The sequence below is a fragment of the Pongo abelii genome, chromosome 15 (genome assembly GCF_028885655.2).
Source record: "Pongo abelii isolate AG06213 chromosome 15, NHGRI_mPonAbe1-v2.0_pri, whole genome shotgun sequence".
NCBI classification, from domain to species: domain Eukaryota; kingdom Metazoa; phylum Chordata; class Mammalia; order Primates; family Hominidae; genus Pongo; species Pongo abelii.
Window position 1 is genome coordinate 100,593,446 of NC_072000.2, and position 70,690 is coordinate 100,664,135.

General features: G+C 49.0%; 3 protein-coding genes across 8 annotated transcripts in view; all 3 read left to right on the forward strand.

Moving 5' to 3' along the window:
* The first annotated feature begins 16,957 nt into the window (after window positions 1-16,957).
* BDKRB2 (bradykinin receptor B2) lies at window positions 16,958-55,528 on the forward strand. 3 transcript variants are annotated; one of them, XM_009249464.3, is made up of 3 exons: window positions 16,958-17,364; window positions 48,646-48,753; window positions 51,976-55,528. In XM_009249464.3, the coding sequence occupies exons 2-3, from the start codon at window positions 48,680-48,682 to the stop codon at window positions 53,075-53,077; spliced, it is 1,176 nt and encodes a 391-aa protein (XP_009247739.3). In that variant the 5' UTR covers window positions 16,958-17,364; window positions 48,646-48,679; the 3' UTR covers window positions 53,078-55,528. The 3 variants fall into 3 exon arrangements, with proteins under 3 accessions (XP_009247739.3, XP_002825124.3, XP_054386459.2); XM_002825078.5 differs by having other exon boundaries at window positions 17,082-17,364; window positions 48,641-48,753; XM_054530484.2 differs by lacking the exon at window positions 16,958-17,364 and adding an exon at window positions 51,270-51,435.
* Window positions 34,587-35,122, forward strand: LOC100435204 (cyclin-dependent kinases regulatory subunit 1-like). Its single transcript, XM_054530485.2, has one exon. The coding sequence runs from the start codon at window positions 34,711-34,713 to the stop codon at window positions 34,948-34,950; it is 240 nt and encodes a 79-aa protein (XP_054386460.2). The 5' UTR covers window positions 34,587-34,710; the 3' UTR covers window positions 34,951-35,122.
* An 8,269-nt stretch (window positions 55,529-63,797) lies between the features above and the next one.
* Window positions 63,798-70,690, forward strand: part of BDKRB1 (bradykinin receptor B1) — a 12,268-nt gene continuing 5,375 nt past the window's right edge. For 3 of the 4 annotated variants that reach the window (XM_063715728.1, XM_063715726.1, XM_063715727.1), the window contains exon 1: window positions 63,798-67,576. The gene's annotated coding sequence lies outside the window, so the exon portion shown is untranslated. The remainder of the gene's footprint in view (window positions 67,577-70,690) is intronic. The other variant, XM_009249465.4, reaches the window with a different exon arrangement.

The window sequence follows — 70,690 nt, forward strand, 5'->3', positions numbered from 1 at the left end:
AGACATTTTTTGCACGGCAAAACTCCAAAAGCAAAACCACAAAAGTCCTGTACCTGCTTATCTACACGTTCCATTCCATCCATCAGAGTGAAAATCCAAGCAAGGTTTTCATATGTCTGATACTGGCTGACTGGGTAACCATGCACACATAAAATCATTTTTTCACTCATCCACCTTTCTCCAGTGTTCACAGCATTGGAGACAGTGGTGTATAGAAGATGAGATTTCTGCCTCCAGGAGTCCATGGGAGGGAGCAAAGACATCCATCCAAATAATCACTGAGCACCTGCTCAGCTCCAGGTGCCCAGGGAAGGGGAGTAATCTCTTGGCAGACACAAAGTAAGACAGGGAGGCACAGGCGCAGTGGATACGCATGGCAGGGCAACAAGCCCCTGCAGGCTGAGCTTCCAGAGAAGGCTGTGTGGGGCACTGACGGTTAAGCTGGGGCCCGAATGATAAATGGGTGTTGCCAGATGCAGGGAAGAGTGATGAAGCGGGTGGATTACTTGAGGCCAGGAGTTCAAGACCAGCCTGGCCAACATGGTGAAACCCTGTCTCTACTGAAAATACAAAAATTAGCCGGGCATGGTGGCGGGTGCCTGTAATCCCAGCTACTCAGGAGGCAGAGGCAGGAGAATTGCTTGAACCCAGGAAGCGGAGGTTGCAGTGAGCCAAGATCTCACCACTGCACTCCAGCCGGGGTGATAAAACAAGACTCCATCTTAAAAAAAAAAAAAAAAAAAAAAAAAAGTGATGGGGAGAGTTCCAGGACTAGCAGAGGAAAGATTTAGCCAGTACACACTGGATATTAAATTACCAACATACTTCCTTATGTGTGAATAGACACCTTCCCACATCCCATCCCAACACTCGGCTCGCCCCAACCCCTGCTCCTGGAATCCCCTTTTATGGGGTGAATTGTGTCCCCCAAAAAGGAGTTGATGTCATAACCCCCAGTAGCTGTGGACATGACCTTGTTTGGAAATAGTCTTTGCAGACAATCAAGTTAAAAGGAGATCATTGGAGTGGCCCTAATCCAATGTGTTCTTATATAAAAGGGAGAAACTTCGACACAGACACACACACACAGGGAGAATGCGATGTGCAGATGGGAGTTCTGCTGCCACAGCTAAGGAGTTACCAGAAGCTACAGAGAGGCCTGGAACAGATTCCCCCTAGAGCCTTCACAGGGTTCCCGGCCCTGCCCACACCTTAATGTCAGACTGCTAGTCTCCAACACTGTGAGACAATAAATTCCTGTCGTTTAAGCCGCTCCATTTATGGTACTTTGTTATGGCAGCTGTGGGTAACTGACACACTCCCTATGATCCAAACGCTAAAGAGGAAACTCCTGGTAGACCAAGAGGTCTCCAAGAGGCTGTTCCATCGTATTGCCATTGGTAAAGATTTTAAATATCACTCCTGGAGAAAGCAAATGTAAAAGTCCTGAGTCCAAGATCTCTCTGAAACTGAAAGAAAGCTCCAGGGGACAGGAGAGAGAGGGTGAAAGTGGGAAGAAGGGATAGCAGGAGCCAGGCACCACCGGGGGTTTTGTCCTTACTCTAAGAGCAAGAGAAGCACTGTAGAGTTTCAAGTGACAAATGCTGACTTATGCTTTTGGAAGGGCCCTTGGGCTACCGGGAGGACAAGGGACAAATGTGGTGGTGAAGACACTTCATAGGAAGCAGAGCCTTATCCAGGCCGGAGAGGTGGGTGGCAGCTCTGGGCTGGGAATGGGAATGGCTGGGGGAGTCCTCACTTCTGTTTCGTCTGTAAAGTAGCAGGAAAGGTTATTTGCGTGGGATGATGGAGAACTAGAAGATGTCAGGGTGTGAAGGAAAGAAAGCAGGACAAGCTTGGGTGTCAGCAGCTGGGAACCCCTGGGAGGCTCTGGGCAGCCCGTGGGGCGCTGCCAAAGCTGGTGATTCTGAGTCGGCAGTGGCATCGGGGCACCGAGCTGGGGGAGGCCCATCATCAGTGCCGTGGTGGATGGGGAAGTGCTCGAGGGAAGGGAGGGGCCGAGGGCCATCATGCCTGTGAGGGGAAGGCAGACGCAGTGGGAGCAGTCGAGTAACTTATCTGGAAGGCAGGAGGGTTATAGGCAGAAAATTAAATGACAGTATTGGCTAAAAGTGGCAGATTCATCACACGTCGGTGTGCTCCCTCTCCCAAAACCCCTTTAAAAATATTAGTAAAGGTGTTGCGATTTTTCAAAAGGTGTTGCTGTACAAGAACACAGCACACAGAAGACGCTGCAGCAGCAGATGAGAGTCAATAAACTGTTAGTTGACTGAAAGCCAGCCAGGGATCTAGCAGAGTGAAGACGGTGTCCACCCAAGGGCATGAGGAGAGGGTGCTGTCAACAAGCCACTTGACCACAGAATCTAGGGGCTCAGTGTTTTGAAGTAGCAGGTGTCCCAAAAAGAGGGTGTTAGATATGAGACTCAAGAAAAAGGAGATTGGATAAAAATTTGTCTGCAAAATGTTTGTGTTCTCAGTCCCCTCCTCCTAGCCTCCATTACGCTCCCTCTGACCCAAACGTTAAAGAGTAGACCAAGAGGTCTGACTCCAGCAATATCTTCTTCTCCCTTCCCCCACTAAATACCTCCAGTCCCTACACTAGCTTTACTCTCTGGGAAAATTAAATGGGAGAGATTAGAGGTGAGGCATGAGGCTGAACAACTTAGGGTTCCATGGAAATCTGTATGTGGAGCTCTGGCACCCTAGGCTCCTTCTGGGTCCTATTCCCAGAAGGCCAATGCCAGGCATATGCTTGTCAAGCAGGAACTTCAGGGCTCTAGAGGGAACACCTGCAGAGCTGACATTGGAAGCGTCAACGAAAAGAGTCAAACTCTGTAAAATATTTGAAGAGATTTATTCTGAGCCAAATATGAGCAACCATGCCCATGACACAGCCCTCAGGAGATCCTGAGAACATGTGCCCAAGATGGTCGGTGTGCAGCTTGGTTTTATACATTTTAGGGAGGCATGAGACAGCAATCAAATACATTTAAGAAATACATTGATTTGGTCCAGAAAGATGGGACAACGCAAAGTGTGTGGTGGGGAGGGGTGTTTCAGGCTATAGGTACATTTAAACATTTTCCGGTTGACAATTGGTTGAGTTTCTCTTTTTTTTTTTGCGTTCCTCCTTTTTTAATTTTTTAATTTTAATTATTTTATTTTAGTTTAAATTCTGGGATACATGTGCAGAAGGTGCAGGTTTGTTACATAGATATACATGTGCCATAGTAGTTTGCTGCACCTAGCAACCCATCATCTAGGTTTTAAGCCCCATATGCATTAGGTATTTGTCCTAATGCTCTCCCTCCTCTTGCCCCCACCCACAGACAGGCCCTAGTGTGTGTTTTTCCCCCTCCCTCTGGCCATGTGTCCTCATTGTTCAGCTCCCACTTATGAGTGAGAGCATGAGGTGTTTGGTTTTCTGTTCCTGTGCTAGTTTGCTGAGAATAATGACTTTTGGCTTCATCCATGTCCCTGCAAAGGACATGAACTCATTCCTTTTTAAGGCTGACTAGTATTCCTAGTGTATATGTGCTACATTTTCTTTATCCAGTCTATCATTGATGGTCATTTGGGTTGGTTCCACGTCTTTGCTATTGTAAATAGTGCTGCAATAAACATACGTGTGCATGTGTCTTTATATTAGAATGATTATTTAATGGGTGCAATATTTTATCCTTGTGAGGTTTTAATAATAATTTAATTTTTTTTGATAGTCTTCACTGCTTATTCTTGGTCTCTCTCCTCTTTGCTTGCTTTAGTGGGTTTCTTCAAATGGCCAGTGCCGCTGGCCACCTGCTTACACTGCATAGTGAGCTGGCCCCAGGGTCTGCACAGCTAGTCTGGCCTCAGTGCCAAGAGTGCTTCATGGAGGAAACATCCAGCAGCAAGCTAGGAATGCTGGTGGAGGCCTTTCTGAGGACTAAGCTCTGATTTTTTAATCTTGTCCAAATTCCTATCTAAGGGGTCTTGGAAGTTATGACTTACAAACCATAAATTCTCATCAGATGTGTTTCATTTAACCCTATATATCGTGCCTTACTTTCCAACCTGACTCTGGCATAATATTATGAGATAAGGACGAAAATAAAAATATTTTACCCCAAAACATTTTTCTTTGCCATATCTTGAAATGGCCTTGCAAAGCTGTCCTTTGTGAGGAAAATTTGCATCTGAAATAAATCTCTATTAACATAGCTAGATCTTTTTCTTCCAGGCCCTCCCAATCCTAAAGAGATTAACTAAGAGTCTAGCACCTTTTAAAGATCTGAATAGGAAACATTTGTCATCCATTGTCTCTAAGGGCAGCCAATATAAGACTTCAAAAGAACCTTGGCCTCCACAAACTTTTATCTTAACCTGAACATTTCCTTTCTATTGATTCCAGGTCTTTAGACCATTTGACCCAGCAATCCCATTACTGGATATACACCCAAAGGATTATAAATCATTCTACTATGCAAACACCATCCTTGGGACGTCAACGTTTTGCCAAGCAGGAAGAGCAGCAGGGACAGACATCAGAAGGGCTCTTACTGTCCTCATGGGGTCCAAAGGGCACAACAGAAAGGCAGCGAGGAAATGGAGGGTGGCTCTAGGCTCAGAGCCTGGTGGGCCTGCCACTGTGGGCAGTGACCACGCAGTGGGGTTGGGGCCTGCTGGATGGAACTAAGTCACAGGACCTCACTGGATGAAGCCCGAGAGGAGAGGCTCAGACGGTGGGGAGGAGTAGGAAGCAGTCCTCTTGCCCAAGGCCCCATGGCACTGGTATGGGTGAGCAGCTCAGGGGACCAACTCTGGGGCAGGCACTGCAGCAAGCAGCGGCTGGAGTGTGAGCAGAAGTTTGCTCATTTGACACCTGGGGCTGGGCAGAGCCCCTCCCAGGGGCAGCTCTGGGCAGCCTGTGGAGAGACTGATGCAAGACGGGCAAGTTCAGAGAACGAAAGATTCCTTCCAGCTGAGGGACGTCTGGAGGAGGGGACATTGGCGCTGAGACATTCTAGGAGGTGGGACTTGTAACATGGAAAGATGGGGAAATATACAGAGTGGATCTTGCTAAGTGCCGGGGGCTGTGCAGGCAAAGGCTCAGAGGCGGAGAACGCCAGGGACATGTGGCCCAAGTATGGGAGGTCTGGAGCGGGGTCGTTGTGAGTGTGTTGGTTCTTGTGGGTCTTTCCTGCCTCTCTGAACCCCCTTTCTGGGTGTGGGGGATTCTCCACCTCATGAGGGTGGCAAATGCTCTCCCACCCTTTTCTGCACCTGGGGTGCAGGTGGTAACAAGGATTCCCTCATAGGATGCTTCCACATGGGCCTTTGAACCAGGAGCCAGTGATGGGGAGAGGTGAGCGCGCTAGGAACCCATGCAAGGAGGGTAGCAGAAGCTGCAGCCAGTTCCCAGATGCATCGGGGCAGCGTGGGACTGTCCAGCGTGGCCTGGGCTCATCTGCAGTGGCAACTCCAGGTCTGTGCCCACAGAGGCAGCCACAGTGTCTACACAGGAGCAGCTCTGAGGTGACTGTTGGGCACCATCATTCCTGGCTGCTTGTCCCCTAGAGTTCCCCCGACCCCTACCAGCCAGAGAACTGCTGAGTCCTTCTGGGGTGGAGGAGATGCACAGACCACCCGGGTTTCTATTGTTTGTCTCGAAGCACTCCGTATGCAGGGGAAGAAGGCGTTTGTGATTCAATCAATAATTATTCACGACACACTTCCCTTTGCCAGGGACTGTGCCAACCTCCATAACGATGTAATTCACTTTTGCTTCCATTAGACTGCTAAAATTGTCCCCAAATAAACCCTGGAATCAAAAAAGGGACCTTCAGGAAAGGAAAGGTCACCTTCTCACTTTCTGAATCATCTGGTCTGGGAAGAGAACCTAGCTTGGTGCCCGGAAGAGCGGCCAGTCTAACAGCCTCCACCCACACGGGCTCTGCTGCAGGGGGCCCTGGCTATTCCTGGCAACAGGGGACTCTGGATCCTGCTCCCACCTCTACCCCCTGGGGTTCGTTCCAGGGCCATGTTTAGGAAGGTGGTGTCTATTTATGGGGCAGGAGTGAGAGGATGTGTTGCTCAGGGCCACCTTGATGTCTCAGGGCTGGCTCCTCCCTCCGTCCAGCACCCCTCCCCCAGGACTGCCACATCTCCTAGGACTGCCACTCTCATGACTCGCCAGGAGACCAGGGGACCCTTTGCCACCTCTGAAGTGTAGCGGGTAGGGGGCTGGTGGTGTTCATCTTGACAAGGAGAAAGCAGGACCAGCTTCCCAGCTCAGGGAGTCCTAGGCTGGCACATGGGGACAGAGGTGGCCTCCATGGCCATTTGAAGGGCAGGTGAGTGAGAATTCTGGGGGACCCATGAAATGGAATAGGAAGGGTGTAGACTGAGGAGTCAGCCAGAAACTGGGTTCACAACTGGCTACAGCCTCTCTTTCTCTGGCCAAGGGGTGTTTATCGAGCACCTGGCGTGTGCCTGCCTGCAGATCAGTGGATGGCACAGACACAGCCCTTGCCCTCTGCACATTCGTGGTGACATGGGAGAACAGCAAATCAACAAGCTCACCACTCCACAGAGGAGGTGTGCTGCATGCAGAATGATAGGGAGGGCAAAGGGCACCGTCTTCGTCAGGATGGCAGGGGAGGCCCCTGAGGAGGAGCCACTGAGCCTGCGCCTTGGGGAGGAGAGGCGCTGGCCATGGGGGGCAAGGGGAGAACTTTCCTCACATAGCCAGTGGTGCTAGTGGCCCGCGGCAGCACAGGGCAGGTGAAGAGGCCTGCAGAGGGTGGTGATGGGGGCTGGGGATTGCTGAGAGACGGTTGGAGGCGCGGGGCACTGGTGAGAGACGGTCGGAGGCGTGGGGCACTGGTGAGAGACGGTTGGAGGTGTGGGGCACCGGTGAGAGATGGTCAGAGATGTGGGGTCCTGGGGCTCACACCCGGCAAGGTGAGAGGGTGTTTGGGTTTTATTGTGGGTGCAGTGGAAACCAGAGGATGGCATACCTTCTTAAAAATTCCTCTGGACAGTGGTTGCCAGTGGGTGGGGGTTGGGATGACTTTGACCACAAATGGGACACGCAGGCCACGAGGGTGACGCACTGCTCCAGGGGGCCAGAGCCGTGGTTCTGCACCTGTCAAAACCCATGGAACTAAACACCACAGAAAGTGAACTGTACTGTTGTGCAATGTTTTCTAAGTCCTTCAATTGAAAAAGGCCCTTCCAGCAGCTGTATGAAGGTGTGGCTGAAGTGTGGGAGGCAAAGGAGGGGAAGAGAGAAACCGGCCAGAGTCCCGGAGGAGACCCCTGGTCAGAGTGTCTGGGTGAGGTGGGTGATGGCCATGGGGACAGGGCTATGAGCTCAGGTCCTCTGGGAGCCTCTGAGGAGCCTCAGTTTCCTCATCAGGGACACTGTGCAGCAGTTTCCACTCAGGAGCTGTCCATGTGGTCTGGGGATGGTGCCTATAACCTGCCTGGCAGGGCCTGGCTGGAGCAGGTGCTCAGCCCTTAGGAGCTGGATGATTGACCTTTTTCCAGAGGGTGGCTGTGGCTGGCCTCGGGGTGCCTGGAGGTGAGCCATCCGCCTAGGGAGCAGGGAGGGGGCCACCTTCAGAAAACAGACCTGAAGGGGAACTGAAGGGGAACTGTTCAACAGTGAAGGACACCTGGCTGGAGGTCCCTGGCCTACGGATCAAGTGACGTCACCCCAAGCCGAGGAATGTGACCCAGAATGTTGTGTACTTAGAGGGTTTCTCTCTCCCAGGGAGGTCTGAGCATTTTTGTGGGGGCCGAATCAGGATCTGGCTGAAGCATCAGACTTGGGAGGGGGAAGGTGCAGGGCAGGCAGCTCCCAGGGAAAGCTGCAGGCTCAGGACTGGAGCTCCAGGCTGCAGACCAGGGCACTGGGGTCAGGAGTACTGGATTCCTTCACTTCAATGTGGCCACGGATTATCTGGGCGGCCCTGGGAAGGTCACTCGCCTCTGCCTGTTTGTAAGGTCAGGTGAGTAGAACATGGGAGCGCCCCTTGGTGCACTATGAAATATTCTCCCAACACAGGGATGGACAGGATGGTGATGCTCACGGTGACAGTTGGCACCTCGAGTGGGTAGAAACTCCGCTGCCCCGGGTCAGTGTCCTTCCAGAGTCAGTGAGCTGTGTTTGAACCTGAGAGTGGAGATCAAAAGACAAAAGGGATATTGCTGGTAGGAATGTGCAGCAGCCACTGGGTAAACAGTCCGGCCACTCCTCAAAAAGTTAAGCATAGAGTTAACCACGTGACCCAGCAATTCTCTGGGTCTTCCCAAAAGAATGGAAAACAGACTCAGGCAAACACTTGTACGTGATTGTCCCTAGCAGCATTAGCCACATAGTCAAGAGACGAAAATAGCCTGAATGTCCATCAGCTAGTGAATGGATAAACAAAACATGGTACATTTAGACAGTCTTAAAGAGGAATAAAGTACCTACACATGGTGCAATATGGATTGTGTTAGTCTGTTTGCATATAAATACCTGGCCAGGCACGGTGGCTCACGCCTGTAATCCTAACACTTTGGGAGGCCGAGGCCAGTGGATTGCTTGAGCTCAGGAGTTCAAGACCAGCCTAGCCAACACAGGGAAACCCCGTCTCTACTAAAATACAAAAAAATTAGCTGGGTGTGATGGCATGCACCTCTAGTCCCAGCCACTCAGGAGGCTGAGGCAGGAGAATTGCTTGTACCTGGGAGGCGGATGTTGCAGTGAGCTGAGATCGCACCACTGCAATCCAAGCTGGGAGACAGAGCAAGACTCGGTCTCCAAAAAAGAAAGAAAGAAAGAAAGAAATACCTGATACAGGGTAACTTGTAAAGACAAGAGATTTGTTTGGCTCACAGTTCTGCAGACTGTACAGGAAGCACAGTGCTGGCATCTGCTTCTGGTGAGGGCTCAGGAAGCTTCTGATCGTGGGGGAAGGCAACTGGAAGGTGGCATGTCATGTGGCGAGAGAGGAAGCAAGAGAGAGAGGGAGGAGGTGCCAGGATCTTTTAAACAACCAGCTCTTAAGGAAGCTCATCAAGTGAGAACTCATTACTGTGAGGACAGCACCAAGCCATTTCTGAGGGATCCGCCACCATGACCCAGTCATCTCCCCCTCAGCCCACCTCCAACACTGGAGGTCACATTTCAACATGAGATTGGAAAGGGACAAATATCGATCCAAACCATATCACGGATGAGCCTCAAAAGTGTTTTGCTAAGTGAAAGAAGTCAGACACAAAAGTTCACGTATTGTAAGGTTTCATTTATATGAAATGTCCAGAATAGGCAAATCCATAGAAACAGAAAGTCAGCTGGTGGTGGCCAGGGGCTGGGGGTGGGAGGGGGTTATGGGAGCAACTGCTTAGTGAGTAATGTGGTCCTCTTTGGGGGTGATGAAATGCTTTGGAACCAGATAGAAGTGATACTTGTACAATATTGTGAATGTACTAAATGCCACTCAATTATACACTTTAAAATGGGTAATTTTATGTTATGTGAGTTTCACCTTGATTTTTTCAAAAGGGAGGAAAAGAAGGAGTGCTTGTGGCCACCGCCAAGAAGAGAGGAGTAATCCAGTGAGGACTGGGCTTTACGCAGATTCCCACCTGGCCATCCCAGTAGCCCTATGATGGACCTGTTCACATTAATACATCCATTCTACTGGTGAGGAGCCTGGGGCTCCTGCCCGGGCTTGTGTGGGTTGTGAGTGGCGGCGCTGGGCTTGAAGGCGAGATCTGTGGCTATCTTGTGCCGTCCTTGCCACAGGCCTGCCGCTCTGCTGCTTGCCTTGTAGCAATCGTCTCATCTAATTTTCACAAGCCGTGCAGCAGGTGCCATCTCTGTGTTATAAAGGGCGTGGCTGGACAGGGGGCTTACAGCCACCCTGGTGACAAGTGATCAGAGGACAGGAGGACCCTGGCCCAGGGCCTTGAAGGAAGACAAGTCGTGGGTCACTTGGGAAGGCACAGACAGACAGTAAGAGGCTGTGACAAAGCGGCTCAGAGGGAACGCGGGCTTCAGGAGCAGGCACATCGTGCGGGGCTGGAGAGCAACGGGACTGGGTCTGCAGCGCTGTGACAAAGGGAGTCCAGGGGAGGAACAGCACAGGCCAAGCACAGTGTGAGCCAAGAACAGGGCCCCAGGGGACTGGAGGCCTGGTCAGGTGAAGGAGCCGATTGGTAGACAGGTGGACCAGGTGGACATGGCTACATCATGGAGGGCTCCTGCCAGGTGCCAACCCCCACTCCTGTGTCTCCTCGGAGGCAAGGGCCCCTTGTGCCACCACTGGTGGCCAATAGGATGGAACCTGAACTTGGGATATGGAGGGCAGATAGGGGTGGGGAAGGCAATTCTATGGGCAGGCTGAGCGGGCAGCCTGGGACTCTGGCTCAGCTGTCAGTCCCAGGAGAAGAGGGGCCTGAGGAATTCCAGGAAGCGAGAGGAGAAACCGGCCCCACTGCGCCTGCCTCAGAATCCCCCAGGCGGATGTCCCAGCACCAGGAAGTGAGTAACTGCCTCTCCAGACCTGCAGACGACAGCCCCACTGCCAAGGATAGAATTAGGAAGCGTGGCCAGGATGACTGCCAGGCTGAGGGCTACTTCCCGCCAAACCTGGGGATGATCGATGATCTGCCATCCCCATCAGACCAGGACCCACCGTCACCTCCCAGGGCAGCAGAGGGATAGACGGACGGAGGAAGGACTGGCCTCTTCTTCACCTTGCCCCCACCTCAGGTCCCTCTCCATCTCACTTCTGAAGGTTTTTGCACCAGGAATAGCCAGGACTTTGCTTGCTTTAAGCATTTGCTTCTTCCAAACGCATTTCATAGACCCTTCAGAGGACTTTGCATATTTCCTTAACACTAAGGACCTCTATTTATAAGACACCAGCTTTCAAGGGAAAGAATAATTGCAGATTAAATCTACCCACTTCAATTTCTTAAGCGTTAGAATGGAGAAAAGTCTCTGAGTTGGGGAAGTCCCTGCCAAGCCCTGGGTGAGGAACTGGACATTCCCTCTCTCCCTTGTTTGCCCAGCAACCTTCAGAGGTGGAGGGTAGGGCTCATTTCTCCAGAGAACTCACTCCAGGTCTCTCTGCTGGAAGCGGTGGTGCCCGGTTCAGAGACGCTCAAAGTGAGTCCAAGGCGTTCCATTCAGAGGCCATGCTTTCCATTCAAACCAGGACTTGCTTCAAAGGCAGAAAGAAGGCAGCGGCGTTCTAACAGATACCAAGGCAAGAGACCCCGTCATATCCTTCCTTACTGGTGTTGTTTCCCTACATTGGCCAACCACAACCCACCAAAAAGGGGAGGGCAGGGCCCCAGAGTTCCTGCTCCTTTCAGTCCCCCAACTCCCTGTGAGAGGAAGGTAGAGAGTGCTGATAAAGCATGCACATACCAAGAAGTGAAAGGAAAACAGATGAGCTTGTTTTCTGCAGTGTTTCTGCTGTCCTGGTAAAAACAAAATACACGTGCGCCTGCAAGCTGTGAAGTAGAAATTGCACAATTCTGGTGGTTTTAAATAAGAGCCAAATGCACTGGTTTTTGTGCTTATAACTGGCATTGAGTGATATCAAGGTGAATGGTAAATGCATGCTAATAATTTAACGTTTTAATTTTTCTATACCTAGAACAACATTAAACAGCAAATTTTAAAAATGCCATGACAGGCCAGAAGCAGTGGCTCACTCCTGCAATCCCAGCATTTTGGGAGGCTGAGGGCAGGGAGATCACTTGAGGTCAGGAGTTTGAGACCAGCCTGGCCAACATGGTGAATCCTCATCTCTACCAAAAATACAAAAATTAGCCGGGCATGGTGGCACACACTTGTAATCCCAGCTACTCGGGAGGCTGAGGCAAGAGGATCGCTTGAACCCGGGAGGTGGCGGTTACAGTGAGCCAAGATCACACCACACCACTGCACTCCAGCCTGGGGGAGCAGCAGAATGAGACTTGGTCTCAAAATAACAAAACAACAACAACAACAACAAAGAACAGTTGTCATGACAAGTCAAAAGAGAGACCGCAGAAGAAAGGAAAAGCCTTATGGCTTAACACCTTTACCAACACTTCTTTCCTGCTTTTTGAGGAATGGGCCCCTTTTTCACTTTGTATGGAGTCCCACAAATTCTGTAGTTGGCCTGGCTGTCATACGTTTTCATGAATGCTAAGGAAAGGATGGTGGCTGGAGGCGGAGCAGTGCAAGAAGAAACAGAGCAATAGAAAAGGGGAAAATTCGGCCGGGCACAGTGGCTCATGCCTGTAATCCCAGCACTTTGGGAGGCCGAGGAGGGCGGATCACGAGGTCAGGAGATCGAGACCATCCTGGCTACCATGGAGAAACCCCGTCTCTACTAAAAATACAAAAAATTAGCTGGGCACAGTGGCGGGCACCTGTAGTCCCAGCTACTCCGGAGGCTGAGGCAGGAGAATGGCGTGAACCCGGGAGGCGGAGCTTGCAGTGAGCCGAGATCGTGCCACCGCACTCCAGCCTGGGGGACAGAGCGAGACTCCGTCTCAAAAAAAAAAAGGGGGGGGATGGGAAATTCCGCTTACAACAACAGCATATATAATATGATCCTGCTCATGTAAAGTGGGATATATTGAAGTACAGACATATATAACACTATACAATGAATACATGTAAACACACAGAAACATGGCATCAAATTCTTTTTTTTTTTTTTTTAATTTGAGACACAGTTTCACTCTGTCACCCAGGCTGAAATGCAGTGGCGCAATCTCAGCTCACTGCAACATCCACCTCCTGAGTTCAAGCGGTTCTTCTGCCTCAGCCTCCCAAGTAGCTGGGATTACAGGCTCCTGCCACCACACCTGGCTAATTTTGTATTTTTTAGTAGAGACGGGGTTTTACCATGTTGGCCAGGCTGGTCTCAAACCCCTGACCTCAAGTGAGCCACCTGCCTCGACTTCCAAAGTGCTGGGACTACAGGCGTTAGCCACTGCACCCAGCTGGCATCAAATTCTTAATCATCTCCAAGCTGTACACTTTTCAGTTGATTTTCACTTTTTATAGTACACATTAAGTTCAAATAATAGAGAAACAATACATCCATATTATGTATATGATCAGCTTTTTTTTTTTTTTTTTTTGAGACTGAGTCTCACTCTGTTGCCCAGGCAAGAGTGCAGCGGCGCAATTTTGGCTCACTGCAACCTCTGCCTCCCAGGTTCGAGTGATTCTCCTGCCTCAGCTCCCGAGTAACTGGCATTACAGATGTGTGCCACCATGCCTGGCTCATTTTTGTATTTTTTTAGTAGAGACGGGGTTTTGCTATGCTGGCCAGGCTGGTCTCGAACTCCTGACCTCAGATGACCCGCCTGCCTCAGCCTCCCAAAGTGCTGGGATTACAGGCGTGAGCCACAGCACCCGGCCATGATCAGCTTTTTTAAAAAGCTGCATTTTCATTTGGGGAAAGGGAAGACACGCCGATGGAGTCAGACTTGGACTCAGCTCTTGGCTCTGCTGTTTCCACTGTGCAGGATTTAGGCCAAGTTAAGTAACTTCTCTCAGCCTCTGATTCGCCATCTGTAAAATGGGGATACTGACTGGTAACCATCTCATCAGGCTGCTGTGAAGGGTCGTGTGCTTATGTAGGGCCTGCTACAGAGATCACTTAGCAGCGAGTTGCCATGCAGGGCTAGAACTGGGGGGCTCATGACTGTGCCAGAGGACAGTGCCCCCATAGGCTGTGCAGGAGGCCTCTGGGAAGGGTGGCCAGAGGCAGGGAAGGCAGGCCAGAGACGGCACACATGGGCACATGGGCTGGGAGGCGCTTTGGGGACGTAGAGGCTCTGTAGAGTTCTTAGGTGTGAGCGTTAGTGCCAATCAGGCAAAACTACAGGCTCTGCATGGGTTTTGCCGTGAACCCAAATCAGCACTTATCCTCTGACCCTGCTTTCCAGTTTCCCTGCTGGTCTGTCTGACCTATGTGTAACTGGTCAGCCTTTTGCAGGGCAGCTGCTGATTGACAGAGGACCAGGGAGTGCCTTTCTGGTCAGCACTGTGGCATTCTGGACAAAAGCACAGCCCGCTCCTGGAGGCCAACGAATAGAATAATGGCCTTCCCAGGAGCACCTGTGCCTCACACACAGACATATGGAGAGAATGTTCTGGAACATCAGGGTGGAGGGTGGACTTTCATAAACAAACATGTACATACATGTCTACAGCCCACTTTTATGCTGTTCTGTTTGGCCCACTCTTTCCTTCATCCCAGTAAGGTTGGATCTGGGCACTTTTCCCCATAGACTGCTTGTGCTCCTTGCAGAGGGCGCCTCCTATGTGCCGGGTGATAAATAGCAATAAGTAAGATGGGGTCCTTGTCTCGTGGTGTTCTCAGACCACCAAGAAAAATTCCGGGGTGTGTTAGAAAACAGGCATGCAAGAGGTGCAGACAGGACCAGGGGCTTCAGGAAAGGCCCCCACGCAGCCTCCCAAGAGAAGAGCAGGCTTGATTCAAGCGAGGGCGAGAAAGGGCATTTCAGGCAGAGATTGTCACATCAAAGGCCCCGGGTCAAGTGCAATCCTGCCCCACTCAGGAGTGTGAGGGGAGTCTGTGGGGCTAAAGTACAGAGGGCTGGTCATGGCTGGGGAGGCTGCGGTGGCCAGGGAGGAGGGAGCAGGAGGAACAGCTTCTTATCATGCCACGTGAAGGAGCCCTGCTTAGTGGGGCAGGGTTTTGCCAAAATAACTGGATCCCTCCTGTGGTCCTTGCTGAATGCAGTTGGGCTGACTCGAACCTGGAGGCTTTACAGGGCTGAGCCAGCCCCTGCAGACCCCAGCCAAGCAGACTGAGTGGTGAGGAGTGTGATGAGGCTGCCGCTGCAGGGACTTTGCAGGGGCGTTGAGGCAAACCTTCTCAAAAATGCAAAAATGTACTGCAAAAATGCAGTACAAAAGTGTGCCGCTCCAGACATAAACTGGGTGCTACTGAGTCCTCAAGAACACTTTGAAATCCTCAGCCCGGCTTTGCCCATAGGCAGGGGACTGGCCCAGGGTAAACTCCTCCAAGGCATGGGGATGTCTGATTCATTCACTTCTGCTTGACAATGCACTGCCTGGCTATGTGGTTATCTGATAAATGAGTGTGTGGGTGGATGGTGGGAGGGAGGGAGGGAGGGGGGAGAGAGGGACGGATGGACGGACGGACAGATGGACGGACGGACGGATGGATAGATGGATGGATGGATGGACGGATGGATGGATGGACAGACAGGTGAATGAGTGAATGAATGGATGGATAGGTGGATAGGCACGTGGGTGGATGTGTGGGTAGATACCAGTATAGATGAATGGAAGAGTGTGTAATTGTTTTATAAGATTAAAAGATTCCTTTGATGGCAGGATGCAACATAGTAACACTCAGATAAATGAAAGGTAGAACTTTTGTTTCTTACAGCTCCAAATGAGAGGCTGTCAGGCTGGGCCACACAGGATGTGCAACTGGGGACTGGGTCCCAGCAAGCTGGAGCTATAGGTGGCAGCTATGTGTGGCACATGGGGTAGTGTTAATGAGGTTTCCTTGGCTCCCTATGGATTGGCTAATTTGAATAATTTTGTGAGTTCCAGTTGATGGGAGCTGTCCATTATTGTTTGGTACCTGGCTCCAAGGCAATCAGGACGGGTGCCTAGTGGCCCAGAGTGTGAGAACCTGGTAAGAGAAAGGGCCAGAATGTGAACTTAATCAGCTGCTCACGAACTGGCTGGCCTCCAGCCAGGACCTCCAAACTGGCTTAAAGTAGCCTTTTTTAAAAACTATATGACAGAGATGGATGGAGACGTGTGCAGATGGACAGATGTCTTTTGGGGATTTCTGTCAATGATATTTACAGAAGCATCAACATTGGATTCAGATCCTTGAGGATTTTCAACTCATAGATACAGAGCTCTACAATATCTAAGTTGGAAGAGACTTCAGAGGGTCTCTAGACGCTCATGCAGGTCTCAATATGTTGTGTGTCTCGGAGCTCTTCAATATTTTAGTGAAAGCTATAGATGAGGCTCCATAGGGGGTAAAGCACAGACGCAACTTTTCAGAGGGCTTGTGGTCTCTGGGAAGCCTGTCCACAGACCTCTGTCCCCAACCGGGAAGTCAGGAAACTCCAAATTAAGGAGCCCCAATGTGGTTGAACAGGCAGGTGCACAGATGAGTCAACCACACAGCCAGGCCAGGGAGGGCCTTCACTCAAGGGCCTACAGCCAGTTCACAGCCAAGCCAGGGCTAGCGCCCAGGCCACCCATAAACTTATCTGAGACTCTGTTTCCCTGTCTCCATGATGATGGGATCAGGCTTGATTGCTGGTTTGTAGGTTTGTTATGAATCAAGTCACAGGGAAGAGGAGCTGATGGGCTGGGGGGACATCCTCTGGCCCTCCTGTCTCTTCCCCAGATCCACTGGGCCCACTCTTATCTGTTCTCTTCTGAAGGAAGGGTTTTAAGGCTTCAAAAAAAAAAACAAAAAAAAAACAAAAAAAAAAACAAAAAACACGTTTTGAAAGTCCCTGTCCTTTCCAGCTCCTACCGTCTCATCCCTGGGAGTGTAAAGTGCTGCAGATGGTTAGTAAGTCTTTGAGCAAAACTGAGAAAGCCAATCTGAGCGCTGACATGGTGACATGGGAGAAACCTCCGCCATACATCTCCGAAGAAACGGCCGCGTGTCTCAGGGGAGCGCAAACACCCGTACCCAGGAAACAGGACAGCTTCTGCCACTGTCGCCCTTGGGAGCCGTACATGGCATACAAAGAAATCCCAGGACTCCGCCTGCCCACCTGGCCACCCTCTGTTTACACCTTCTGCGTAAACGCCCACTGTTTACATCCAAAACTCAGACACAAAATAACCACCTCAAGAAAATAAATAATGATAAGAAATAAATGTTACGTGAGGCAAATTTATTCACACGGGGCTTCCCAGGCCACTTTGTGGTCAGCCGGGAGGGATGTTTTTGCCGTCCCACGACTCCAATGGGCAGCCGGGCTACGCAAACATGGAAATCTTCCAAGAACCTCGCTTGCCCCCAGGGCTCAGAGGGTGGCAGAGCGGAGAGCGAAGGTGGCCGCAGCCTTCCCGGCCCCACAGCCAGCCTGGCTCCGGCTGGGCAGGAGTGCAGAGCTCGGCTGGAGGCGGAGGGGGAAGTGCCCAGGAGGCTGATGACATCACCACCCAGCCCTTGAAAGATGAGCTGTTCCCGCCGCCACTCCAGCTCTGGCTTCTGGGCTCCGAGGAGGGGTGGGGACGGTGGGGACATCAGGCTGCCCCACAGTACCCAGGGAGCGACCGAAGTGCCCATGCCGCTTGCTCTAGAGAAGGTGGGTGCCGGGCAGGGGCTGCTCTAGCCGCCTTACCTTTGCTGGGAGGACAAACTGTCCCAGCATAGAGGGAGGGAGGGAGGGCAGGCAGCGGGGAGAAGTTTCCCTCTGGTCGTGGGGAGTTGGGAAAAGTTCCCGTCCTTCCGGAGGGGAGGTCTGACAGGCGATGGGGAGAAGGGTTCCCAGCAGGAGGAATCGCCCTGTTTGTCTGTTGTAGGTTTCTCTTCTCTGAATCAAGGTGACAGACAGGCTTGTGTGTGTCCAGTGTGTGAGGGATTTCGTGATTGGATTTTCACATACTTTGGGTGGGCACCTTGGAGTAAAGCAGCGAGGTGTGGTGCAGCAGGGATGGGTGCTGGGTGGAGGCTCCAGAACCTGGCTTTTCACCCACAGCTGTGCCACTCGTTGGCCCTGTGCGACCCTGGACAAGTACTCAACCTCTCTGAGCCTCAGTTTCTCTGTCTGCAAAGCAGCCTGCTCGCTGGCTCCCTGGGGATGGCAGGGTTAAATCAGAAGCAGGCGGGAGGGGTTTGTGAATGTTGGCTGATGCGCCTCCAGGAGGCAGGTGGTAGTGACTATCTCAGATGGGCTTAGCGACCCTCTTCCCATGGTCCTAGCTGACCAGGGCAGGGGGATAGGATGGTGCAGGGGTTCCGAGCATGGGCTTTGCATCCAGTCCAGGTTGCAGTTCCAGCTCTGCTCTCACCCTGTGGGTGACGTTTTTGGGTGAGTTATTTTGTCCCGTCTCCTGAGCTGTAAAGAAGACCTGGCAGTTCCTCTTTATGCAGAGATAGAGGTAGGCTCTTGCCTGTGAAGCACCGTGTGTGTCATAGGCACTAAATAAATGGCAGCCGTGATTCCAGTTGCTGAGAGTAGGTCGTTTACGCAGCCTGGGTGGAGGTGAACAGCAGGTGTTGCTGTTCCAGGCAGGTCAGAATGTGCCTCACTGAATCACAGGCCGCCTGTGGCTCCCCAGCCTACAGGAAGTGGGAGCCCTGGCCCGGGAGTGGGATGATGGGGGCCTCCCTGGCCAACCCCACCCCAATTCCATTTCTGAGTTGGAGAAGGGCTCAGGTGGCCGGGGGACAGGGGAGCAACCCCAGAGGACATTGCAAAGAGCCCCTGCCCGAGGTTCTCTGGAGAAAAAACTGTGCTGCGTCCTTCAGGCCCCGGCAGCAGCAAGAGACATTCCACAGTTGTGAGCCCCACAGGCTTGGAGGAAGCATTTGCTGTTTCCCCTGCTTGAGGTGAGAGCAGGAGACAGCCAAGAGAAGGCGTCTTTGGATGGAAAAGAGGAAGCATGCGTGCTGTCCCCACAGGCAGGACCCCAGGCCTCATCCCAGCTCTCCCTGCAACCCTGCACTCCAAGCCTCTCACTGCACTGATGAGGAAACTGAGTCTCGAGGGGGAACATGACCTCAGCCAGCCCTTCGCTCAGTGTCCAGGGAAATGCTTCAATCTCTTTGGGATTCAGTCTCTTTGGGATTCCCTCCCTTGCAAATGGGGAGGTTCCCATGGTTGGGCCTGCACAATGGGTCTGAGGACTTTGAATTTGGTCGTTGCCTGCCAGTGGGACCCAACACGGAAATATTAGGTTGGTGCAAAAGTCATCGCGGCTCTTGCCATTAGAAGCAATGCCAAAAACCGCAATGACTTTTGCACCAACCTAATAGCTGCACCACGTGGTTTTTGCTAACACAGTGACTGGCTCGGTAACAAGTTTGGTGGCTCCAGAGGTAACATTAGGGCGGCCTCCTCACCTGTGCTGCTTGTGGTCAGGGAGGGGCCCACCTGGGCGCAGCGGGGAGAGCCCTGCTGATTTGCCCAGTGTCATAGCCTGTTTGAACTGCTATAAGAAATGCTTTAGACTGGGTAATTTATCGAAAAACAGACATTTATTGCTCTCAGTGCTGGAGGCTAGGAAGCCCAAGATCAAGGCACTGGCAGATTGGGTGTCCGGTGAGGACCTATTCGTCATAGATGGCACCTTCTATGCGTCCTCATATGGTGGAAGGGTGAACACGCTCTCCCAGGCCTTTTTTAAAGAGCACCAATCCCATTCACAAGGAGGGAGACCTCATGATCTAATCACCCCCCAAAAGCCTCACCTCTTAATATCACCACCTTGGGGATTAAGTCTCAACAGGTGAATTTTGGAGGGACACAGGCATTTGGATCATAGCACCAGGGGACTCTGGTTTTCAGAATGAAAGTAGGGGCCTCGTCTATCTGCTCAAGCTGCCTCCTCTGCGCTGAAAACGATGCCTAGCCCAACATGGATGGATCAGTGTTTGCTGAAATGCTGAATGGTTAAATGAATAAATAAATATTGCTCATATAGCAGGCAATAAAAAAGCACACAGAACCTAACACTAAGTGAATGAAGCCAATCTGAAAAGGCATATGCTGTATGATTTCAACTATATGTGACATTCTGGAAAAAGGCAAAACTATGAAGACAGTAAAGAATAAAAAAATCAGTGGTTGCCAGGAATTAGGGGAGGGAGGAGAGAATTAGAGGAGCCCAGAGACTTTTAGGGCAGTGAAACTTCTGTATGATACTATAATGGTAGAGGCATGTCATTATGCATTTGTCCAAACCCACAGAATGTCCATCACCAAGAGTGAACCCTGATGGAAACTATGGACTTTGGGTGATGATGATGTGTCAACGCAGGTTCATCAATTACAACAAATTGACCGCTCTTGTGGGGGATGTCAGTAATGGGGGAGGCTATGTATGTGTGGGCACAGGGGGTATATAGTAAGTCTCCATACTTTCTGCTCAATTTTGCTGTGAATCTAAAACTCCTTTTTAAAAAAAAAAAAAAAAAAAGGCACACAGAGCAGATCTGCATGTTGCTTTGAGGATTCAGAAGGCACTTAGGACAATTACAGTACCTCAGGGTCATGAGTCAAACAATCAGACCTGCCAAGACTTGACGCCCCAAATGCATCACTTCTGACATGCACTGGGTCCAGGAATCCCCTGCCTCATGAATATCCATCTTAGTGTGCATGCCTCCAAGAATGGGGAGCTCACTACTTTGCGAGGCAGCCCGTTCCATCTCAGGAGAGTTCTACTGGTTAAAAGCTCTTCCTCCAACTGCCCCCACTGAGCAATGGGTCCACTTTCATTTCCTTGGGGTTTGTACCATTCTAGTTCTATTGCTTCTCTCTGAGCTAAATATCCACAGCTACTAAATCTGACCCCCATGAAAAGTGTTAAATCCTAAATTCCTCCTCTGAGCTCCTCTGGTTTTCCTGGGGACCTAAGGCTCTGCTTCCCCAAAACACCCGCTCCAGGGTTGTTTTCTAGAACAAACCTAAGGCGTGAAGTATTTCTTTGACTCTTTCATCACAGTGGGTTCTGGAAGATTCTGGAGGCTGGAAACATATGTGCCTCCCCCTCCCCACACACATTCCAAAAAAGTCATCACAGCAGAAAGCAGGGTGGAACAAACACAGCTCTGGGTTCAAATTCCAACCCTGTCACTTACTGACCAGAAAAGTTCTCTAAGCCTCAGTTTCTTCTGTACAATGGGGATCATCATTCCTATTTTTGAGGACCACTGGGAGGCTTACCTCTGATTGTGCTGATGTAGTGAAAGGGGGTGTCAGGCACACTGCAGGAGCTCGGGTACCAGATGGACGGTCTACGGAGGCAGGAGTGAGGGCCTGGGGCGGTCACAGAGGTTGCATTTGCTTTGCAGTAAGGCCATGGCCACTTGAGGGTGTCCAGAAAAAAGCCCTCTCTGATATGCACATGGTCCTGTGTCCAGGCAATGAGCCTGTGGGCACTGACAGCAAGAGTCATTCTCACGCTTCTCTTCAGGGCTCAAACTTTAGATTTACTCTGGCCTGTCCCATCCCATTCACTGCTAACCCCTCTGAGCCGCTCTGATCTGTGCCACCAGTGAAGGGCAGTGGCAGGGCACAGAGAAGTGGCCCAGCTGAGTGACATCTGGAAATGAACAGTGCCTGTGGGGACGTCCGTGGGGTGTTGTGACCTGTACAGTGCCAGGCTCCAGCACAGCCCCGTCGCTTCTGTGGTTCTTATCATGGTCATGAGGTCACTTCTTCTCTTCCCTGCGGGTTTCCTAAGTGGTCACACTCCAGTGGCAGGGGTGATCTGCCGGAGAAAGACCAAAATTTGTTGTACTTTAGAATCACCTGGAGGCTGGTCACCCACGCAGGTGCGGGGGTCCTGCTCTGGGGACTGTAATTTGAAGTCTGGGTACTATTCACTGAAATGACAGACTGCGGCAAGTCTCAATCAGTCGAGGTTTATTGAGTTGATAAACCTCGATCGACATTTATCGAGAGTTTGAGGGTGCACCTGGGAAAAACATGAGCCACAGAAAATGTGTGGGGCCTATGTTCTCCGAAGAGGTTTTCATGAGACTTAGTGTTGTAAATCAAAGAGAAACTGACTGAACCAGGTCTCAATTATTTTTTAAGTTTATTTTGCCAAGGTTAAGGATGCACCCAGGAAAAAGGGACACGAAATCACAGGAAACATCTCTGGCCCATGCTTCTTTCAAAGAAGGGGCTTCACTATTCAAAGGGAAAAGAGCAGGCAGTAGGGGAAAGAAGGAAAAATGGGGGGAAGGTGGCCAAAAGAGGCAAGCAGTTGCACCCGTTTGAGCCTTTTCATTAACTTCACTGAATGCACATTTTTCATGTGAAAGAAGCAGGTGGAGGAATCATCAATTCCGCATTCACCTGGGGCTCAGTCAATCTGCATTTTTATATAGGATAAAATAATCATAGGGCTGGGCACAGTAGCTCACACCTGTAATCCCAGCAGTTTGGGAGGCCAAGGTGGGTGGGTCACCTGAGGTCAAGAGTTCAAGACCAGCCTGTCCAACATGGTGAAACCCTGTCTCTACTAAAATTACAAAAACTAGCCGGGCATGGTGGCGCATGCCTGTAGTTCTAGCTACTTGGGAAGCTGAGGCAGGATAATCATTTGAACCCAGGAGGCAGAGGTTGCAGGGAGCTGAGATCGCACCACTGCACTCCAGCCTGGGTGACAGAGCAAGACTCTATCTCAAAATAATAATCATCATCATCATAATCATAGCATATAGGAAGCCGTCAGCTATACACTCGTCTCAGGTGAGCAGAGAGATGACTTTTGGTTCTATCCTTTGTCCCATATCTGTGAAGCTAAGCTGTTAATTTATATCATGAGGGTGAAATACAACAGAGCTGCTTGAAGGCAAAGATCCTGGGGCCCACAAGGAATTTCACTGCAAGCAAAATGTGAGGGAAGTAAATAGTTATCCATTTAGACACAAAACAGGAGGCAGGTTGTGTGACCCAGCTCCCAGCTGGACTTTCCCCTTTGGCTTAGTGAGTTTGGGGTCCTGGGATTTTAATTTTACTTTTCTTTCATAGTATTTACACATGTCCTTGAAGTGGAGAAAGCATGTAGGAACACCATCAGCGTGACTCTAACAGACTTGAGTGTGAGGAGCTAGGCTTGGATTGCAGACCTCAAGTTACAATTGATGTGTCCTTGTTTTGTGGTAAGATCCACATCTTGAAAGGTTTCACCCAGCAAAGAACAATTTATGGGGGCAGTCATGGGGAGATATCTGAGGCCTTTTCCTTTCTGTGGGGGTCTGGCTAATGTCTAAGGTTGTGGAGTAACAGCAGTCATTAGGAATAAGGATGACAATGTTGCCTGATTCAGTCTCCAGGCTTAACTTTCCCTTTGGCATAAAGAGTTTGGGGGTCCCAAGATTTCTATTTTCCTTTACAGTACTCAAGGACTTGCTAATATCTCTGGGGATTTCGGCCACACTTTGAAACAAGCTACCTTAGCAAATGATCTGTCCTGGACCCAAAAGCCACTCTCCTCAGGCCCTTCCTCCTAGTTCCACCAGCCAAAAAACTTGGGGTCCCCAAACCTGTTCTTCACTCTCTGGCACCTGTGCTCATGTGCCTGCTGCCTCAGGAAATGACAGAAACCCTCCCCGATCCAAGTTATTAGCAAACTGCACATCTCCACAAAAATTTAAACGGACAGATTGTTAAATGCATACAGCTCACAGCCAGCTCCCTTCAAGGTAGATTTGGGCCCAAACATTTCGGGAAGCATCAGGCTGTGCCCCGCCTCCCCTACCAAACAGGAATCCTCTCGAGGGAAAAGACTGGGCCTTTCCCTCAGCCCGTAGCACCCAGGCTCATGCTTGGCACCTGCTGTGCTCTAAGAGTGCAGGGGTCACTCCCTGACTACAGAGGGAGGCTCTCTGGGGTTCTCCCGGAGCCTCGGAGATTGCACCTTGTGCATGCGCTGCTGCACCTGGGGTACATCACCCCCACTCTGGAGCCCTCTGGCCAGTTAGCAAAGTGAGAGGTGAGAGAAGGACCTCTTGGTTCTTCTTTGAACAGAAAGATCCAGAAAGCAATGGCTAGAACACAAGAACAGGGCAGGGGAGGCAGAAAAGGGCCTGCACACCTGCTACAGATCATTTGTGATAGCCAAAACACCTGTGCTGATCATTTGTGATAGCCAAAAATAGTGAAAACTTGGGGAGACTCCTCAAATGAACTGTAGCTTGAGCACATTAGGGAGATGGACTCTGTGAAGATGATTCCTCTCTCCACCCACTTGCCTTCTCCCTCCTCCTCCCGCTCCTCCTCTTTCGGAAGCCAGGCACAGGGATTGAATCCCACCCCATTCCTCCCCTGCTCTGTGACCTAGGGCAAGGGATGTGGTCTCTGGGATCCTTCGTTCCTTCAGCTACAGATAGTAGTAGAATTGGAAATTACCTATGAAAACTGGGAACTCCCTGCAGAGGCCGGTGCATTACAGGGCAGTCCTACTCTGAAATACTGTGAGGCCATTGAAAGCAAGGTGGGTCGACAGATTGTTAAATGCAAAGAGGTGAGGACACAGCTGGCGGTGCATTTAGGGTGCTTCTGCAGGAGTCCTTATACATGGATATGTGCACATCTGCTCCTGAAAGCTCAGAAGACGTCTGGAAAGCAACAGGAGACACCAGTGAGCCTGGCTGTCTCTTAAGGCGACAGGCAGGGACAGAACCTGGAGGGAGACTTACCCCTCACTGTATTCTCTTTCACACTCAAGTGTTACCATGAGGATGCATATCTCTTTGCAAAAATTTAAATATAAAAAGCAAAACAAACTTGAATAGAAATAAACTACTTGAAAATTTTAGAAAACACTGTTACATCAAAGAGACAGATCATCAAAACTGAAATTATGGAAACGACTAACTATAAGAACACTGCTTACCAAACTTATGGGATGCAGCCAAAGCCATAGTCAGGGGATGAGTCATGCCTTTACATTTTTAAATTATTAAACCCAAAAGATTGCAAAAAAAACTGTTCAATTCAATAAACTAGATAATAATGATCCAAAAAAGTAGAAGAAAGAAAAGAATTACAAAAACAAAATGACAAGTTAGAAAGATAAAAAGCATTAATGTCAGTAGGCCATCTAAGGATGGCTCTTTGAAGAGCATACAGGAGAAGGGCAATCCCAGGAAGTGCTATGTGCTATGCGAGAATTAGAATAAGTTGATGGCAGAGATCAGTGGGTGGCGGCTCGCTTGGATGGTAAAGAGTAGCCTGCAGCCAAAGTTGGGCACAGCAGTGCAGCCTTTATTGGGGGAATGCCTGGGAAGCAAGATTTGCCTAGGTAGGAGTTTCCATCAGCACCTGCAGAAAGATCTCCTTTCTACCCTGGCCCCCAGTTCTTTGATGAGTTTTGCTAATACTCCTGTGTCTCTGAAGAGCAGGCGCCTCACCTATGGAAAGGTAGGATAGCAGGAGTTAATGCCCCCTCCCCCATTCCAAAGCCCCTGCCTGGGATTCTACCATCTCAGCTTCATATGCTTTATAGGAGTTCAGTCTGAGCCCGCAACCCAAACAGGCTTACAGATGTGCTAGCTATTTTGCCACCAGTATTTTTTAATAGTCAGTATTTGGAAATTGGCACCAACCGGCCCGATTGTTCAACAGTCCTGGGTTAGGTTACTAGGCCAATTACTTGCTGAGTAACCCAGGGCAGGTCACTGACCTCTCCGAACCTCTCCTTTCTCACCTGTGTGATAAAGACTACTGCTGTGCCAATGCAATAGGACTATGTATGAAAGTACCCAGACTGTGCCCAGACTGTGCCCAGACTCAAGAAGCTGGTTTATTCCTTCCTCCCTTAACCATTTACTGAGAGACTGCTCAGGGCTCCCCTCAGCTCAGAGATCTTTCCCCACAAGGAGCTGAGAGCCTGGTGGGAGAGACAAGCAGAGACCCAAGTGGTTCTAACACAGCTCTCTGAATCTGTAACCCCAAGTCCCATCCCCAGAGGACCCTGGGACAGTCACACTGATGGTTTGTCCCTAAGCCTCCAGCATCAGGAGCCATGTGGCAGGATCTCCACTCTTCTTCTTTCTGGGCCTCTGTCTGGACTGACCCAAACACACACACAGACATACACACACACACGTGTACACACACAAGCTGCTTCTTTGCTGCCTGCATGTCCCCACACCAGCTTATGACACATCTACAATGTCTGATGTGTCATTGTGGGCAGGTTTCAAGTTGGAGGACCTAGACCCAGGTAAATTAGAGGGTCTGTCTAAGTGAGGGAGGGTGCGCAGTGGAGAGAAAGTGTAGGGGAGACTGCCCAATGCCATAGACGTATGCCTGAGCCCCAGGGCACCCTTGACCCCCAAAACGATCACAAGTATCCTCCCCTGATAAACCTGCCAAGTAGTTATTGTGTCTCCACTTGACAGTTGAGGAAATGGTCCCTAGAGGTGAAACAGAGCTAGTTAGAGACTGGGCTGGCCCTGGAGCCTGGCCTGGGTCTTCCCATCACATCCTGCCTCCCCATACAAGCAAAGGTCGAGAGGTGGGAACTCCCAAAGCTGCTCAGGCAGGGCCAGGGGAGACCAGTGGGGCAGGGAGGGGACAGGAGGGGAAGGAGGAGCTGGGGCTGGAGAAGTGGGTAGGAGCATGAGTCCCTTGCCTGGGCCTCCCCATGGTGGGCAGTGATCCAAAAGCCCCAGCCAGAGCCTTCTGCCCTGTGACGGGGGCGCCCTGCATGTCCCCTCACTCCCTGCCCTCCAGTCCCCACCAGTCCTCCTGTTTTCCATGAGGATGAGTAGCAGCCGCAGGGACTTTCCTCGCTAGTGGCCTGGGCCGTATCTTCCGGGAGTCTGTTTGGACTGTGGTGTCTGTGGCTGAGAGGGTGGAGGTGAGGGCACCCAGGGCCATCACTTGACAGAACAATCTGTGGATTTGGGGGAAAGCGGAGGCGACTGTCATTCCTGAGACAGGACGGGAACCAACAGGAAGGATTCCTGAGTGCCAAGGATGATCACACTGGATCCTCACAACAACCCTCTTGCCGGGGACAATGCTCCTTATCCCACAAGCTGGGACCTGGGCTCCGACAGGAGGCCACGCACTTACAGTCCTGCCTTTAGTGACTGGCAGAGCTGGGATTTGAACACCTCTGGTGAGACTCCCTCGTCCAGCCTCCTTCATTGTATAGCAGGTTTGCCTCACATGCCAGAGTCGGGGTGGCCTCAGGGCACAGCCAGGGGATGCCCCCAAATCCACAAATGTGGTTTGAGTCCCAGTCCCTCCTCTCTCCAGCCTCCAAACCCTCACCTATGCAATGGTGCCTTGCCCGGCTCACAGGCTATGAAAAGGGGTGAGATGAGACGGTGTCCCCTAAATACATCTAACAACACTTTTGAATGGAAAAGAGAAAAAGAAAATACTACAAGCATGTAGATTGACTGGAGGTTGGGGAGTTGGTGGGGGTGGAGACAGGCAATCCATAAAGCAAGAAAAATCAGGCTGGGTTCAGGCTTTTCTGCAGCCGCGAATGCATCAGAGCCTCCAGTGGGGCAGCTGTAGACCTAAGAGAGAGGCAGGTGTGATGCTGAATGGTTCATCACAAGAGAAGGCAGCAGAAAGACAGGCTCAAAAGTGAGAGGGTGCCCAGAAAATGCCATGCCTGCAGCTTCGTGAAAAAACACTCAAAGCGATAACCCAGCCGGCAGAGATGTGAATCAAAGTGAAGATTGGAGGCTGGAGAACTGTTTGCCTCTGTCCTTGTCCTTTGATTCATTGGGACACCAAATTATGGAACCAGGCTGCGTTTTGTGAGAATGAGTGGATTTTGCAGCCCAGGAGGAAACCTCATCTTCCCAGAGCTTCTCTCCACTGGCTCCCAGCTGCTTGCTTTTTTTTCAGGTTATTAGAAGCCCACTGATTCTACCTGCTCAGTAAGGGTGGTTGGGTGCTATGGGACATCATTAAACAAACAGTTTATAAATAGTTTAAACATTTCATTTTAAATTCAAGCATGATTGTGCATGTCTTTACCAGTTTTTATGTAAGCAAAGCCTTTCCTTTAAGCACAAATTGGCTGATTATCTTTCTTACATAAATAAACCCATAATTCATTCCAAACACTTGGCTTATTTTAATATTTTTATTGCCAAAGAAATATATGTTCTTCACAGAAAACTTGGATACCATGACAAACAATAAAGAAAACCCAAAAGCAACCTATGATCCCATGCTCAAAGACAACCAGCGCCAGTAATAATTTGGTATTTTACCTTCTCAACTTTTGAACTTTGTTATATATACAATTTGATTACCCAGCTTTTTGTTCCCTTAACATGTTATCAGAAATATTCTCTCATTTTTGGTGAACTCTTAGAAGCATCCTTTTTTCATGTCTGCTTGACATTTGTTGAGTGGATATAAGATCATGTATTTAACCGACTGCCTGGTCCTAAACATTTAGGTTGTTTCCTGTGAGCCTCCTTCTACATGATGAGGAACATCTCTTTGCATAAAGCTTTTCCTGTCCTTTTGATTATTTTCAAAAATACCAAACAAAAAAAAACGGAGGATGTTGAAGGTTCTGGGTTTGCTTCAATGAATTATCCAAATATTAAATGATCTAGAGACAGGTTTGGGAGCCACTAAACCCTCTCCTCCTGTCTGACCCTATTCAAAGAAGACATTGGAAGCTGCCATCTGCTTTCCTCTCTCAGTCTGTAAGTGGCTCATTAAATACCTGCAAACTAGATTATTTTTATGTTGTCTTGGCTACAGGAGTTTCTGCAGGAATCAGAAACAGGAAGCAAGGCAGGTCCTTGGAGACAGAGGAGCTGGCATCTTATCAGATGCGATTTCTTATTAATAGTCATCCCTAACATTGATTGGACACCTACTAATAATCAATCCCATCTTACAGATAAGGGAACTGAGTAGCAATAATCTATCCCATCTTACAGATAAGGAAACTGAGACTCAGACAGGTTAAGGGCGCTGCAGTAAGCACAGACACAGAGCTGTTCTCCCTGTGTCAGCTCCTGCACAGTGTGAGTGGAAGGGTGAGCCACTGTGGCGTGCCCTCTGCCAGGCACAGGCCTGCAGGTCAGACTCACAGGGGCCAAGCAGAGCATCTGGGAGGATTTTGTTTCTGGCTCCAAAAATGAAATACCAAGGAAAGTAGGCAAGCTCATGCATGTCAGAATCCTCAATCTCAGCTCAGGAAGTAGGAATTTTCCACCTTTGTTAGCAGCAGCAATGGCAAACCCCAGGGCCCTACATATAGCCTGTGCCTTAGTCAGGGTCTGCAAAGGCCTCACTGCCCCGGGCCAGGTTGCAAGACCCCTCCTACCAACTGAGCTACAAATCACAGTTCCTGGAGGGTGGGCATTTATATAACAGGGAACAGTACTCTTCTGTACCTCCCACCTCCTCGCAAGAAGTAGGCCAGGCATGGTAGCTCATGCCTGTAAATGAAGCATTTTGGGAGACCAAGGTAGGAGGGTCACTTGAGGCCAGGAGTTCGAGACAAGCCTGGGCAAGATCCCATCTTTAAAAAAAATTTAAAAATTAGTGAGCTGTGGTGGCAGGAGCTGTGGTCCCAGCTGCTTGGGAGGATGAGGTGGGAGGATCGCTTGAACCCTGGGGGTAGAGGCTACAGTGAGTTATAATTGTACCACTGCACTCCAGCCCGGGCAACAGAGCAAGACCCTGTTTCAACAAAAGAAAAAGAAGAAAGAAGGAGAAGAGGAAGAAAGAAGGAGAAGAGGAAGAAGAAGAAGGAGGAGGAGGAAGGAGAAGGAGGAGGAAGAAGGAGGAGAAGAAGAAGGAGGAGGAAGAGGAGGAGGAGATCCTACAGCACTGTTTGGAGGATTATGGGAAAATTAGGCCCACGCATCTGATATACAATCGGCACCTCCAGTAGCCACACATCCTACAAACATAAAATGTGTGTCTTGAACCAGAAAGCCCAAGGAGTGAGGGGCTGTGGCATTGTGTGGGGTAGCTATACATAGTCCTAGAGCTTAAATCTATAGAATTTAAGTAATCCTGGTCCAAACTCACCAGAAACATTGCCTAGACTTTACTTGAATACCTTTAGTGACAGGGAACTAACTACTGCCAAAGGCAACTAACTCAGCTCAGCAAATATTCAGTGATCAGCTACGCTTCCCCGGGACCAGAGATTCAGATAAGCAAACGCCCTGTTCTGTGCTCAAGGGACTGATGGTGTGTGACAATCGAGATAGTGTGAAGAAAAAGGACAGCAGGTGTGTGTCTCTGTGCATGCATGTGCAAACACCGACACTGCAGTATGTATTCATAGGAAGTCACTACAATGGTGAGGCTCACCTGGCACCAGAATGAACAGATTTAAGAAAGCTAGTCATCACAGACTGTCACAGCTGGAAGGATTTTACAAAATAACCTATCTTATCACCCTCCTTTGCCCTAGAGATGGGGAAACTGAGGCCCAAAGAGCAAAAGCCACCTGCTCAAAGGTATATTGTTGAGTTTAATGATAAAAATAACAATGGCAATAGCAACACTGAGGGCAGCTGTCCTAGATGGATGCTGGCTCCATGCCGGCCCCTGGGCTAGGCATCTGGTGGCACTAGCTCATTTCACTGCCATAACAACTGGGTCCCCCATCTTGCAGATGAGGAAGCCCAGGTTCAGAGAGGTGAAGTGGGGGGCTGGGGGTCTATCCCAGACCTTGTTGTGTTGTCACCTCCTCACTCTCCCAGTAGCGCCAGCCAGAGCACCTGTCTTGGGAGTCCCAAGGCAGGGACAGACCATGCATCCAGGAAGCCCCCAGGCTCTAAGGAGGCAGCCCTATAACTGCTGGATGACCAAAAATCAGGCAGGGATCCCTAAGTCCCTTCTGAGCCTCAGTCTCCAGGCTCCTCCAGCCAGGTCTGCCTTATACACTTGACCACAATCAACCCAGCTCTTTCTCGGTTCTTTTCATCTCTCTGGTGGTTTTGTATGTAGAGTCACCCAGGTACCCACTTACGAGCCTGTGAGAAGGGATAAATCACTTCCCTTTGCTGAGCCTCAGTTCCTTCATGTGTAAATGGGTGCAACAAGTTCCTTCAGGACAATCGTGAGGCTCAGGGAAAGGACTGTCGTGCAAACACACCATGGCATGAGCTGTTGAGTGCAGTGCCCACTGCCACTAAGGAATGAGTGCCACTCTGGGATTGTGGAAAGTGCAGAGGGGCAGGGTTGAGATGCTCGTGCATGACTTTGGACAGGTCATCTCCCTCTCAGAGGTTTAGTTTCCATACCTGTTAAGCTTGGACTAAAAATCTCTAAATGGTGAGTTTCTTCCAACTTCATTGGCTCTAGCATGTCTTGGTCCTTGATGGTTTACAAAGCGCTTTTGCGCTTGAGACCCCTAAGTGCTAATTCTACCACATCCCCATCCACTTAATAGTGGGATGACCTTAGCCAAGGCTCTTCACCTAAACTTCCATAAGCCCCTCGCTGGAATTTGAGCCTGTTTTGCTTTTTTAAAGTGAGGGCAATGCTACTGGCCCCACCCATCTTACAGGACAAGGGAAGCCCAAGGACATGAGAGCGTTCTGAGCTGCTTCCCAGGCCCTGCTCTGCCACTGACTTGCTGAGGCTGGGTTTCCCCATCTGCAAAAATGAGGACATAAAAACCCATCTAGAGCTGGGCATGGTGGCTCACGCCTGTAATCCCAGCACTTTGGGAATCCAAGGCAGGCAGATCACTTGAGGTCAAGAGTTCGAGACCAGCCTGGCCAACATGGCGAAACCCCATCTCTACTAAAAATACAAAATATTAGCCAGGTGTGGTAGCTCATGCCTGTAATCCCAGCTACTAGGAAGGCTGAGGCAGGAGAATTGCTTGAACCCAGGGGACAGAGGTTGCAGTGAGCCAAGATCGCGCCACTGCACTCCAGTCTGGGTGACAGAGCGAGACCCTGTTTCAAAAAAAAAACAAAAACAAACCAAAACAAAAAAAACCCATCTAGAGTGTTGTGGGGATTAAATGAGTTAATATCTGTCAGCCCAGGGAAGCCCACCCTTGTCCAGAAGTCCCCAAGGGCATAGGGCAGAGCAGCAGGAGCCCAAGTACCAGGTCCCAGTCCCCACCCCTCCCCTGAGAGTTGTGTGGCCCTGAGCAAGTCAGAGGAAACACCAGGGGTATTTATTTTAAAAAGTGTCTATCAGGAGTCTACACCATGCCAGGGGTCTCAAAGATGAAAGAGGCATGAGTTTGTCCCTCAAGCAGCTCAGGAGGAGCTGGAGAAGGTTTACTAGGCACGAGCTTGTCCACACCATGACACATAGACCCTGAAGTGTTTTAAATCAATTACAAAAAGCAAAAATACAAGGAAGCTGACAGATCTTTGCTTCAGGAGAAGTGGAGGCTTGGGAACAAATGAGATCATCAAGGTCTTTTTGTCCATTTTCTAAGGAGTTGGGATCATTGCCTGAGACCCTGCAGATCTGGAGGTACCAACATGAGACTCCAAGGGCCACTTCCTCTGCCCCTCCCTTCCCACCCCCTTTAAGGCCCTCTCTGGAATCGATCCCTTTCCCTCCATCTCCCCAGACCTGGCTCAGGCCTCCGTCGTGCCTCTGGTCTGGTGCCTCAGCCCCGTCGCTTCCTGCCTCCAGATTTTGCCAACCGCCCCCCACCTTTGGCCATGTCCAGGCATCCTGGCACAAAAGCCAAGATGAGATCTATACTTGAGAGTGTATATGAGAGGGATGCAACTGAGGCTACCTGGAGTGCATGGACACAGCCATGGCCTCAGGTCATCATCTCCCCCATGAAGCCTCCCACACCTCCTGTCCCCATCTTGGGCATACTTCCCACCACCTGGGAGACCCCTGAGGACAGGCATCGTCTGTCTTTCACCACTATATCCCCCTATAAAGAGAGATAATGCAGTGAGGTGCCGGGGTTCAAATCTCAACTCCACCCATCACCAGCTATGTGACTCTAGACAAGTCACCTCACTGCTCTATTCCTCCAATTTTTATAAAATTGGGATAGTACCAGTGCCTGCATCTAAAATGGTTGTGGATTACATGAATTATTTCATGGAAAGTGCTTAGAACATTGCTTGGCATTCATAGTAAGCCTCCAAAAACTGAAGTTATTATTATTCCCTGGTTGCTGGCCCAGAGTAAGCACTCATAAATTTGTTGAATGAATGCAATGTAAACAGGAAAATGCTCTGTAAATGCTGGTGTAAGCTCGTCAGCTTCATTGTCGTCGTCAACATTGTCCTGATGCTATTCATGGTGGTTGTGCTATCTAGAGCCCTGCTGGCTGTAGACCACCAATGTGGGCACAGTCCTAGCCCCTCGCTCAAGTAGGGTATGCAAGGACTCAGGAGACGTCAACAGACATTCACAATATTCACACTGGGACCTTGGAACCAGTGTGGTTGAGTAGACACCTGGAGGACAGAGTTCTGAGTTTATTTGGGAGGGGTTGCCTGGGAGAGTCAACTGTCTGGAAAGGGTTCCTGGAGGAGGAGGATTTGCTAAAGGTGCGTGAGTGGTTGGTGCAAGAGGGCTTGTGGGGAACCGGAGCGTCCTGGTGTTTAGAGCAGCAAGGAAAAGGCTAGGTAAGGACAAAGGACATTGGGACAGACAGAAAGCCTGACTCTGGAAAGAAGGGGCCAAGGTCACTGGAGAGGAGAGAGAGGAAGTATTAAGGACTATTGAGTGGGTCATAGGGGTTGAGGACTCTGTGTAGGGAAAACAGTTTCCCACTCAATCCTTTTGATGCCACTGTGATTAAATGTGTGGGTTTATTTCCTCAGAAATTGTCTTACAATTCCATTCAATTCTGACATTATCTGCCTGGAGGCAGCACAGGATAAGAGCTCAGTCCCACAAGACTGCCCCCACTTCAGAACCCATCGCAAGTTTCAAGTGGCCTGCACTTCTGACCAACCAGCTGTAAGACACGGGTTCCCACAACCCCCTCCACGGGTTCAGTAATTTGCTAGGATGGCTCACAGCATCAGGGAAATGTTTACTTACATTACTGACTTATAATAAAAGATACCACTCGCCACAGCCAGGTGGAAGAGAGGCACAGATCCACACGTGGGGCAAGGGCCTGGAGCTTCAGTGCTCTCTCTGGGGGCACCACCACCTCAGCCCCTCCCTGTGTTCACCAACCCGGAAGCTCTCCCAATCCTGTCTTTTAGGGATTTTGATGGAGGCTTCGTCATATAGGCATGATGGATAATAAATTCAATCTCCAGCCCCTCTTCCCTTCCTGGAGGATGTGGGGTGAAAGTTCCAAACTTCGTATCATGGCCTGGTCATTCTGATGACAGCTCCCATCCTGAGCCTATCCAGCCACCACGAAGAGTCACCTCATTAGAACAAAAGATGCTCCTATCATCTAGAAATGTCAAGGGAGTTAGGAGCTCCGTGTCAGGAACTGGTGTCAAAGACCAAATATGTATTTCCTGTTATATCATGATATCACAGGCTGTGAGAAGAATGCAATCAATGGTCAAACTCCAGAGCTGCACGCTCTCCAATATGGCAGGGACCAGCCACATGCAGTCACCAAACACTTGAAAGATGGCTGCTGCTTCAAACTGGTATGCTAAGTGTAAATACACACTAGATTTTGAAGAGTTAGCAGGAAAAAATAATAATATAAAATAACTCAATGACTTTTTGTATTGATTACATATTAAAATAATGTTTTGGATATATTTGATTATATCAAATATATAACCAAAATTGATTTCACCTGTGTCTCTTTACTTTTTTTAACGTGGCTACTAGAAAATTTGAAGTTACTTCTGTGGCTAACTTTATAGTTCTATTGGACATCACCGACGGCTCTAGGCTATGGAAAATTCTGTAGAACAAACAACTGGAAGTTGGAAGAAAAGACAGTAAGAAATAGCAGGGAAGGGTGTGCTGTTGGGAGTTGCTTGGAGGTTGGCAGTGCAGGGCTGAAGGCTAGCAAACCGAGCGATCATGTCACACAAACAAATTTACTATTCGGACAAATACGACAACGAGGAGTTTGAGTATCGACAGGTCATGCTGCCCAAGGACATAGCCAAGCTGGTCCTTAAAGCCCATTTGATGTCTGAATCTGAGTGGAGGAATCTTGGCATTCAGCAGAGCCAGGGATGGGTCCATTATATGATCCACGAATCAGAATCTCACATCTTGCTGTTCCGGCGCCCACTACCCAAGAAGCCAAAGAAATGAAGCTGGCGAGCTACTTTTCAACCTCAAGCTTTACACAGCTGTCCTTACTTCCTAACATCTTTCTGATAACATTATTATGTTGCCTTCTTGTTTCTCACTTTGATATTTAAAAGATGTTCAATACATTGTTTGAATGTGCTGGTAACTGCTTTGCTTCTTGAGTAGAGCCACCACCACCCAGCCCAGCCAGATGAGTGCTCTGTGGACCCATAGCCTCAGCTGAGTGTGGCCCTAGAAGCCACAATGTGCTCTGTACCCAGAACGCACTTGGCAGTTGGAGGAAGCATCTGAGTTTGAGACCATGGCTGTTACAGGGATCATGTAAACTTGCTGTTTTTGTTTTTTCCTGCCGGGTGTTGTATGTATGGTGACTTGTGGATTTATGTTTCAGTGTACTGGAAACTTTCCATTTTATTCAAGAAATCTGTTCATGTTAAAAGCCTTGATTAATGAGGAAGTTTTTATAATCTAAAAAAAAAAAAAAAAGAAATAGCAGGGAAGGCTGTAGGTCAAAAGAAACTTAAGATACCTATCAAACAACCCAATGTGTAAAGTCATTTGCATTCTGATTCAAGAAAACCAGCTGTGAAAAAAGTAGCATGAAATTCATATGATTGAAGTTGTAATACTTCCTGGATAGTTGATGTTATTAGGGAATTATTGTCAGTTTCTTCGAGATGTGGTAATGGTTGTCTAATTATGCTTTCTGAAATAAGAGTCCTTAGCTTTTAGGGAAGCATAATGAAATATTTACAGATGAAATGACAGACATGCAGGATTTACTTCAAATATTGCAGGAGGGGTAGGGTAGGTTTGGGCATAGAGAAAAAGATTGGCTGCGAGTTGGTGATTACTGAAGCTGGGTGAAGTATGTGGAGTTTCATTATGCTAGTCTATCTACTTGTAGGTATATTCCAAATTTTCCATAATAAAAAGTTAAAAAACAAAAAAGAGAACCATCATCCCCACCTGAGGTTCTGGCCCAGACTGCTTATGTTCAAATCTCAACTCTAGTCTTGCTAGCTGTGCCTCTGTTGGCTCATCTGCAAAATGGGGATGATAGTATTAGGTCCTACATTGCAGGGGTTTATCTGTAATGTGCTTAAAAATGTGGAAACAATATAAATGAAATGAAGATACGTTGCAGGCACTTTGCACATTGTCACAGTGCTCCCAATGCCTTGTTCCCGGGAGGTTATCCTTATTTACCAAGAGGTTAAGTCACCTGCCCTGGCTCATCCAGTCAGTGGAGGCAAAGCCAAGATATGTCCTGAGTTCATCTGACTTCTGAGTTCAGGCATGACCTGAATGTTCTTGCCTCAGGCTCAGGGCTCAACATTTCCTGTCTTCCCTGCTTCTCCAGTCTTGAGAGATTCTGGGCCTGTTTCCCTGCAGATCAGCTCTAAGGAACATGCTTCTCTCCTGCTCCTTTCTAGAAAAGGCATAACATTGGCAGAACCAGGAACTCTGGAGTTCTGAAGGTTGACTCCCTCAATTCCAAGGGGCTCCACCTCCTGAGCGGAATTGGATAGAAGACAAAGGTCACATGGCTAGGGTGAGGCTTTGAGATGGGCGAGACTGTGAGCAGGACTGACAGGTCAGGGCCAGGACCCAGGATCTTCAGAAGCCACAGGGAGCGAGGCAGGGAGCAGCCTCCTTTGTGCCACACCCAGTGAAGGGGAACTTGCTAAGACAGATTTGTTCCTCCCATCTCCAGAAGAGCCTTTGGATGCCAATGGGTGAGGAGCTAAACCTCTGCAAACTCAGTGTGCTGATCCTATTGCCTCTGCTTGCATGCCTCTCAGGATGGGGAGTTCACTGCGTCCCCCTCTTTAAGGACATTATGGTTGTACAAAGGTCTCCAGAATCATCTATTACAACCCCTCATTCTCCCAATGAGGAAATTAAAGCTCAGAGATGCCGAGGCATTTACCCAAGGGCACACCTGGTCCTGGGCCTAGACCCCTAGACAATACTCCTTCCATCTCTTTGCTATAGAGTCTCAGACAAGGGAGGGATCTTGGCTGGCTGAGAAATCAGGGAAGGCTTCTTAGAGGAAGTGAGATTGGAGGTGGCCCTTGTAGGGTGGCACTAAGATGTCACTTGATATCCTAATTTTTTTTTTTGCCCTGCCCACCATGTCTGTGCCTGTGCTGCCATGTCACACTAAGCAGAGTAAAATGAAGGAAGGAAGGGATGAAAGGGGCAGGAAAGTGACTCCCAGGAGCTGAAAGGGCAATAGTCTAGGTCCCTTCAGCACCTAGGGTATGTTGTGGGAAGCCCTACCCCAGATACTACCCTGTGCAGATAGGGATAAAACTCCACCTGTCCCATCTCAATGCTCTCCCCGGCTCCTCTGGCCTGCTTGCTGGGCAGGGCCCAAACCAGTTCAGGATTCCTTTTTCTCTGTGACCGACCAGTTAGGGTTCTCTGTTTACTGTGTCTCCTCCTCCTTGTTTTGTATACCCAGCTGAGTGGGAAGAAGGTCACAGCCCGGGCTCACACGTGGTGGAGGAGCGGGGCCAGTAGCTGTTTAGGCAGAGACCCCGCCCACCGCCCTCCGCTCCCACCCCGGCAGGGCCTGTGCCATCCCCAGGACACCGGAGACCAGCAGGGGGCTGGAAAGGCTGTGGGAGAAACAGCCTTCCTGGACACACCCAGCTACGGCTCACTTCCCAGCCTGAGCTGTTCCTTAGGAATTGCTTTTCTGGGAAACACACCCTCTTCCAGACCTGCAGCCTTCCTTTCTATGTGGTTTTTGGTTTTGCTCTCTGGTGAGGGTTTCTATATTTTCCTGGTATACATGAATGGCATACGGGAAGGTGGAATGAAGACATCGTGACCACCATGCAAAGGTCACTGCTCTTAAGGTTTGATGTAAGCTCCCCACTCTCCACCCCCACTACCCCTCTGCCTCGGCCTGGGGTATGAGGTCTTGGTTTTGACAATCAGACAATATTAGCACACTGCTGTGTCTTCCACCTGCAATGGAGCACTGTAGGACGATTTTGAAAAGCAAAGTGGCAGGCCGGGCGTGGTGACTCACGCCTGTAATCCCAGCACTTTGGGAGGCTGAGGCGGGCGGATTACCTGAGGTCAGGAGTTCGAGACCAGCCTGACCAACATGGAGAAAGCCCCGTCTCTCCTAAAAATACAAAATTAGCCAGGCATGGTGGTGCATGCCTGTAATCCCAGCTACCTGGGAGGCTGAGGCAGGAGAATTGCTTGAACCTGGGAGGCAGAGGTTGCAGTGAGCCAAGATCGTGCCATTGCACTCCAGCCTGGGCAACAAAAGTGAGACTTGGTCTCAAAAAAAAAAAAATAAATAAAATAGCAAAGTGGCTGAATACCAAGATTCTAGGAACTAGGTTCAGCCAAACTGGCTATGTGTCCTGGTAGAATGCCTACCCTCTGTCTCTGGGCCTCCATGCCCATCTCTGTAACATGAGGGATTCTGATGAAATAAGGTCCAAGAGCCCTTCCCATACTACTACTCCAGGATTCTGTAAGGTTAATTTGGCAAGAATTCCAACGGTGGAAGAAAGATGGAGGGAGGAATATGTCCAGTCTAATAACCCTATGCTCAAGTCAGAGGGCCCCTCGGGCAGTGTCCCCCAGGGCTACAGCCCTGGCCCCAGACCCTGAGCCCCTCTAACCTGGGTCAAACCCCTAAAAGCCACTCCAGCAAGAGACAGGCAAAGCCTGGGCTCTTGCTCCAGGCTGGCATTGCCTTACTGTGTAGCTGTAGACATCGTTTCACCTCTCGAGGCCTCAGTTTTCCCCTCTGCAAAAGACAGGGTGGGGTAGTTTGGGCATTTTCTTCTTAACTACCAGGACTCTTTCCTCCAATAAAATTGTGATGGAAACCGGATATCACACAAAGGGAAAGGAAACACTGGCATTTCTGGAGTGTTTGAAGCATGCGAAGTATTGTTTAAGGGCTTTGCAATCATTAATGTACTTTGTGCTCACATCAACCCCACAAAGTAGGTGCTATTATTATCCCCATTTGACACATGAAGAAACTGAGGCCCTGAGGAGTTAAGCCACTTGTCCAAGATAAAGAGTGGGAGCTGGACTTCTGATAGGGAGTGGGCCTGAGTCATGAAACCACAAGACTTGTGTAGTTCCAACACCCTGGGGACATCTCCAGGCACTTGACCCGTGCTCTTCCAACATTCATGTATGCACGCACATACACACACACACGTGCACACACACACATGCACACACACAAACACGCACATGTGTGCACACACAAACACATGCATGCATGCACATATACACACACCAACACAAACACACATGTGCACAAACACACGCATGTGTGCGCACAAACACACATACACGCACGCACACACACACAAATGCACACACATGCGTGCACACTGTGGCTACTCTTCTGCAGCCTGCTGGCCAAACTCGGCTCAAGCCCCAAATCAAAGGTGACTGGCAAGATTGCAAGATGGATTTCTGGAGATGGGAAACTCTGCGTCATCAAATTGTCTCAGGGACGGAACACCCATCAGAGCCCTGGGGAAGAGAAGAGACACGGGGCGGCTGCCAATTTTGCTGACCTATGCTGCTGACTTCTCAGCAGCCCCCAACTCCTGTGGCCAGCTGAGCCCAGGTCCAAGCTGCCCACTGCATGGGGTTTGTTCCCTGCAGGGGCTATAAGCCACAGCATCCCCTCCAAGACAGCCAGTCCTGTGAACCCGCTCAATCCCTCACTATTCCTTGGGGCCTGCCCTGGGAGATGGGAGAGTTCCCTGGACCCCTTCTTGGGACTTGCAGTGACAGGGGTGTGGCTCACTTGCTCAAATGCCTTGTGTGAAAGGAAGCATGCAAGAGAGTGGGTGCTGAGGCCGGGGCAAGCGCTTTCGGGCTCTGGCCCTACAGTACCGTCTAGGAATGTGTTACAATTAATGCTCTTTTAGCAGTTGCCATCCATTGATGGCTAAGTGTTAACCAACTCAGTGGAGAGTGAGGGTGACAGCCTTTTACACTCTGCCCTCTTGGTACCTGGGTCCTTGGCTGGCATCCAGGAAGAATCAGGTCACACGGACTTGAAGGATGGTGAATGCAGAGGTTTTATTGAGTGATGGAGGTGGCTCTCAGTGGGATGGGGAGCTGGAAAGTGGATGGAGTGGGAAGGTAATCTTCCAGATGGCTGAACTCTTCTCCAACTGTCCAGCTGCCTCTTCCACATCCAGACACTTCTTCTCTTCTCTCCTTCTCTGCCATGCTGCTCTGCTCCTCTGCCAATGGAGTTTGGGGTTTTTATGGGTATACGATGGGGGGCATGGTGGGCCAGGGTGGTTTTGGCAAAAGCAACACTCAGGTGGGAAAACAGGAATGTGAAGTTCTCATTTAGGGCCGTGGGCCCAGGCTTGTGGGTGGGGCCTTTGCCAGAGAACTGTCCTCCTCTACCCAGTATTTCCCTGCCTCCTGTCCATGTCACCTGCACCAAGAACCTCGCTGGGTGGGAGCCAATCCAGAGCCAGAGAAAGGACTTGACACTTGGGCTCAGGCAGACCCAGGCTTGAATCCTGGCCCTGCCTCTGATGATCAGGGTGACCTGAACTATCTCAGGTTGCCTTGCTGACTCTGCTTTCCCATCTGGAACATGGAAATAGCAACGCATCAGCCACTCAGTGCAGTGTTGAGGCTGGAACAGGTGGGGCACACTGTAAGCTCCATTTCCTTTTGCCTCCACCCAGCAATTATGTCTGCTGGGGAGAAGAGGAGAAATAAGGATCACACCCTGCCCTCTAACAGTCAGTCAACAACCATTTATTAAACACCTACTATGTGTCAGTCACTTGACAAAGAAATGAAATAACAACACAAGCAACTCTTATAGCTGTGCCCTATAATAAATGTTATAGAAGCAGGAGGTGGGTAGAGGCAGAAGAGAACCTTCTGCTTGCAGGAGGATATCAGTCAGAGAAACAGAACCAATAGGAGACACAGATTAAGAGACATATTGCAAGGAATTGGCTTATGTGATTGTCGGGATGACTAGGCAAGTCAGAAGTCCCTTGGGAATGCCAGAACACTCAGCCTTGGACCGAAGCTCCTGCCTGCAAGCTGAATCTCTTCTTCTTCCAGGAAACCTCAGATCTGCTCTGAAGTCCTTTCAACTGATTGAATCAGGCCCATGCAGGGAGTTGAGGACAAGCTTCCTTAGTGAAAGCCAGCTGGCTGTGGGCTGTCACCACACAGACAAACTGCTTCACAGCAACACCGAGATTAGCGTGAAATGGAATAACTGGGGCCTGTCGTCCAGACAGGCGGACCCACAGACTCACCGCAGCAGAGCACCTAGAGGAGGCCACGGAGGGTTAGTGACAGAGCAGAATCAGACAGGGCACCCGGGCAGGGGGCAGACCCAGCAAAGGCTCCTAGGAGGGATTGTAGAAGAGGTCCTTGGAGATCAGGGAGTACAGCAACGTGGCTGTGGCACTGTTAAATAAAATTAAATTAAAAAGGATTGGTGGCTCACGCCTGTAATCCCAGCACTTTGGGAGGCCAAGGCAGGCGGATCACAAGGTCAGGAGCTCAAGACCATCCTGGATAACACGGTGAAACCCCATCTCTACTAAAAACACACAAAAAAATTTAACCAGGCGTGATGGCGGGTGCCCGTAGTCCCAACTACTCAGGAGGCTGAGGCAGGAGAATGGCATGAACCCAGGAGGCGGAGCTTGCAGTGAGCCGAGATGGTGCCACTGCACTCCAGCCTGGGCCACACAGCGAGATTCCATCTCAAAAAAAAAAAAAAAAAAAATTAAAAAGGGTTGGAATAAAAGAATGGTTTAATAAACAAAAATAAACAAATGCAATGCCTTTTTTGAAGGCATCATTACTACAGCCATGATGGAGCAACATGGATACATTCCCATGATAAGAGGTTTCATGTAAAACCACAGTGACAGAACACTGTTGGATGTGGCATACATAAATAGCTGTGTCCAGGGATGGAACTCTGGGAGATTTTCCCATTAGTTTTAAATGCTCTTTCATGTAGTTATTTTTTTATTTTTATTTTTGAGACAGAGTCTCGCTCTGTCGCCCAGGCTGGAGTGCAACGGTGTGATCTCGGCTCACTGCAAACTCCGCCTCCTGGGTTCAAGTGATTCTCCAGCCTCAGCCCCCCGAGTAGCTGGGATTATAGGTGCCCGCCACCACGCCCAGCTAATTTTTGTATTTTCAGTAGAGACAGGGCTTAATATTAGTTTTAAATGCTCTTTGCTGTAGTTGTTTTTTTTTTGTTTGTTTGTTTTTGTTTTTTTGAGATGGAGTCTCGCTCTGTCACCTAGGTTGGAGTGCAATGGTGGGATCTCAGCTCACTGCAACCTCTGCCTCCCGGTTCAGGTAATTCTCCTGCCTCAGCTCCCCAAGTAGCTGGGATTATAGGCACCCGCCATGATGCCCAGCTAATTTTTGTATTTTTGTAGAGGCGGGGTTTCACCATGTTGGCCAAACTGGTCTTGAACTCCTGACCTCAGGTGATCCACCCGCCTCGGCCTGCCAAAGTGCTGGGATTACAGGCTTGAGCCACTGCACCCAGCCTAGTTATCTTAGTTATCTTTTTTTTTTTTTTTTTTAAGAGAGAGATGTTATTTTTTTTAAGGGGAATGAGTGGTGTTAGGATGTCAGATGAAATTGCTTATTTATTAAAACTGGAAAACCCAATGTGGGGAAAGAAACAAAACACACTGAGCAGAATAATCTAACCACGGTGAACAGGAAAAAAGGCCAAGAATAAAATAAGTTCCGGGGTATCCAAGGGAGAGCGAAGCCAGGCCAGCAGGCCTCCTCCTCCCTTGCAGAAAGCAGGATGGATGAGGGGCTCTGCTTCTCCAGGCTCCCTCATGTCCCCACTGAAAGTGTTTCCAGAACATTCCAGGCCCATAAAGTGTCCAAATGCTGGAAGGATTCACATGTATATGTCTGGGATTGAATCAAATCTTGTGACTCAGTTCTCTTTGGGAGTTCTGAGATGGAGATCACTTCCCAGAACCCCGTCCTCCCCCTACAGACAGCTTTGGCCTTCTTTTCAGGGAAGAAAAGAAAAGGGACACTTGGAAACCCTGCTGAGGGCCACCCAGCTCCTGCTGTTGAGGCTGATAAGGTTTATGAGGCACCAACGCCCCCTTCCGCCACCCCCTGCCTGCTGTGGCCTGAGGCTTACCTTCGTAACTGTCTTATAAACAGCATCCAGACTCAGTAACCATGTCACTCAGCTTTTAGAGGAAAACATTTATTCTGGGGAGGTGTCAGGGAAAGGATTCAGGAGATCTTGGTTCTTTCTAGCTCTGGCCTTGACATCGACTTGCTGGGTGGTCTGAAGGATTTCACTTATTTACAGAGCGAATGTTGTTCGAGAGTTTGGGATGTGCAAAACTCAGCTGCAGGTGTGGTGCGGGGTGGGAAGATGAGCAAGGCAGGGTCCTCCTATCCAAGTACAGTGAATAGGGTGGGACAGACGCACATGCACGCACACCATGTGCTCAGCTGCCACTGAGAGGATAAGAGATGCAGAGGCAGAGGGAGAACAGCCGCCCTCTGACTAAGGATGGATCCCAGCTGTCTCAAGAGCTCTCCTGGATGGACAGATTGGTGGCATCCCAGCAACACCCCCCATCTCTCCATCCAGCTGTGTAATGAATGACTGGAAACCTCAGCTGGCCTGTGAGCAGGAGATCTGGCCAGGTGGAAGGGAATCCCTGACACCCTACAACCCCTGGTGTAGCTAAAGCAGACGGGCCTCCTGGGCTGGTGCAGGAAGAACAGCTTATGTTCTCGAACACATTGACCACGTGCTCCATGTGTCTGACACACACGGACTCGTCTACTCCCCACAACGACCTTGGAGATGGGGCTGTTTAAAATACCAATCCCCACTGTATAGTTGAAAAAAATGAGGTGCAATGAGGTTAAATAACGAGCTCTAGAGAGGAGGACTCAATTCACAGTCAGCTTCCAGAGCCCATTGCCCTAACTGCCAGGCTGGCTTCCCGTCCGTAATGCACGTTTCCAGCTAGAGGCTTTCAGGCTGGGTTTCCCACACTTAGCCATTTACATTCACGTTCACAGTTTTTGCCATATCCATGTCACCTGTACAACCATTTCTTTAGTAGTGACTTACTTTTGAACTGCAACTTCATGTCACCAATTTAAATGGAAAATGAGTATCATTTATCATAAAAAAGATGATAACTATAAAAAATAAAAGCAATAGAATGTAAACAATGCTATTAAAGCCTGGGTAGATTCGGGGACCAGCCAAGGCTCTGAGCCTGCTCAGTCTGTTGAAAAAGGAGATTACGCACATAGAAAGGTGTTGAAGACGCACAGACACCACGCTGAGATGTTCTTTTTGGCCTAATCAGGAGGAATGACTAGATTATTCAATTCAAGGTTATTTACCAGCCAAACTACTTCCCTTGCTGGGAAATGCTTCCCAGCTCTAACATGCAGTCACAAAATACGGGTCACAAGTTGACATCAGAAGGAAAAATATCTTTTCCTTCTCCACGTCTGAGTTCTTGGTTGGGGGCCCTGAAACAAAAAACAGATTAACAAGAGAAAAGTAAACAAATAAATTTAATGTAAGTTTAATGTGACATGGGAACCTTCATAAGGAAATGAAGTGATTAAGCCTGAGTGCCTTTTTATTTTTTTGAGACAGAGTCTCACTCTATCGCCCAGGCTGGAGTGCAGTGGTGCAATACAGCTCACTGCAGCCTCGATCACCCCGGGCTCAGCTGATCCTCCCACCTCAGCCTCCCAGGTAGTTAGGACTAGGACTACAAGTGTGCGCCACCACGCCCACCTAATTTTTTTGTACTTTTTGTAGACACAGTCTCATTGTGTTGGCCACGCTGGTCTCCCACTCCTGGGCTCAAGCGATCCGCCTGCCTCAGCCTCCCAAAGTGCTGGGGTCACAGGCAGGAACCACTGTGCCCGGCCTGAGTGTTTCCATTAGATGTGATGAAGAGTGGAGAATCGTGGGAATGTGGTGGGACCAGGGAGCATGAGCGAAGTACAGAGAACCGGGGAAACAGCAAGGCCTGTTGGGGCTCCTCTCAGTGTCCCCAGTGCTCAGAGCGGAGGGTGCCCCTTTCCTCTGGGTGTGGAGTCTGGTGACCTGCTTCAGGGAACAATCACAGAGTCCTTCCTGCACCTGCTGTTTCTTGGATTCTTTCCACTTAAAATATTCAACATGTGAAGCTGCCACATTTTGGGGTAGCGTGCCCTGAACCCCATCATTGGCTAAAAGGTCGGGGGTCCCATATGAGGCACACTTGGCCCTTAAGACAGTGACACTATGTATTTCGTGGAGGCCACTGCTTCAAAGGCCCTAAGGTGTGGATTCCTGGGAAACCAAAACAGGCTGTCTCCGAGGCTCAAGTGGAATTGATTCCTGACAGCACCAGGCCCACAGTGTCTGTGTGAGTAAATGAAGAAAGTGTTTTTACAGTAAATCTTCTTGGACAGAATTCTGAGGGAGAGAGAGAATGAGTGAATCAGAATGTTGGATGTTCCCTCTAAGGCATTTGTTTAAAAAATCAGGGGAAAAACCCAGGAGCAGAGTCATCGCCTGTCCCCAGCTCTGAGGATCAGCGTCTGTGAGGGGCACAAGTCCACCCTCCTAGCTCTGTAGACAAGGAGACTGTGGTCCAGAGAGATGGAGATCCCACAGACAATGGCCCACCTGGAGCACCCCCTCCCCGCCTGACTTTGTATTCCCAGGATGCGTTCATCAGGGTCTCAGTAAAAAAGAGAGGGCACATTCCAATTGGGTAATAGGAAGAGGATGTTAATGAAGCGTTTCTTTACAGTGCTGTAGGCAGCATATTGGGGTTCTGCGAGGAGCAGGCAGCACCCTGGGTGCCTCAGGGCTGGTGTGGCAAAGCCTCAGCACCCTCCCTACCTCCTTCCCCGCTCGCGATCAGGCCCCTGATAAAAGCACTGAACTCTGCTCCAGGCCTGGCCAGCATAAAGGCCCCCAAGAGAGGAGCCAACAACACCCCATCCTCCCTCTCACCCTCCCTCAGGCTCCTGCTGGGGCTCCCACTGGCCAAACCCAAAGAGAAGCCGGAAGGCAAAGAGCCCCGTGTACCCGTCAGGGCTCCCGAGCAGGGGCCACAGAGGAGAAGCCAGGAGGTGACCTGGAGCAGGACACAGCAGCTCCCTGACAGGGATCCTCACCCAGGGCACACCTCTAGAGCAGATGGAGAAAACAACTCAGTAGACTTCAGACTCCCAAATTCTCCCAGTTCCTTAATCTGCCTGCCCTCTGGACTTTGGGAGAAAGTTGAAAGGGAAAGCCCTCAACTTTGTTTTGAAAATGAGAGCAATGTTTACAGCCACTAGCAAGCAATTAGGATCCAGCTGGGCTGATGTGGCCAGATCTGGGGACACCCAGCCAGGTAGATGCACAACAGACCCATAATGGAGGTCAGCGAGGAAACACTGGACACGTCCCCCATGACCAAGCTGTGAGGACCTGAGTTATCTGTGCGGCGGTCACTATCGTGTAGAAATGGAAGCTGTGCATGCAGGCTGAGGCCTCTCAGCTGGACGGTTCAGCCTGAGTGAGCCCCAAGAGGACAGGGGAGGCTGGTCTTCATTCTTCCCCTCTGAATCACCAGCACATGACAGACCGTCAATAATTTGTTAAATGCTTTTAAAAATGAATGCTTTAAGCCGGGTGCGGTGGTTCACATCTGTAATCCCAGCACTTTGGGAGGCCGAGGCGGGTGGATCGTTTGAGGTCAGGAGTTCGAGACCAACCTGGCCAACATGGCAAAACCTCATCTCTACCAAAAATACAAAAATTAGCCGGGCATGGTGGCAGGCACCTGTGATCCCAGCTACTCAGGAGGTTGAGACAGGAGAATCGCTTGAACTCGGGAGGCAGAGGTTGCAGTGAGCCGAGATGACGCCATTGCACTCCAGCCTCGGCGACAGAGCGAGACTCCGTCTCAAAAAAAAAAAAAAAAATTATGCTTCAAACACATGATCTCTCACCACTGTTGAATTTTCTTTCTATGAGCCCAGGAGGGCCTCTCAGAGAGGAAAGCTCCTAGGTCTTCCTTTCCCTCTGCAAACTCCCTGCCTTGAAGAATCAGAAGGACTGTGCTGCTCGTTGCATCCTTTGCAAGTTCCAAACCCTGATCCCAGCTCTGCTTAGGGGTTCCTGCAAACCTTTTCCGGGTGTTAATTACCTCCCGCTTCATTTCCTGTTTACCAACTCAGCTTTTTGTTTTAATGTGTTTGAATTCCCTGAACTGACCATTGTCTGATCTCCACCTTCCAACTGAATTAGGGGAGCTGGGCTTCTGGAAACCCAGGTGCCGGGTGTTGCAGAGTGGCTGAAAGCTGGGATGTGGCAGATCTGTGGCTACATTCATGCACACACACACCCACATACCCACACATGCACATGCACACACACACACCTGCACTCACACACTTGCACATGCATAGACCACAGCTTTCCACACCCTTCCTAGACAAGGATCACTTGGTATCCTGGAGAGAGTGTGAAGTCTGGAATGGAAAGAGAGGGGGTTAAGCCCCACCTCTAGCCATGGGACTGAGACAAGTCACTCCCACCCGTCTGTGCCTCGTTTCCTCCTCTGTGAGGCAAGCACAGAGCCCATGCCTCCCTCCCTGGATGGGAGTGATGTGAAACTTGAAGAGGGATAGAGACAGGGGTCGTCAATGGAAGCCCCTTGGGCAAAAAGGCCCTTTCATCCAGGGGCACAGAGGAGGACCTGAGCTGAGAACTTGACAGCACCTTGTATTGGTAACCAGCCCAAGGGACTGGAAATACTCAGATGTGTCTGTCTCCCTTATTAGGTTCAAAGTCCCTCAAGACCCTGTCTCCATCACAGTGCTCCAGTCCAGACCCCTCCTCTGAGCTCCAGACCCTGCTGGACCCAACAGCCGTTCCCATCCCCACCCGCCTGGAATTCTCCAAAGAACTTCCCCTTTAACAGTTCCAGTCTAAACACATGAACTTTCTCCTCTAAATCAGCCCCCCATCTCCACCTTTGCAGGAGATGGAAGCCATGACACCTGCCTCGCCCCTGTCCTCACCCCATCCATGTCCAATCAAGCACTAGGCATATCAGGTTTACCCTCTGAACTCCTCTGGAATCCAGCCTCTCAGCCTCCATCATCCCAGGCCGAAGCTAATGGGATAACTGGTCCTTGCTTCCACTCTACCCCCACTGCAATCCTGACTTCCTGAGCAGCAGCCAGGGCCTAATCCACATTCACACCAAGAGCCTTCCTGACTGAGATATCCTCCTGCACCGCCATCCCTCCACCCTGTTTAGTTCTGCTCACCCTCAGTGTTATCATCAATACCCACTCGCCCTCGCAGGCGGGTTTGGGACCCCATGTTCTATGCTATCACAGGACCTTTCGCTTCATTTCACTGTACTTAGGTCAGTTTGCAGTTATTAAGTGACTGATCAATGTCTGGCTTCTCCAGCAGACTGTCAGCTCCTAGCCATTGTATCGCTAGCACCGCTGTGTGGAAGCACTTCACAAACGTCCATTGAGTCAGGGACTCAGCAGTCTCCATTTCTCCTCCCTGCTGGAGAATGCATGTATTTTGCAGTCCCTAGCCCCTGTGCCATCTAACCATCTTTTCTTCTCTGTTCAGCCCAGGTGTGGCCTCACTCACATCCCACTCTGAGTCCAAATGTTCTCTCCCTGGAAGATACCAATGTTTCTGTCTGTTCGTGAGGACTCCGTGCCCACCACGACCTCTTTCAGGTGAGTCAAAGGGATTCCTCAGTTCACTAGTTAGGGGTGGGGGGCAGACACCCTGGAGAACTCCCTGGAAAGCTCAACTCTCATGCCCCAGACAACAGTTGAAGGAACCAGTGATGTTAAGCCCCAAGACAAAACCTCTCAAGTGTCCAAGTCCCTGTAGGCCTGTCGGGAGCGGAGGGAATGTTCTGCGGAACTAGAGGAAGAGGGGCTCGGGGAGGAGAAGGGCACATTCCTAGTTGTCATATGTGATCTATCCCAGATGAACTTGGAAGTGAAGGTAAGAGAGTTAAACATTAAAGTAAATACCCAGTGGATCAGACAGCAATGTGCCAGATTGCCTTGGAAACAAAATATCTCCAACACATGGTTGACATCTGGTGGAAGATCAGAACACTCTAAAGAGAGAATTTAAGGGGAGGGGGAGGAGGACCTGAGCCAGAGTAGAAGCAGACGATAGGGAGATCTGTTCTGGGGGGCAGCATTTGCAAGAAACAAGGCTGAGGGATCCACTCCAACCTCTCCACCCTGCTGCAAATGCGGCCTATGATGAAGATGAGCAGATGGCCATCTCAGCTGGGTCCACAGTGCACTGGACCTATAGTTTCCAATTCCGCACTCACCAGGCATCTTTCTGATGATCCGATGGCTTCTCAGAGCCAGGGATGGGCCAGGATCCATCCCCTTGGCTATTGTCTTGCTGAGAAATTAATACGCAGCATATGGTTCTATACTTTGGTCTCTAGTGAGTTAGCTCATGAAAGATGATAGATTCTCCAAGCCAGGGGTATGGAGGAAATGGGTTTTCTGTAGCTACAGAAATGGGGTTGAGGGTTGGACCAAGGGGACTACCCAGAGGAAGTCTTACCTTTAGAGGACTCTGGAAGGGAGGCTGCAAGTTCTCATGGATCAAGAATTCAGAGCCCAGTAGAAACAGCTTATCTCTGTTCCAAGATGTCTGGGGCCTTGGTTGGAAGATTCAAAGGCTAGGAAACCAGGAGCCACCAAAAGCTTAACTGGGGCCAGAGGATCCACTTTGAAGGTGGCAAGTTGGTTCCCCGCTATGTGGCTGCTTGAGTATCCTCACATGGCGGCTCACATCCTTCCAAGTAAGCAATGCAAGAGGCCAAGAAAGACGCTGCAAAGCATGTTATGACCTAGCCTCAGAAATCACACACCATCCCTGCCACCATTAGTAAGAAGTCCAGCCCACATCCAGGAGAAGAGGAAGCAGATTCCTCCTTTTGAAAGGAAGAATATCAAGTAATTTGGGGGCATATGAAAGCCACCACACACCACAGGGATCTTTTCAGAGCATACTTCTTATACCATCACTGTAGTTCCTTAAGACTCAGGGGCAAAGCCTCACTTCCTTAGCACCCAGTGAAGACCACGCTTACTCCCTCACTCAACCTTTTGCTACTTCCCACCTCTCCTGTCCGACATCTAGTGTCACTTTCCAGAACATACCAAGAGTTTCCCCAGTTCTGTGCCTCTGCTCAGGCTGTTCCCCCTGCCTGGTCTGCTTGTCCTCCTTCTTGTCCCCTGTCAAAATGCTTCTTATCCTTCAAGACCCAGCTCTAGAGTCACCTCCAACCCGTTACCCACCAGCCCCCACTCCAAGTCTGTGTCCCACATCCCTCCTGCTACCTCCAGGGCACCCTCTACACTCTGGGCCACAGTTGTCAGGAGTCGGGCAGGGCAGGGGCTGGGTAGTGTCTTCTTTGTGTTCTTGCACTCAGGGCAGAGCTCAGCACAGAGCAGATGCTCAAAAAACATTTAAAGGATAAAAGCATTGATTTGTGGGTCCCCCAGTCTGGCTCCAGGATGCCAGCCAGCTGCTCCTAGAAGCAAAGGGACTTTTCATGGGAAATCCCAGAGGTGATGATCAGTATCTCTCCCATAACTTGTAGCTCAGCTCTTCCTCCATGAGCCTGACTATCAATGGACCTCCCAGAAAAGGCCCCTTTTCCTTCTCTCACCCACAGCACAGGGCACTGGGAAAATGCCCAATGCGTCCTGCCCTCTGGGTTGTGCTTTGGACTTTTCAGTGTGTCTTCACATCCACTCTTCAACTTGAATCTTGCAACAGCCATGAAAAAAGAAATGCAAAGCAAGTCAGGATGAGAGCAATACCCTACTCCAAAGAAGGCAAAATAGAAGCCCAGAGAGGTCAAGCAATTTGCCCAAGACCACACAGCTAGGATTGGAACTCATGGCTGTCCAAGCCCCATGCCTCTGCTGAAGGTAGAGATGAATTACAGCAACAAGTCTAGAAAGGTGCCTGCCTTGTGGTCTGTGAGTCTTGCCTAAGAACGAAAGAGGAGCCAGTGGGTTAAAGATTAGGTCACCAACAAACGGTGGTGTTGGAGTTTACCACTGGTTATTTTAATGGGTTTTCAAGAATTGTTAATTACTAATGTTTATTGAGCCAAGTGCAGTGCTTGGGGCATTTTGCACATTGTCTCAGATCCCTATCACAACCCTGAGAGGTAGTTTTTTTAACTCCCATTTTACAGGTGAGGTAATTGTGGTTCAAGGACGTTAAGTAACTTCCCCAGCATCACACGGCTTATAAGTAAGGCAGCCAGGATGTGAACCCAGTAGGACTATCTGGCTCCAAAGTCCCCACCCTCCCTCGCCATCTGCATCCTCCGATCATCTTCAGTGCTTTGCTGATAGAAGGTACGAAATACGATGCCACAGACTGTCCAGGAAGACAGAAACTGGGCAGATGGGCTGGCCATGGTCTCCAAGCCAGAATGGAATCTCCAGGTCTGGCATGATATCATTTTTCTCTTTTAATAAATTAACTCACCCACAACAAGGTTTTGAGAGGCTGAAAGCTGAGCAACTCCCTTGGGAGGGGCCCGGTTGATAAGGAAGGAATGTGAATCCTCCCATCATGGAAGCTTCAAGGAGGTCAAGGGTCCAAGACTTGAGATTGTTAGTGTTGTTGATGGATACTGGCCAAGGAAATCTCCCAGTGGAGCCTTGAGATGAAGAACATGAGGCCCCCGTTTAGATCCAAGGATCAGAGGGGGCTCTGTAAGACCCAGGAGAGTCAGGTGCGCCAGAGCGCTGGCTGCAGAAAACAGCCTGAGCTCCACCTCGGCTTCTCCATGTCCTGGCTGGTTGTCTTTAACCCCTGTCTCCTTCCGCACCAGTTTTTGTCCTTCCCTCATGACCCTGAGGGGTAACAACTTCTTTTCCACTTTCTTTCAGCGCCGACATGCTCAATGTCACCTTGCAAGGGCCCACTCTTAACGGGACCTTTGCCCAGAGCAAATGCCCCCAAGTGGAGTGGCTGGGCTGGCTCAACACCATCCAGCCCCCCTTCCTCTGGGTGCTGTTCGTGCTGGCCACCCTAGAGAACATCTTTGTCCTCAGCGTCTTCTGCCTGCACAAGAGCAGCTGCACAGTGGCAGAGATCTACCTGGGGAACCTGGCCGCAGCAGACCTGATCCTGGCCTGCGGGCTGCCCTTCTGGGCCATCACCATCTCCAACAACTTCGACTGGCTCTTTGGGGAGACACTCTGCCGCGTGGTGAATGCCATTATCTACATGAACCTGTACAGCAGCATCTGTTTCCTGATGCTGGTGAGCATCGACCGCTACCTGGCCCTGGTGAAAACCATGTCCATGGGCCGGATGCGCGGCGTGCGCTGGGCCAAGCTCTACAGCTTGGTGATTTGGGGATGCACGCTGCTCCTGAGCTCACCCATGCTGGTGTTCCGGACCATGAAGGAGTATAGCGATGAGGGCCACAACGTCACTGCTTGCGTCATCAGCTACCCATCCCTCATCTGGGAAGTGTTCACCAACATGCTCCTGAATGTCGTAGGCTTCCTGCTGCCCCTGAGCGTCATCACCTTCTGCACGATGCAGATCATGCAGGTGCTGCGGAACAACGAGATGCAGAAGTTCAAGGAGATCCAGACGGAGAGGAGGGCCACGGTGCTAGTCCTGGTTGTGCTGCTGCTGTTCATCATCTGCTGGCTGCCCTTCCAGATCAGCACCTTCCTGGACACGCTGCATCGCCTCGGCATCCTCTCCAGCTGCCAGGACGAGCGCATCATCGATGTAATCACACAGATCGCCTCCTTCATGGCCTACAGCAACAGCTGCCTCAACCCACTGGTGTATGTGATCGTGGGCAAGCGCTTCCGAAAGAAGTCTTGGGAGGTGTACCAGGGAGTGTGCCAGAAAGGGGGCTGCAGGTCAGAACCCATTCAGATGGAGAACTCCATGGGCACACTGCGGACCTCCATCTCGGTGGAACGCCAGATTCACAAACTGCAGGACTGGGCAGGGAGCAGACAGTGAGCAAATGCCAGCAGGGCTGCTGTGAATTTGTGTAAGGATTGAGGGACAGTTGCTTTTCAGCATGGGCCCAGGAATGCCAAGGAGACATCCATGCATGACCTTGGGAAATGAGTTGATGTCTCCATTAAAACACCGGAGAGTAATTCCTGCCCTGTCCAATTTTGCAGGGAGCATGGCTGTGAGGATGGGGTGAACTCATGCACAGCCAAGGACTCCATAAACACGACAGCATTACTGTTCTTATTTGCTGCCACGCCTGAGCCAGCCTGCTCCTTCCCAGGAGTGGAGGAGGCCTGGGGGCAGGGAGAGGAGTGACTGAGCTTCCCTCCCATGTGGTCTCCGTCCCTGTCCCAGCAAGACAACTTAGATCTCCAGGAGAACCGCCATCCAGCTTTGGTGCAATGGCTGAGTGCACAGGTGAATTGTTGCCCTGGGTTTCTTTAATCTATTCAGCTAGAACTTTGGAGGACAATTTCTTGCATTAATGAAGGTTAAGCTCTGAGGGGTCCCTGATAAGAACCTGGAGACCAGGATTTTATGGCTCCCCTCACTGATGGACAAGGAGGTCTGTGCCAAAGAAGAATCCAATAAGCAGATATTGAGCACTTGCTGTATATGCAGTATTGAGGACTGTAGGCAAGAGGGAAGAAAGAGAAGGAGCCATCTCCATCTTGAAGGAACTCAAAGACTCAAGTGGGAACGACTGGGCACTGCCACCACCAGAAAGCTGTTCGACCAGATGGTCGAGCAGGGTGCTGTGGGTGATATGGACAGCAGAAGGGGGAGACCAAGGTTCCAGCTCAACCAATAACTATTGCACAACCACCTGTCCCTGCCTCAGTTCCCTCTTCTGTAATATGAAGTCTTTGTGAGGATTAAAGGCAGTAACAGGTATAAAAGTACTTAGAAAAGCAAAGGGTGCTATGTACATGTGAGGCATTATTATGCAGATGTAACTGGGATATGTTTACTATAAGGAAAAGACACTGAGGTTTAGAAATAGCTCCGTGGAGCAGAATCTGTATTGGGAGCCGGTGGCGGTGTGAAGCACCAGTGTCTGGCACACAGTAGGTGCTCATTGGCTCCCTTCCACCTGTCATTCCCACCACCCTGAGGCCCCCACCGCCACACACACATGAGCATTTGGAGAGAAGGCCATGTCTTCAAAGTTTGATTTGTGATGAGGCAGAGGAAGATATCTCTAATCGGTCTTGCCCAGAGGATCACAGTGCTGAGACCCCCCCACTGCCAGCCGGTACCTGGGAAGGGGGAGAGTGCAGGCCTGCTCAGGGACTGTTCCTGTCTCATCAACCAAGGGATTGTTCCTGCCAATCAATGGTTTATTGGAAGGTGGCCCAGTATGAGCCCTAGAACAGTGTGAAAAGGAATGGCAATGGTGTTCACCATCGGCAGTGCCAGGGCAGCCCTCATTCACTTCATAAATGAATATTTATTAGCTGGTTGGAGAGCTAGAACCTGGAGAACTAGAACCTGGAGGGCTAGAACCTGGAGAGGCTAGAACCTAGAGGGGCTAGAACCTAGAGAAGCTAAAACCCGGAGAGCTAGAAGCTGGAGGACTAGAACCTGGAGGGCTGGAATCTGGAGAGCTAGAACCTGGAGGGCCAGAACCTGGAGGGCTAGAACCTAGAAGGGCTAGAACCTGGAGGGCTAGAACCTGGCAGGCTAGAACCTAGAAGGGCTAGAACCTGAAGAGCTGGAACCTGGAGGGCTAGAACCTGGAAGGGCTAGAACCTGTAGAGCTAGAACATGGAGAGCTAGAACCCGGCAGGCTAGAACCTGGCAAGCTAGAACCTGGAGGGAATGAACATGGAGGGCTAGAACCTGGAGAATGAGAAAAATTTACATGGCAAAGAGCCCATAAATCCTGACAAATCCAACTCTGAATTTTAAAGCAAAAGCGTCAATATAAGATTCCCTCCTTACCCCCAACCCACTCTTTTTTCCCACCACCCACTCTCCTCTGCCTCAATAAGTATCTGGAGAAAGAAAACAGGTGAAAGAAGAAGTAAAAACCATTTAGTATTAGTATTAGAATGAAGTCAAACTGTGCCACCCATGGTGAATGGAAAAAAAAAAAAAGAGGCTGTGTTTTGTCACACAGGGCAGTCATTCATCAGCAGAGCACGTGATGGTCTGAGACTCTCTTAGGAGCAGAGTTCTGCCACAATAGCCATGTGGGGATCCACACGTGGTCTGAGGGGCAACTGAGTCTGCGGGAGAAGAGCTGCCCTGTGCATGGTGTAGATGCCCTGATAAAGAACATCTGCCCTGTGAAAGACCCAATGAGCTGTTATGTTGTCAACAGGAAGCATTTCACATCCAATGAGAAGCATTTCACATCCATGAGAAAATCATGTAAACATGTGTCTTTTCTGTATTATGTATTCTGTATTATGCTGTAGAGCATAATAAATGGATGAGGTTTTTGCACAGCTCTAGCATTTGTTACAACTCCGGAAACCTCTGAGTTTGGTCCCTGGGGTACCGCCTTGCACACTCAGAAGCCTTTGGGAAGGGGTGCTATTTATTTCTGCTCAATCTGTTAACAGCCTTCTGGCATGTAGATCAGTGGTCTCCAAGCTTTTGTGATTGCATATTCCTATAGGAAAAAAGAATTGATTATGCATACCCAACATGTATATTTATTAATATGTATGAAGATGTACATTCTAAAATATAATCAACCAGTAGAAATTTAAGAAAGAAGATGTAAAAAACATATTAACAGTGCTTGAATATTTCCTTCCATCTTACATTTCTACAGGGATAACTCATTACCAAGTTCCCACTACGTGAGTGTGAGACCCTCATGAGGGCTAGAATCATAGGCGCAGCAGCGATTCAATCATTTATTCATGCAATATAGACTTACTGAGTGCCTACCACTTGATTTCCCTTCGAATCAGGAGTATCTTCTACAATATCCTGATGAAAAGCCACTTGTTTCATACTCCCAGTGATGGGGAACTCATTATCCATTCCACTTTGGGATCCCTTCATTATTCATGTATTCATTGCTTCACTCATTTATTAAACAAAACTTGCCTAGTCTGTCTCCATAAATGCCCCTCCTCCATCCATGCATCCATCCATCCATGCCAGAAACCTGGGGCTCATCGTTCAACGTACCCTCTCCTTCATCTGTTCCATCTAGTGGGTCAGCACCTCTTTTATTTTTTTCTAACTTTTATTTTGAGTTCAGGGGTACACGTGCAGGTTTGTTACATAGGTAAACTTGGGTCATGGGGGTTTGTTGTACAGATTATTTCATCACCCAAGCATTAAGCCTAGTACCCATTAGTTATTTTTCCTGCTCCTCTCCCTCTTCCCAACCCCCACCCTCCACTAGGCCCCAGTGTCTGTTGTTCCCTTCTTTGTGTTCATGTGTTCTCATCATTTAGCTCTCACTTACAAATGAGAACATGTGGTATTTGGTTTTCTGTTCTTGGGTTAGTTCACTAAAGATAATGGCCTCCAGCTCCATCCATGTTCCCGCAGGGGATATGATCTCATTCTTTTTTATGGCTGCATAGTATACCATGGTTGTACATGTACCGCATTTTCTTTATCCAGTCTATAATTGATGGGCATTTACATTGATTCCATGCCTTTGCCATTGTGAATAGTGCTGCAATGAGCATTCATGTGCATGTGTATTTATGATACAATGATTTATATTCCTTTGGGTATATACCCAGTAATGGGATCAGCACTTCTTTTAGATTCTACTCACTGTTTCCTAAATCTATGTTTCCTTCTATGTCCAACCATTGTCTGTCATGAGTGCCTCCAATACTAACCCCTACTATCTCCCAATTCTTATTCTCCACTCTGAAGCCAACATCGTCTTTTAAGAATGCAAATACATTCATGGGGAGGCTATAAACATAGAGAACTGTGTTCAGGAGCCAAGACTTTAGGATTAGGTAGACCTGGATTCCACTTGTGGTTTAGTTTGGGCTCTTATTTGCTGTGTAGTCTTGGGTACTTCAGTTATCCTTTCTGAGTCAACATTTCCTTGTCCGTAAAATGGGGATAATAATGGTATCTACCTCATAAAATTGTTAATAGGATTAATGTATGAAAGCATCTAGCACAGTGCCTGGTACATAGTTGGCACTGAACATGTACTAGCTTTGATGATGATGATGATGATGATGATGATGATGATGATGATGTTGGCAGTGAGTGTGATGGGGGCATCCTCCAAGGGAAACCCTTCCATAGTGTCCCACCCCTCTTGCGATAAGGTTCTACAGCTGTAACATGGCTTGCAAGACCCTTCATGATCTGGCCCCTGTCTTGTCTCTATGTCTCCCTCTCTCTGCTCCAGGCTCATTCTCTACCCTCCAGCCATTTGGATGCAAGAACCTAGACAGATCCCAGAAGATATTTCATTCTGCCTCCAGTGCCCATTCTTCCCACCCAGCCTGCACCCCCTCACTAAGTGCCCTGAACTTGGAGGAAGTTGTCCACAAGTGCTTAAGGGAGCTCACTCATCCAGGGAATTTTGTTCACAGATGCCTGCATTACTCAAGGGAGTCAGCAATCCAGGGGAAACCACATGCCTGGAAACCTGAGCAGGGCTCTTAGCAGGCAAGAAAAAAAACAAAAAAAAAGGGCTGGGAGAGCCTCCCCAGCCAGGAAACAGGAGCAGCCCCTTGACTCCTGACCCTCCCTGGCTCCAGCAAGCTGGTGCAATGGGAAGAAGCCCAGGTGGGCTTAGGGGACCAAGCAAGGGGCCTAGCTCCTGAGTCTTCCCTGGCCAGAGAGGGGTGAGAATAGGATGCAGAGATGCAAACTAGACACCAGATGACCTCATGGGAATTCATGCTAGTGCTGGAGCCTCTTGAGCACAGCCTTCATGACTGTGTCTCCATTTTGTAGACCCCAGCCCTGTGCTGCATTACCTCCTTGTTACCCAATTTCTGACCCTTACGTAGCTCTGATCCTTCACCAAGGATGAGGGCAGGGAGCAGGGATGAGCAACAGAGGTCATGATTTGGCAATAGCAATGGCTGAAAGTTTAATCATTTGTTCATGAGAGTTTTATTCTGGTTTTAGTTTTTTATTTTGTTTTGTTGGCTGAGGCAAAACAGTCCCAGGTCAAAGGGATCCCATCAAAATACTTCATGCTCACAACCACTCTGGGAGTTTGCATGATCACTGGTTCATGGTATGGAAACTGAGGCCCAGAAAGGGAAGTAACTTGCCAAGGCCATGCAGTTCTTAAGGAGGGTGCTCTGGAAATTCTCTCTGTTCCTGGGGTGTTCATGCCTTAACAAACCAAGAATACAAATTCTGTCACAGGAAAAGTCCTCGAAGTGCCTTCTTGCATGAGGAGCTTATGACCCAGGGCTTGGGCTATTTCTGCCACAATAAAAGCTTTGCATCTCATAGGCCTTGTGCATACTTGCTTCCTGCAGATCACCTTCCCAGAGGCTGGTGGCTGTAATTCACATGCCATACAGTTTACCCACTTTAGCTTTTACTTAATAACCGATTCATGCAACCATCACTACTGTCTAATCCCAGAACACTCTCATCAACTCCCAAGAAATTGCATATTCATTAGCAGTCACGTCCCATTCTCCCTTCCTCGTGGCTTTGGGCAACCACTAATCTTTCTGGCTCTAGATTTACCTGTTGCGAAAGAAGCCAGGCACATGTTGTAGGATGCTGTCTCTGTAGAGCCTATAACACGTGCCTTTTGTGTCTAGCTCCTTTTGCCTCCTTACACTGAGCTAGAATGTTTAATTGTTGGGGGAGAACTTTGGGGACCAGGCCATGGGTTCCCTACCATGCCACTTGTGTGATCTCAGCAAGCCACTTTACTCATCTTCCCTCCCATCACCTTTGGCCTTAGTTTGCTCGTCTGTCAAATGGAGAGATAATAAGTCATGACTCTAACAGGCTTCTGGCATATAGATCAGTGGTCTCCAAGGACTGCCTTCTGTGATGTTGATGCTGTCCTCTATAGTTTACGAAGGCCCTAGCACCAACAGTACAGGGGCTTGGAGGCAGGTTCCTGGTTCACATCTCACCTCTGCCACTTCCCAGGTGTGGGAATTTGAAGAAGGTTGGTGAATTTCTCTGAGTGTCTCTTTTCTCATCTATTAAATGAAGATTCCAAGTATTGTGAAGATTCAGTGAGATAAAGATGTTGTGATGAGTTGAAGAGTATCCCTCCACCCCAACTCATGTCCACATGGAACTTCAGAATACGACCTTATTTGGGAATAGGGTCTTTGCAGAAGTAGTTAAATTAAGATGAGTTTACACAGGTTGAGCATTCCTAATCCAAAAATCTGAAATCACAAATGCCCCCAAATCCACAACTTTTTGAGCACTGACATGATGCTCAAAGGACATGTTATTGGAACATTTTAGATTTTGAATTTCTGGATTAAGGATGGTCAGCTGGTATGAATTCTGCAAATATTCCAAAATCCAAAAACATTCAAAATCCAAAACACAAAAACTTCTGGCCCCAAGCATTTCTGGTTAAGGGATACCCAACCTGTACTGGACTAAGGTGACCCCTAAATTCAATAACTGGTGTCCTTATAAGAAGAGGAGAAAAAAAGGCACAGAGAGAAGGCCATAAGAAGATGGTGGAGAGTCTGGAGCGATGCTTCCACAAGCCAAGAAATGTGAAGGATTGCCCAGAACCACCAGAAGTGAGGAAGAAGCAAGGAGTGGCTTCTCCTTCAGAGCCTCCAGGAGGAATCAACACTGCCAGCACCTTGATTTTGGACTTCTGGCCTCCAGAACTGTGAGAGGAAAAATGTTCGTTGTTTAGGCCACTTAGATTTTGATACTTTGTATGGCATCCTAAGCAAATGGACACAGGTGTCTTAGTCTTTCTGAGCTAAGAAAGACTCACCATCAAGTTGCCCATTAAGGTACCTGCAGGCCCCTTCTCTCAACAATGAGAGAGCACACTGGATGTTTTTCTCGGGTCTTTTTAGGGTTAGAGATATTTGTTAGTGCAGATTTCCTAAGAAATAATAGGAAATGCAATCTTACTGAATTGTAGAGGATTTTTTTCAAATGGAAGATACTGAGGCCTTTCCCATATTGCGGGCCAGCCCCAAGCCCCCAGAGCGTGAATCATGGGCCCGAGGTGCTGAGTGTAAATGCCCATCCTTGTGGACCTAGGACCTGGGATCCACTGATTCTTTCTTCCTTCCCCAGAACCAAAAGGCAGGCCAATTCAAGGAGTCTCAGACCAGGATTTAAATAAATAAATAAATGACCTCAAGGCCCAGCTCCCAGCTTCCAGACAGCCCAGCCACCAACCCTACCCAGGTGGGAGGCTACTTATAGACAACCCTGAAAGATGGTCAAAGACGGGGTTCTGAGACTCTCTGGATGCCTCCTTTCATGCTGAGTCACCCTTTGCGGTCCACTCAGCCGGCAAGCAATGAGTGTCTGTTTCCTCTCCTCAGTCCCGGCCAAGACAGAACACAGCGTGTGTGGGCCCTCCTCATAATGACACGACCACTGTCTTGTGCAACAGTAAAATGATAAAATTAGGAACAGTTACTGTGGGGTTCCTACCAAAGGCCAGTTGCATCACCACATTATCCCATGCGATTCCCAAACTCTGCAACGTGCTCCACTTTACAGACCGAGGCTCCGAAAGGTAGAATTGAAAATGGTCCAGATTCTCCAATCGCACACAAAAAAATGTGTTGCTTTCTTCCATAATTTCCCATTAAATTGTTGCCTCTTTCACCAAAAAAAAAAAAAAAAAAAAAAGCAAGAAGAAGAAGAAAATGGTCCAGATTCACCTTCTCAGCAGTGATGGAGCTAGGGTGTCAACCCTGCTGAAGCAGCTCCACACCATACACCTGCCTGCCTGGACTTCCAAATCAGACCTTAAGGACCAGGGACGGGACTTGCTTTTGCAGTCAGGTTTGCTCACTGTCTCCCTGACCTCCCTAAGTACAGTAGTCCCCCCTTTATCCATGGTTTCAATTACCTGTGGCCAATACAGTTCTGAAAATATTAAATGGAAAATTCCAGAAAAAAGCAATTAATACGTTTTAAACTATGCACCATTCTGAGTAGTGTGATGAAACCTCGCCCCGTCCTGCTTTGTTCCACGTGGGACATGAGTTGTCCCTTTGTCCAATGTACCCATGCTGCATAAGCTACCCACCATTACTGTACAGCATAATGTTATAAAGTTTGGTACTATCTGCAGTTTCAGGCATCCACTGGGGGTCTTGGAATGTTTTCCCCATGCCTAAGGGGGAACTGCTGTACAGAGCCTCATGCCTTTCTGTTTTGAAGACCACTGGATCCTGTTCTGTTTCTTCAAAGAATTCACAATCACAGTCCTGTACAGGTTTCTCTGTTAGTCTGTCTCTATCCCAAGTCTGTAGCCCCCATGAGGGCTGGGACAGTCAAGAATGACCCCAAGTCTTCAAGAAAAGGTATGGTTATCTTCAGCAATTTCAGTTCCCCTATACTCAGAGTTCTGCAGCTCACAGAAGCAACTTCAGTTTCCCTGGATCCGGAGTTTTGCATCCCCATCATGGGGACCAATATGATTTATATGAAAGATAAATGCTCACAGCATCAACTTTATAATACAGTAATCCAATTCCATCTCTTTAAAACATCATAAGGGAACTACTGGTTTCTAAAGAAAACATCTTATTCCATACCCCCATTCTTTGCTGTACACATACATGGGTTAATTAGGCATCTAGGCTGATTGAAAAATGATGTAAGAGCTTTTCCATATGGTACTTGCTGCCAGATTAAGAAAGAAAGGTCATAAAACTGAGAAAAGATGCATTAACATGTACATATTCATCTTATCCTGGGAACATCTATACAGCACGATACTGACATTTCCCACACAGTTATTTGATCCTCACAACTTTCAGAAGCAGGCAGGACCACAGCATTCCAGGACTACTGGCCGGGCTCTCTTCTGGAAGCCCTGCAGGTGGGCTCCACCTGCTGTGAGCATTTATCTTTAGAACAGATCATGTAGTTACAGCTATAATACTCCAAGTACAGGGAAATAGAAATTGCTTCCATGAGCTGCAAAACTTTATGCACATGCTCTCTCAAAGCACCCTTACTCTGGGCTGAAACTATCATTCAATTATCTTCCCTGAACCAAACCAAGAGCTGCACAGGGCCTGCTGGAGGGTAGGGGATATGGGATATTCATGGATAGCGTAAGTGGGGTGTGGGGCTTGAAGCCGGGCTTTCTGACCCCAAGTTCCAAGTGAGCCTTCCACAAAGGCTTATGAACATGTGTGTGTTATAATACACATGCTGGTCCTCCCACCTGCGATGGTTTTCTCAGCTTGCTTGCCTTCCAAACTCCTATTCAGCCCTGAAAACCCAGTTTAAATAATCCTCTGCCATGAATTCTTCCCCAACTCTGCATAATAGTCGAGGTTCTCTAGAGAAATATAACCAACAGAAAATAGATAAATATAGATAGATTTGTTATAAGGAATTGGTTTATGTGATTATGGAGGCTGAGAAGTCCCACCATCTGCTGTCTGCAAGCTGGAGACCCAGGAGGACCAGTGACGTAGTTCCAGTGGGAGTGTGAAGGCCAGAGACCCAGGACGGCCAGTGAGAAGGTGGGAGAAGACAGATGTCCCAGCTTGAAAACAGCCAGGCAGAGAGAACCAATTCTCCCTTGCTGCTCCTTTCAGTTGTATTCAGGCCTCCGACAGGTTGGATGCCACCCACCGTGTTAGGGAAGACAATCTGCCTTACTCAGTCTACCAATTCAAACATTAATCATTTGAATTAACCTATGAAGGTTAAACTCGCTCACGGACACCCCCAGAAACCATGTTTAACCAAATATCTGGGCACCCCATGGCTCAGTCAGCATGACACATAAATTACCCATCCCACTCCACCTCGAGCAGAACTCATTTTTTTCAAACCTCACACTCAGACGAGTGTGACGCTCGTCCTTGTCTTCAGCCATCCCAAGAGCTCCTTAAGTGGGCAGGGAGTGGGCTGTGTTCTTCTATGCACCCCCTGTGCCCACACAGGGCCTGGCCCCCCACAAGGGGTTTGGGACATGTTTATTGACATAAGACAAGCTATTGCTATTATATACTTATTTGTAATACATAGTTATGAATACACTCAGCAAATATTTGAGCACCTGCTACATATCAGCCCTGTTGTACGAGTTGGGAAGATGAACCTAATCAAAAGAGATAAATCCGTTGCCTGGTGGAGCAGGTGGCAATAGGGCTGTGAAGAGCAGTGGAGCAGGCCAAGAGGAGGAGCAGTTATTTCAGGAAAGGTCTCTCTGACAAGGGAGGATTAGTGAGGACCAGAAGGACCTGGGGGAGCAAGCGTGGGGCTCTCGATGGGAAGGTGCCCCGTGTAGGGGAACGGACAGTGCAAAGGCCCTGAGGTGGGAGAGGAGGTGGCACATTCAAAACAGAGAGAGGAAAGGCTGGGCATAATGGGGAGTGCCTGTAATCCCAGCATTTTGGGAGGCCGAGGCAGGAGGATGGCTTGGGCCCCCAGGAATTTGAGACCAGCCTAGGCGACATAGTGAGACCCTGTGTCAAAACACAAAAAACACAGCTCGAGGAAGCCAGGGCAGCCAGGCACCATGAGACGAGTGCTCTGGGAGGCAGCTGGGTCTGCGCATGTGCCCTGGGAGACAGCTGGGTTTGCGCGTGTGCTTTGGGAGACAGCTGGGTCTGCGCATGTGCTCTGGGAGACAGCTGGGTCTGCGCATGTGCAGCGTTGCCGATGTAAGGTCTCTGTTTTGCTGGGCCTGAGACAGCAACAGAGGAGTTCGAGAAGAGACGTGACACGGCCTGGCTTCGGCTTTAGGAGACAGAGAAGTGCAGCTGATTGTCCCGGTACAAGCCCCTTCTGAGTGCGTGTGCACTCCTGGGATTCCCGAGGCTCCCTAAGGAGGAAGGTCTGGTGATCCCCTACTCTGCCCGGGCGAGAAGGCCTTCATCTCCCAAAGCAGGGCCACACAAGGGCAGGGAGGAACCCCTGGCCCATTGGAGCTTTATCTGCTAAGTGGGCACCTTCCCACCCCAGAGCCAGCACCCAGGACCCTTCACTTCTGGGCTGGCTGCCAGGCCATGGCAGCACCTGGAGCTGCCTGAATGCCCAGGACGTGCTCATGTCCACCCTGTCATCCTGTAGATCTCCAAGTGTTTGTGCTTTGCTAAATGTACATTTGGGATTTTCTGCTTACCTCCCCGCTTACACTTAGACACCGTCTGTTCACCCCATCCATTCCCCGCTTCCTATGTGCTAGACACACATGCTCTTCTAGGGTGGCATTTGCTTGGCAAATGGGTGGGTGCTCCATATGTGTTTTTAGAATAAAGGGGAAAGCACTCAGGCCCCGTGCTTAGAGAAAAGCAGAGGATTACACCAGGACTTGAGTGATGGATGAGCATTGAACAGTGCGAGGAGGAGGAGGTCATTTTCAGCAAGTGCTCACAAGCAGGATGCATTCAGAGCCCATGAGTCACTCACTCAGCATGGAGGGTGGCTCTGGGTGTTACAGCAAGACTATGGGGGAGCTCGTGAATTCCAAGGGGTTGGGTCGTTGTCCTGTGACATGACAAAATCCAGGTGTTTCCAAAATATTAATCCAGCAGAAGGATAGACTGAAGGAAAGGAATCAGAAAGCCAGGAGTTTGGTTTACAGTCCTTTGTTGCAGACTTGTATGTACATTGCATGAGTTTCTAAACCCTGTGATGGGAAGAAAGGTGTGACCGCCAACAGCCTTGGTCGGGGGTGAAAGGACACGAGCTGGACCACAGTGAGGGTGCTGCATTTCATCCTGGCAAGAATTCTGCCCAGCTGTGGCTTTCTGTCCTCCGTCTACAACTGGGAGAATACTGGAGACATCAGATGTCGTGTAAGGACTAAGAACGAACCCTGGAGAGGCTTAGCATCTGGGTGCTATTTGTAGAGGTGTGCTGGGTAACATGTACTAGAGTCTTTCATTTTGAAGAACCTGCTGGATATGACTAGAAAAGTAAAGGAGAAAAAAACTCCAGGACTGATCGATGAGAGAACTGAAAAGTGGCCCTTTTCAGTGTCACAGTGGGCACTGGGACTGCATGTCCCCAGGGGCCTCAAACTCCAGAGCTCACCTTCCCTTGAATACACATCCAGTATGGCCCAAGCCCACGCATACTACAGGGAGTCCAGCCTGCCTGGAGTGCCCCCTCACTAGTATTTAGGACACCCCAGGGAAGGTTGGCCTGTCCTCTATTTCCAGAGGCAGCCCTTTATCCCCTGTGGCCACCTCTTCACCCAAGTACCCGGGGGACTTCATCAAGCACAGCACACATCAGACTGTAAAGTTTAACCAAACCTTATGGAGGCTGTGGGAATTACAAACAACTAAATTCAGAAAAGGCAAGGGTTGGCCGGGCGCGGTGGCTCACGCCTGTAATCCCAGCACTTTGGGAGGCCGAGGCGGGTCGATCACCTGAGGTCGGGGGTTCGAGACCAGCCTAACCAACATGGAGAAACCCCATCTCTACTAAAAATACAAAATTAGCTGGGTGTGGTGGTGTGTGCCTGTAATCCCAGCTACTCGGGAGGCTGAGGCAGGAGAATCGCTTGAACCCAGGAGGCGGAGGTTGCAGTGAGCTGAGATCACCCCATTGCACTCCAGCCTGAGCAACAAGAGTGAAACTCCATCTCAAAAAAAAAAGAAAAAAGAAAAGGCAAGCGAAGTCTCAGAAGAGGGTCCTCAGTGCCTACCCACTTCTTAGTCCCCTGCTGTCTTCTGCCACACTATAGGGACCTGCTTTTCTTTCACAGATTTGGGGTCCCCTCCTCCTGCCCTCAGCCCCACTCCCTTGGCCCCAGAGACAGTAGGAGACCCTCTCCTCCCCTGAGCCCGGGCCTGTCTCGCATTTCCCATGGAGATGAGCAACAAGGGGAAACATGGGTCTTAAAGAACTTTCCATTCCACCCCCCACCACCTTGGCAAGGCAGCCAGATGCATCTCCGAAGTCCAGCTCACTCAGGCCAGCTCTCTTCACAGCCTGTCTTCCAGCGAGAGGCAAAGCAGAGATCAGACCTGCACGTGCTCTTCATGGCAGAGCTGGCCTTATACGCGCTCCTGGGTGAATAAACAGGGAGACATCTCCTAAGAACAAATGCTTCTCAGAAACAGTATAGTCTAAACTCATATTGAAGGGAAAATAAGCCAGCCACGGGCTGGAGAGACCCCCGCCTACATTACTAAGTAACAGGAAAGGCTAAGATTTGGAGCCTTCCTCCGGTTCAGATCTATCCCTGGAATGATGGAAGATGCTTGCCTGTTGACAATTTTTTTTTATTAAAAATCCCACCCAGGAGGTCTCTCCTGATAGGAAGGGACCATCCTCTAAGGCAAATTCCAACTTCTTCCCTGAAATGTACATCCACTACTGAGCCTCAGAATGCTATTTGTTCCACCTACTTCCACAGTTTTAAGGTCTTCAGCAACAGGAGAAGACAGCAGGAAAACTTGAAGTGCAGTTGGCTCCCACTGAGATATCACTAGCAGAAAAAGGAAACACAAGGAAAAGGCAAGATTCTAAAGACAGAGGTGACACCTTCTGCTCCAAACATTTGGAGGGTCACCTTTCCAGAAGTCAGACTCGAAGTCCTGAATTCTGGCATGAATGAGTTCTACATGTAGGGGGTGGCCTGGAAAGATCTTAATTTGTAAGATGGCAGGTAAGGGGCCTCCAGTTGGAGAATCTTGCCACCTGATTCTCAAAGCCAAAAATATCCTACTGTCTGAAACATGAGGTCTTGAGTAGTTCAACTTGACCCATGCAGACATAATTTGAGAGACGCCAAGGAGGATTAGGAAAAAGTGTATCTGGTCTTACTCAGCTCTGAACATTGCATGAGTCAAACGTTTTCCTAGCTCTCTGTTTGTGTAAAGGGTCCACTCTGATGGATTCTTGGCGATGTATCTTTCATGACCAAAATTCAAAGAGGCCATTTGAAGTGGCTCCCACAAAAGCTGCTGCAGAGCCCCAGACATTCGGAAGCCAATAGTGAAGGGGCCAAAAGCCATCCCTCAATGTTCACTGACACTTTGCGAGCCTTGGGGCAAGTTGGCGACGTCAAAACGTGTTTTTAGGGCATGTTTGTCAACATACAGATCTTGGGCAGGATTGCAGGCCTCTGCAGATGGTACCAAAGTAAAGGGAGAGATGGTAGCTGAATAATCTCTCATCATCCCTAAAGTGCAAAGTGAAATGAGAGTGGATTTTTCCTTCCAAATCCACTTGGAGTGAGTCCCGAAAGACTCACTTTTGCGGCAATCCCCACAATGACATCACTGGAGTGGAGGTTATATAATTTAAAGCGACCACATCTCCACAGCACTTCCCAGAAGAGAAAACTCCTCCAAAAGCAGCTCTCACTATCAGAAAACCCAACTAAAGTTGTGAACGCCTTCATTTTCTGCCTGAGTAAGTAAATGACCACCTTTTTTTTTTCTTTTATGAGAGTACAATATGAGAGGAAATCTGTGTCTCTTAGAAAAACAAAAAACTTCCTTTTACACCTACCTATTGGCAAAATTTTCCACTTCTGTGAGGGTACTTTTTAAAAATAATTCTAAATCAATTTAAGAGACTTTTATTTCATGCCTAGTTTGGGTCTTAATTGCTTTTCCAGAACAGGAGGAGGAGGGAAAGATTTTAGAACTGGTAGGAAGGTTCCAGTAGCTCCTTATATCAAAGTCAAGTGACACATGTCAGGGCTGAATGCAGCCACCAGAGCTCACATGGACTCTGAGCAGTTACAGCCTGCAAATTCTGAATCATAAAAATTAAATTAGTCTCTCTGGGATGGCTTACAAGATTTCATAAGATCAATAACTGGTTGGGTTATTCGTGGCTTGAAAGTAGCATCTTATTATGTGACCGTGCTGATGGTCTTTAACATCTGTGGCTGAATTTCCAATGCCTTTAACATCACCATGCTGTTGAAATTGGAGTTAATTTGAAGAATTAACTAATTTGTTGAAGAAAGTCACACTGTCTCATAGCCAAGGTTAAAATGTGCAGAATTCAGAAAATACCACACAGGAATTACAGAATTGCCATCTCTCGTAGACTTGCCCAATGCCCCTTCTGAGTTCTTCAAATAGGGTCACATATTACTAACAATATCCAGAGATATTGTTTATTGAGCACCTACTATGTTCCAGGCAAATATCAGAGCTAAAGCTAAAAACTGGCAAAGGAAGATTTCTCCTCTCTGGCCAACTTTATAAACACAGACAGCAGCAAGTGAGGACAATCCCTTTAAAAATAAGCCCCACATGAGCAGACACATGCTGTGGCTGAGGTGGCCCCAGCCACCTCCTGGTCCTGGGGATGGGGGCGGTGTCCACTGACCTAATCAGATTCGAGCTAAAGTCCCTGCATAGCTGGTCGTCTCTGGCTTCCTGGGCAGGGTGCAGCCTCACCCCCTGTGCTGGTTTCCTAAGGCTGCTGTAATTAATTATCACAAAGTTAGTGGCTTAAAACGATGCAAGTTATTATCTTACAGTTCTGGAGATCAGGAGTTCAAACTCAGTCTGGCTGAGCTAAAGTCAAGATATTGGCTTGGCTTTGTTCTCCATCCCCATGATTCAATTATCTCCCACCAAGTCCCTCACACAACATGAGAGAATTATGGGAGCTACAACTCAAGATGAGATTTGGGTGGGGACACAGCCAAACCATATCAGTGCTCAACACCCTCCCATCTCTTCTCAAACTCTCAATGCCCCAGCCCCTCCACCACAGGTCGGGACCTCGCCTCCTTTCTCCCTGAGAAATCCCAACCAATCGCAGGGGAATTCCACAGATTCCCACCTGCCAGCCTCTGTCACCATAGACCTCAGCTTCCTGGCCATCATCAGAGATAGCTAGGAGAGGGATGGTCAGGCCATGTGTGTGCACACTGCCGGGGCACCCCAATAGTCAAAAATTATTTCCCCCCAAAATTAGTATTTATAGGTAGAAAGAGAGGAAAGAAGGAAGGAATGGAAGGAAGGAAGGAAGGAAGGGAGGAAGGGAGGCCGAGAGGATGGGAGGGAGGGAGGATGGGAGGAAGGAGAGAGGGAGAGAAGCAGGATGGGAGGGAGGGAGGATGGGAGGGAGGAAGGGAGGGATGGAGGAAGGAAGGAAGGAGGGAAGGAGGGTAGGGAGGAAAGGAGAGAAGGAGGGAATGAAGGGAAGGAAGGAAGGAAGGGGAAAAAAGTCCAACAAAATGGTTATATTATATTGATGGTGTTATAAAGTAGTTCTAGATAAAAACTATTTTCAAAAAGTATTTAAATATATATACATACACCTATGAATATTAAAGCAAAATAAAACATGTTTATGTTAATTAACTGAACATTTAAAAATAAGATAAGCAAAATAATTGTTCTTGTTGTATATTCACATGCTACAGTTTCTTGTACCTGACTGATACCATGTCATTGGCATTTTTCACAAGAATGTATTTTCTTCAGTGGGGTCTTGTTATTTTTAATTTTTCCATATAATTGCCTGAAATCTTTTTTCCACAAATTTTACAATTAACAAATTTAAATTAGTACCTTTAGTTGACTCTTCTCTTGAACCATAATATGTTGAGAAAATGTTCCCTGTGCAGGTTCTGAGTGATAAGCTCTCAGCAAATTCTGCCAGGCAGAGGCTGTTCTCAAGTCCAATTCTTTGCATATGGAATTGCATAAATATTTTATCCCAGATATTTTCACAGGTGCTGTCTTTGTGCCTTAGTTTGGAGTGCAGTGGTGCGATCTTGGCTCGCCGCAACCTCCGCTTCCCAGGTTCAAGTGATTCTCCTGCATCAGCCTCCCGTGTAGCTGGGATCACAGGTGCCTGCCACCATGCTCGGCTAATTTTTGTATTTTCAGTAGAGACAAAGTTTCACCATGTTGGCCAGGTTGGTCTTGAACTCCTGACCTCAGGTGATCCACCTGCCTTAGCCTCCCAAAGTGCTGGGATTACAGGCATGAGCCACACCGTGCCCAGCCCACACGTATTTTTTTTTTTTTTTTTTTTACCAGATTAAACCTTTCAAATAAGTTGTACCTACTTATAAGTTTTGAATGTTTTGTCAGATTCAGATACTGCAAATCATTGGCTTTCTCAGTTTCATCTCATTTCGTACAGAACATGAATTTATCCAATTAAAAAGATTCTTCCCACAAGCTGAAATATTCCAGAGCTCATTTTAGAGTTTCAAAATTAACTCTTGTACAGCATTTGATTTTGATCATTTTCTGATACATTTTATAATTTTTCTGCATACCAGCTTTGTTTTCAATATTTATAATTCACTAAAAGCTTTGAAAGCTGACGTTTTGGTGCTCTATTCATTGAATAACTAGACTAAATATTTCCAACTGATTTGGAACAAAATTCAACAAAAATTTATAGATCTGTTTTAATACACTGTTTAATAACATTTTAGGATACTGAGACTCAATGTCCACTAAAATTGATTGATAATGGGAAAATAAAAGAGAAAACACATGTGAAAGTCCAGTTTTTTAAAAAAATTCATGAACTTTATCA

Excerpts from the sequence above, each read along its gene's own strand:
- LOC100435204 (XM_054530485.2), top strand. The coding sequence starts at position 34,711 with ATGTCACACAAACAAATTTACTATTCGGACAAATACGACAACGAGGAG.
- BDKRB2 (XM_009249464.3), top strand. The coding sequence starts at position 48,680 with ATGTTCTCTCCCTGGAAGATACCAATGTTTCTGTCTGTTCGTGAGGAC. Across the intron at positions 48,754-51,975 it reads CCCACCACGACCTCTTTCAG|CGCCGACATGCTCAATGTCA; the intron begins GTGAGTCAAAGG and ends ACTTTCTTTCAG.